We start from the raw sequence: 72,089 nt of genomic DNA on the forward strand, positions 1-72,089 counted from the left end.
GCAGGTGTGCACCACCACTGCCCGGCATTATCTTACATTATTAAGTATAGTTGCTACAATTAGTAACCTTGGTCACATTTTTATCTGAAGTGTAGACTTGACCAGATTTCTATAGTTAGTTTTATTGCTTGCCTTGCATCTTCCCTTTAACATTTTCCTAATCTAGGATCTTTCCCAGGTCACCACATTCCATTTAATTGTTGTGTATCTCCATGACTGTGATACTTTTCTGAATTTCCCCATTTTTGTAACCTTGGCAGTATCCAGGAAGTCTGGCAAGGTGTTTGCAGGTTTTCTCTGTATTGAATTTTTTTTCTGGTATTTTCGTCATGGTGAGACTGAGAACAAGGATATTAAAGGTTCCATTAAAATGGCTGATTATTGTTGCTCTAACATATATATCATTGAAATATGTTTTATCCTAACCATTAATCAGAGTTAGACAAGATAAAATAAAATAATAGTTCAATAAGTAGCTTTGTAAATGGATTAAGGAAAGAAATTAAAGTAGATCCAACATAGCATGTCACTCAGGAGAGTCAGTTCTACTGCAGAGACAGGGTGAAGTCTGTGGCTCCTGGACACACATTCATGGACACTTCTGTAATGACTTCTAATGGTAAACTCTTAGAACACATGACTTAGAATCCTCCCCAGTCATGAAAGTAACTAGAAATGAAAGAGAAGTAGCTCCTAGCTTGTTCACTGGGACCAAGGATTTATGAGAACCTGAAGTGGGCTCTGAAAGAGGCTGTTCTAGAAAAGCTAAGACATTGTGAGATGTGGTGTGTGAGCATTCAAGCTTGTGGAGGCAACAATTTAGGAGAGAACCTTCAATTACTTAAATTCTGATTCCTCTTCAATTTTGAAAGAAAATATTTCTTGTGGCTTATTCAGTGGAGGATGACTATAATGCATGCAGGAAAAAAAGAATCACAGTCCATCGAGGAAAACCAAGGCAGGATCTCAAACTGGGAAGGAACCTGGAGGCAGCAGCTGATCCAGAAGCCATGGAAGGATGATGCTTATTGGCTTGCTCTTCATGGCTTGCTCAGCCTGCTTTCGTACAGAACCCAGGGCCACCAGCCCAAAGGGTGTCCACACTAACAATGGTCTAGGCCTTCCCATATTACTATTAAGAGAATATTAAGAGAATTTCCTACAGGATTGCCTACTGCCAGGCCTTATGGAGACAATATCTCAGTTGAGGTTCCCTCCCATCAGATGACAAGAGCTTGTGCCAAATTGACATAAAACTAGCCAGCACACTGGGATTTGAGGCCTATGCTAGCAGATTTGGCTGTGCTTATGCCTAAAACAGGTCCGTGGCAGCTGAATTGACTATGCACACATTAAAATAGTACTTCCCACCTTTAATAGTAATGGTGATGATGATGGTGATGATGATGATGGTGATAAACCTTAATTTTCCACCTTTTTCCTTTTCTTTGTGTTCTGGCTTGTACTATTTCCACAGTGTGTTCTTTGTTTCGAAATTCTTCCTGAAATGATTGAATTAGTAATAGCCTCCCAAAATCCTCCTCTATTTTCAAAGATGTTACCATAGTGACAGGTCATTTCTTGTGAGAGAAGGACATTCTTGCAGCTAGTTTCTTGAAGGCACCTTTGACATCCTTGTTCCTCAGACTATAAATTATGGGGTTTAGCATTGGGGTCACCACTGTATAAAACACAGATATTATCTTATCCCGCTTCTTCGTGGTTTTAGTGTTTGGCTGCATATAATTAAATATTCCAGACCCATAGAAGAGGACAACAACAAGGAGATGGGAACCACAGGTTGAAAAGACTTTGAGTCTCCCTTCTCCAGACTGCATCTGGATCACAGTGGAGATGATGTTCCAGTAGGAGATGAGGATGAGGGAGACAGGTGCTAGGAGGATTACTATGCCCATGGCAAAGATGGCCATTTCTGTGCTGTAAGTGTCTGCTGAAGCCACCTTCAAAAGGGCAGGAAGCTCACAAAAGTAATGACTGACTGTGTTCTGCCCTTTATAGGGAAGATGGAAAGCAACAGTAATGTCTATCAGGGATACTAGGAGTCCACTAGCCCAGGACCCTAGGGCCAACTGGAGACATAGCTGCTGGGTCATGATGGTGGAGTAGTGCAGGGGCTTGCACACAGCCACATACCGGTCATAGGACATCACTGCTAACAGTGCACACTCTGTACATCCAATCTGAAGTGTGGCAATTACCTGTGTCACACAGCCCCAAAAAGAAATAGTTTTCCTTTTTGCAAGGAAGTGGGACAATACTTGAGGAACAATGCTATTCGAGAGACAGAGATCTGCAAAAGAGAGGTTTCTAAGAAAAAAGTACATGGGGGTATGAAGTCGAGAATCCATGAAGATGAGGATAATGATGAGCAGGTTTCCAAGTACAGTCAGCACATAAATGATGAAGAACAGGACAAACAGAAGGATCTGCATCTGTGCATCTTGTGCAAGACCCAGTAACAAAAACTCATCTACAAAGGTCTGGTTTTCTCTTCCCATTGAGACTTACGCGTGTTTACCTGTTTGCCACAAACAAGAACACAGTATGACTGGGTTTATGGCATTAAGTCCTGTAAAAGCGACTTGTGTTAAAACTGACATCTAGGTCAGCCAGGCATTGGTGGTACATGCCTTTAATCCCAGCACTCCGGAGGCAGAGGCAGGCAGATCTCTGTGAGTTCAAGGCCAGCCTGGTCTACAGAGTGAGTTCCAGGACAGCCTCCAAAACAAAACAATACAGAGAAATCCTGTCTCAAAAAACCAACCAAACAAGCAAACAACCAAACAAACAACAAAACAATAACAACAAAAAGAACCCCCCAAAAAACAACTGACATCTAATTGGATATTTCTAGGATTTTATACTTTTTATCTAACATGTTCTAATTAATACGTATGTGTATTTTTATTTTAATTATAGTGTATAGTTTGCATCAATCTCATTTCCTCCTAATATTTCTTATAACCACTGCTATTTTTTTCTTTTGGTTTTTTGAAACAGGGTTTCTCTGTATTGTTTTGGAGCCTGTCCTGGAACTCACTCAGTAGACCAGGCTGGCCTCAAACTCACAGAGATCCACCTGCCTCTGCCTCCCAAGTGCTGGGATTAAAGGCGTGCACCACCAATGCCTGGCTCACCACTGCTGTTTTTTAATAGGTAAAATACAATACAGTCTTCCTGGGAATGCTGGAGATATGGCTCAGACATTAGGAGCACTGGCTGCTCTTCCAGAACACTCAATTCTCAGTACCCACATGGCAGCTCATAGTGTTTTAACTCTAGTTCTAAAGGATATGATGCCCCCTGCTACTCTCTTCAAGCACTAGACATACACATGGTGAACAGATATAAATGCAGAGAAAAACTCTCAAAGAAACAAACATTAAAAAGTCTCCCCAGCTCATTTTGATATGAGGGTTAAAATTAATAAATAAAAAGAAGATAAAATTGTTGTGGTACCTGGTTAGTGCTACATCTGAAATGATGAAGGAAATATGAAGGTGTCTGTGAAATAATATTATGACAGTATTGAAGATAAACCCACAAAATGAGAATATTTGAGGGAGATGCTAGATAAAAGTGAACTATGACATTCAGCCCTTATGAAACACAATAAAAAATTAAGCTCAGAAAGTGATGTCCTAAAAGCATACATAAACTCTGAAGAAGAAATTGTGTTGTGGGGCAGAGATTTAATATATCAAATATTAAGAACTTTTAAAATTAATTTATCTTTATCATAGTAGCTTAGATAATAGCATCTCGATGAAATGAATAGAGAATTCAGAATCAAACTCAAGAATAGCCTGGGAATAAATAATGATAAAGGGAACATCCAAGTCAGTAGGGAAAAGGTATACTAACGACAGCTATTTGATTAGAAACCAAACTTCCTCAAAATTAAGCTAATGCAAAACAAGATAAAATAAAACTTTCAATAACTGATCCAAAAATAAATAGTTTTTGGTAATCTTTGAGTGGGGAAGGATCGTCTTAGAGCATTGAAAAGCATAACCATTAAATTAAGATGGGTAAAAAAAAATTAAGATTGGAATGTTTTATTGCACAGCAGCTTAAAAGTGAATGATTGGAATACAGATGACATAGAAAATTTAATTATCATATTAAATGGCTTAGAAAAATCAAGAATAAAAGAACTCTTAATTAGAAAATAATGAAAAAAATGGGCTCCATCAGGAGAGCGTTTGCTTTGTAAGCATGAGGGCTTGAGTTACACCCCAAGTGCCCACATAAGTAGTTCAGGCATGGTGCCACACACTTGTAATCCCAGCATTGTGGAGGCAGGAAAAGGCAGATTCTCAGGGTTCACTTTCCAGTCAGTCTAATCTACAGGGCCAGTTCCAAGCCATTGAGGACAGAGGATTCTTTTGTTTCTGCCTCCACAGGACTGGGATTCTAAGACTGTGTCACCACACCTGTTTCAACTTGTAATGTGTTCTGGGCATTGAACTCAGATCTTTATGCTCCCAAGGCAAGCACTTTATTGACTGATTTTTTTTTCCTCAACTTGGAAACAGGACTTTTAACATGCAAATCAAAGAAGAAATACAAATGACAAAAGAATTAATCATCCTTACTTAGAACCATAGAAATGTAAAATGAAGCAACAATTAACTATTTAACAGATGGGCAGAGATGAAGTAGATGAAGTCACTTACTAGAATATAGGCATGCGTGTTTAAAAACTGTCTCTCAAAGGAGCTTGACAATCTAGGACATTACAAAATGGATATTCCTCTAAAAAAGATCATCTGGAGTGAGGTAACCCAGACCCAGAAAGACAAATGTATGTTATTTCTCACCTGAGGTTCCCACTCCATATTTTCAGATGTGAGTCCATAGTCTGGAGTAACTGCAGAAACCAGGAAAGTAAAAAGGGACCATTTCAGGGTAGGGGTAGGAGCAATAGGGAGTAGAATAGCAGGACAGCAGTGATCTGAAGGGAAAATGGGAAAACGAGGAGGCTGTAATTAGTGAGCATGGAGAAGATAAATACAGAAAAAGGTGGGTAAAATAACAGGATGTCTGAAAAAGTCATAAGGAATCAAAATACCTGTAAATATATGTCGATATAACATATGTGTCAATGTATAACTATATATATAACACTATATATATTTTTTAAATGAAAATATCCCTTCTTAATGACAATGTCCTGAAGAGTCAACAAAAACCCAACACTTGGCATGAGAAGCTCTCTTTTGAGTTGATCACCAGGGTTGTCCAGGAGACTTCCAAAACATTTATAGGTTATTGCCATTACCCTTGGTTGCCACCCTGCCTCTTGGAGATAGAAGGTAAGTCCCTATCATCAAAGACAGCATGTACTTTGGACACAGAGTCTAGAAACCCAGAGCTGAATCTAGCCTTTATTAAAGCCCCTCCCCCCCAACAAGGATTAGTTTTCATGGTACCAGAGGCTTTGTGCAAGCTTCCAAAGGACAGAAAACAGCCAACAGTCTTACCTAGCTATGAACCACAACAATGACCAGCATGGCACGATAACTTGAAGGTTGCAGTAGCGGTGGCACACATACCTTAGCAGTAAACATCAGTTCTCTAATTAGACTTAAGACCTGCTCAACAAGAGGGAAATTATGCCTGGTACCATTACATATGTATATATAACAACAATGGAAGAAAAATATGTCATGAATTTGGAAGACAGCAAGGGAGGGTTGCAGGGAGGAAAGGGAAGGAAGAAAATATATAATTATAATCTCACAAATAAAAATATAATAAATGTTTCTATTTTCTCTGAAAATATCAACTTTTGGAATTTTGCATCTTACAAATAACTACAGACATGCATAGTGCCTTGTCACAAATATTCACGTATAGAATTGTATCTAGAATAAACTGACCTATAGTTTAAAAGTTGGTTAAATAACTTAGTTTTTCTATAAAATAGAATTTATGCAGTATAATAAAGAATTAATAAGAGTACAGACATCTGAGTTACACACTGGTGCCCTGGGTTTTTATTTCTTGTTTTCTTAGTTTTATAGCCCTGACGATTCCTTTTATTGTCAATCTATAAAATTAACATTATACCAAAACCGTGATACAGATATAAAGATTAAATAAAATTTAATAGGGGATTTGCACTATTCCTGGAAACTATGTTAAATAAATGGCCACGGTGATAAAGATAATGAAAGTATGATGATCTTAATTAAATTCATTAATTGTTAAGTACATCTGTATTTTCCATGAAAAGATGTTTGACATATGTCAAGTTGAAAAGTAGGTTGCCCCTCCATGCATTCACATTCAATAATTAAATAAATAGCATAATAAAAAGTAGATTGAAAGATAACATATGGATATAATTTTTGTATTTGTGTGCACAGAAATGATATTCTTTTTTTTTTAAAGACAGGGTTTCCCTGTATTGTTTTGGAGGTTGTCCTGGAACTTGCTTTGTAGACCAGGCTGGCCACAAACTCACAGAGATCTGCCTGCCTCTGCCTCCTGAATGCTGGGATAAAAGGCGTGCACCACCAACGCCTGGCATCAGAAATGATACTCTTATCACTTCAATGATTTCAACACCACACAGAGAACAGACACTGAGAATTCTGGTAGGCTCTGTAGTACATATAGGGTTTCCCTTTTTCTACTGGGAATATATTTCAAGATCCTTAGTGAATGTGTGAGTCTGTAGTATCAAATCCTATGACCTTATTTCCTATATATGCATACATATGATAAAGATTAATTTGTAAGTTAAGTAAGCAGAACATTAATAATAATAACTAATAAAATAGAACAGTTGTGAAAATATAGTATAGTGAATGTTAGGTGAACATAATCTTTGTATTTTGAAAGAATGGATACAAACATTAATTGTGATCAACATTGGGTGACTGAAGTCAGGGATAGTGAAATCAAAGATTAGGTAGAATTGTTGCATTAAGAATATGGGTTACTGAATAAACCATATAGAATTTTCACACACACACACACACACCACACATGGGGAAATGTAGTTTAATATCAAAACAGGAAAATGGGCAATAGAGTAGTAAATTAGTGAGAAGGGGCTAAGTCATTAAATTTAGTGTCATTTGTATTTCTTTTTTTTTAGTTGCACATCACTCCTTTATTATAATGATCTGGGAAGAAATTTAGTAGTTATGCCCCAAATGAGTTCTGAACCCACATGGTAGACCCAAGCAACTGAAACATGATTCAGACAGTGAAAGACAAACCTGGATGTGATCAAGGGGGCATTGCACCTCTACAAGACAAGGCAGAGGTATATTAACACATAACAAGAAACATTCCTCCTGCCCCTTGAGGACAAGGAGTTCATCCCATCTGATACAGGGAGTGACTTATTTGTATTTCATAGTAGGTCAGGGACGCTTTTCCCTTCACACTCTAAAGATTTTATATAACCATCAACTTTTCAGAGTGAGTAAACGGTGGCATCTCTGTCTGTTGTGGAGAGAACATGAAGAAAGATCAATAAGAGCAAGAAAAATAGAATTGGGGAAGTGGGGAGAGCAGGAGGAGAGAAGGGAGGGGAACTGGCACTGGAATATAAAAAACAAATTAATAAAAAAGCAAAAGTACAAAGGAAAATAGAAGTTGAAAGAAATGGAGAAGAACCAAAGATCCAGATATGTAGAGAAAAGGCAGAAGGAAGAGAACACAGGGAGAGGTCAGTGAGTCTGGAAGCTGCCTCTGAAGGGATATGCAATAAGTCTTTATCTCTTGTGTCCTAATAAACTTGCAATAATAAACTCTTTTCAAATGTCCTTTAACTTTTCTCATGTAGCTCATGAACTCATGATTCTTTACTTCCCTGGTGATGGGATTACAGGCCCATATCACCACCATACCTGGCTCTAAATCTCTGTATTTTTACTGTTTGAGTTTTTCTTTGACAGTGTCATACATGTATATATAACGAGTCTCACACAGACACACAGCTGCACACATGAGACTTCTCCATACACACACTCTACAAACTGCATCTTTTAACTATTTGCTTTACAGCTATCTGATACAACATATCAGAATTCAAGATATACTCACATAGGAAGCACATATTCTTTTATATAGCATCTAGATATCCACCAACTCTTTCACTATAACAGAGTAAGTGTTGACTAAGGCTGAGTCATGCAGGAACTCATCATGCCTGTTGTATATGAGAAGAATATTCAAACATTGAGTTAAAGTTTGATAGTGTCATTATTAGGGTTGTTACCTCTTCTGCACTAGGAGGACCATCTTGGTTGTAATTGGACTCTCTCCTCCATGGTATCATCAGGCGATTGGAGCCTGCCGTGTTAGTCCATTCACATGTCCTACACAAAGAGTATTGCCTAAGAGGAAAACATTCTTGATGAGTTCCTCAAAGCAATTCTCAGTCTCTTTGCCACTTCCTCTCTAGTTAGTGTGCCATCCATCCACAGAGGGAGATGGTGGAATGTGTGTGCAAACCCAGAGAAGCAATGAAAAGCTGGAGGCTGACAGCTGAGGAATGGGAGTCAGACAGAGCTGCCTTCCACGCCAAAGGGAGAGCAATACTGGAAGGTATGGCCTCTGTGATTTCTGTGCCCTCTGTGGATTCTATGGGATCAGCTTCATCCATGAAGGAGAAACTTTGGACTCTAGCTTCCAGACTGGAATTCTGGAGAAGAATGGGAATTGAATTTTTGCCTGGGAACCTAGCAAGGAAAAAACATGAATGAGTAGGAGGGCTAATGACACAGCCTATTTTTTTCAGTTCAGTCTCCAGTCAACCCTATAGAACACTACAGACTAAATTAAACTTTTAGCAGCCTCTTCTCTTACCTCAGTGCAGGCATGGAGTACAAACACTGTTGGGATTATTTTCCATGAAGAAACCTAGCATAAACGAGAGGCTTCAATTGTCAGGAGTTCCATACTTGAAGGACAGCACTGACTTCCAGGAAATTTTTCTTTTATTAAAGCCTGAAACTGATCTTAGGAATTTTAGCTTTCTTCTAATTATGCCTTTCTGCTTTACCTCACTGAGTATAAGCTCCACATCTTCTAGCTCGGTTTTGAATATTTTCCTTTGAGGACCTATTTAAAGGTGAGGTCCTGAGGGTTGTGTAAACAGGGTATTCCCTGTAGGGTTGAGAGTCCTCAGTCCTTTACAGCAACACCCTGGGACACTTTGTGTTATAATTAAAATCACAGGCTAAAGTTGCCAAATTGCACAAGTATGTCTGTATTTCTAATTTTGCTCAAAATAGCATCAGCAGATATTTGCTAAGGGATTCACAAAGCCGTACAACTTTTGTTTTTGCTCATAGGTAATTGAGTAGAAATCAAAATGACCATGCGTTGGCTCACCTGAGTGTTGGCTTTAGAATTGGGGACTGTAACTTGATTTCTGGGCTTGCACTTTCTATTCGGTTTATGGAGGTTTGGGCACCTAAAGTACACAAAAGACAACCTAAAATAGCAAGAATTTGACTTTCTTAACATTGTCCTAATATTAACATGGCAACAAGTATTACCAATGTGTTGCTTATTAAAGTTATATACTTCTACTGGACATACAGACAAAAGTTTTTGTCCATAGTGATAATTTACAATCAGACATCTTTAAAATTACATTTATTTCTGTGTGTGTCTACATGCATGAATGCCACGGAATGTGGACCAGAGGACAGCTTGTGGGAATCAGCTCTTTCCTACTATATTGGCCTCAGCAGTTGAACTCAGGTTGTTAGGGTTCATCGTAGATGTCTTTAGCTGCTGTGCCATCTCACTCAGTACTCAGAATGAGACTTTAGGTTCTTTTTAAAAAGATGTTTTCCCTTCTCATGTTTACTAGTTTTTTGAGAATTTCATAAAATGTCTTTTGACCATATTTATTCCCCCATCCTCCAACTCCTTCCAGATCTACTCCCTCTTTTCTACCCACCCAACTTTGTGTCCCTTAAAATAATAAGCCTGTCAAATCCCATTAGTGCTGTCCATATGCCCTTGGGTGTGTGGCCATCCACAGGAGCCTGGTAGACTTACCAGGGGTCATACTCATAAAAAAACCTGACTGTTCTCACAATAGTTACCTACTACTAATAGTGCCACAGCTAGGGATATGACTTTATCCTCATTTCCCCTCTTTCATGCTGGGATTTTTTTCTGACTTATACTTACACAGGTCTCATGCATGATGTTACAACTACTGTGAGTTCCTATGTGCAACTGCCCTGTTGGACCAGAAAACACTATTTCCTTGTATTCACACTCATCCTTTGACTCTTAGAATGTTTCTGCCTCTCTCTTACAACAATTACTGGATCTTTGGGAGGTGGAAGTGTGATATAGATGTCTCCTTTTGGGTGAGCATTCTACAACCACCTAGTCTCTGCCCTTTGTCCAGTTGAAGATTTCTGTGTTAATAACTATCTACTTAAAAAAAGTTCCTTTGATGGGTTCTGAGAGATGTACTAGTCTATTAGTACAAAAGTATGTCATTAGGAGCCAGTTTAATAGAGTGTTCCTTTAGCAGAATAACGGTAGTACACTCTCCACTAGGGCCTATGGCTTCTCCAGCCACAGGTTCTTGGCCCCCAAAACTGTGCCAGGTATGGGTTCCATCTTGTGGAACAAGATATCCATTTTTTTCATGTATTTATTTATTGGTTTTTTGAGACAGGGTTTCTCTGTGTAGCTTTGGAGCCTATCTTGGAACTCGCTCTGTAGACCAGGCTTACCTCGAACTCACAAAGATCTGCCTGCCTCTGCCTCCCGAGTGCTGGGATTAAAGGCGTGTGCTACCATTGCCTGGCTTAAAAAAATTAAACCAGGGACTATCCCCAAAATCTCTCTACCTGACATACAAGATTATTAATAAGCCCCGTGTAACAACTATTGCTTTAATGGGAGAGTGGGGTGAACTGAGAAAAGAGGAAAAGACGCCATGGTGAGAGAAGACATCAATCATAGGACTATAAATGCAGGAAATTATTAAAACGGCAGAACACAAAACAGTAACTGGAATCAGCATTTTCCTACAAGGACTCAACTTGTAGAAGAAAAACTTTAATTGCCATTGCACAAAACACCTGTATGAATTATAAATTTGGTTTCGACTAACATTAGTAGAGAATGTGCTCTTGAAAGTGGAGGTAACTGTATGTAAAAACTCTGGCAGCAGTTTAATAGAACAGTCGCAGATGGTCAGCTGAGGCCAGCATCTAATGAGGACAAAAGCCTTGTCTGTGGGGGATTTTGGATGATGCCTGCAGAAATATTACACTGTGCATAGACCAAACTGGATCATTTTCACAAGTGTCATAAAGATTCATGCAGTCAAAATTCTTTTCTACATGCACTTCAATTCCACAGCAAGAGTGGCATAGAACACCTAAACACAGAAGAGAACATTCATGCAAGATATCTAATTCATTGATATAATAATGCATACACTTCAAAATGATTACACTATCATTACACCTACGGCTTTCTGCAGCTACAAGGTGGTGGTCTTGAAGAACCCAGCCCCCAGTATCAACATCTAGAAAGCAGCCACCACCTCCTGTGTGTCTTCTCTTTTTGCAGTTTTTCTTCATTTTTCTTAATCAACTCTGCTGTTGTTGCTGCTTCTTAGCAAAACTGGTAAAAACAAAATTGTAATCATTGAACACAGCACTCTGGCAATCAAGACGTTTAAAACCTTCAGTCTTCTGGGGTGAAGAAAGCACTGTGGGGCATTTAGAACTCTGATTAACAAACAAGGTGGTCACAAATTTTCCTGGCTTGAATACTTCCACAAGCTTCCTGATAAGGTCATCATAGGAGGTCTGGCTTAGGTTTGTTTCACGAACATAATTCTCAACATAAGAGAATTCTGGTTCTAGAGTGATGTGAATAGTCCAATATGTTTCATCTGATTTCATTCCATTCATTGAATAGCCACAGGGATTGAACAGTGTGGCATAAATGACAGAACCTGGTATCAGGTCAGGAATTCCACTCTCACGAATGACATGCTTTGCGGTAACACCATCTTTCATGTAAAACTGGTCCATTATTGCTGGGTCAAGCTCACTCATCAGAATTTCCAGGGTTTGATCTGGCTGATTGATTACTTGGCTCTCTGGGAAATCCAAAGTAATACAAGTATCAACAGTCAGAATTCATACGTCCCATACAATATGCTGCTCCATTTGGGAAAATTGCATTAAGAAACTCAATTTCTTCCTGAAAATTCCGGTGTGGGTACCCTTGGTGAGAAGGCTTCATGAAATTCTTATAAGAATAAAAGAAGCTTTGAATTGAGTCAAACCCACTGTAATCCCTAGCAAGCTTCAAGAGGGGGAAATAGTGCTTTCAGTAAGAGGGTGGTACCACATGTTTTCAAAATGAAATGTCTCTTGGAGACAAACATGCTGCTCTCACTGAGCTCATAAGCTTTCTGCTTGTCAGTCTTCGTCACACTTATGACTGAGCATTGCACATCCTTCAAGAGGACATCCCACTCAGATCTCGGGATGGTGCGAAGATCCCCAGATCCCTGGCTTTTATCGAACTGCTGACTGGAGAACCAGACCTCCAGCAGTTTCTCGATCCCTTCGAAAAAATGTGCACCTTCCATCACCGTGAGACTAGCAAAAAACCAACAACCACAGAAAATCAACTAAATTAAATCTTCTCCTGCTGCTCCCACCACCTCTGCGGATTGTTCCAGTTGTTACTAAAGTTCAGGTTCTTTTTTTTTTAGCTATAATTTTATATGAATTTTTTTAATAAATAGGACTAATAAAATTTTCCCGGATATTTTTTTGTGAGAGAAAGTTGAACGAGAGTCTGTTGGAAATAGAGGCAGATACTCTTGTAGTCCGCTGCTTTCCTGTTAGAGAGAGTTGAGCGAGAGCTAGCTAATGTCGCCGGCCATACTGTGTAAGCCCAAGACAGCCATTTTATAACTTCCTTTCTCATGGCTCAGGGATCACTTGTCTTTCAACTCTGCCCGTAATTTTCCTTACTGAAGAAAAATGCCAGATTATGACCCAATAAAAAATCATCATTTTTATTTTATTGTAATTTGGAAGTTCCTCACTGAAGGTCAGAAAGAAACTCCCCTGCTTCTTTTCTATAATACAGCATTGTCATTTCTATTTTAAGATATTTAATTCATTCAGTATTTGCTTTCATGTGTCACGTTAGTGAGAAATACAGTTTTATTGTTCTAAACTTAACATGCTTATTTTATCAACATTATTTCCTCAACTATTTTTTCTATAAATATTTTAAACCACTCTGTTGTACATTAAATTTCCAGAAGGGTATATCTATGAATTTTCAATTCTACTCTGTTCATTAATTCCCACCCACCCTGACTTTAATCTTCGTGGCATGGCTCTTAACATGTATGAGAGACTTTCAAGTCAACTATTTTCAAGAGGCTAACTGTGGATTCAGATTTTCCCATTAGGAATTTGAGAGTAAATCTATTGAGATATTAAAGCAATGAAACAATATTCATACTGTGCTAAATATATATATATATATATATATATATATCAGACTTATTTTCTTCATACAAAGATGGTATTTATTGTTCTTTTATATTGCTTCTTTTTGTGTTAGAGGACTCTCCATTGTATTTGTATGTTGCACTGTAAAGCTGATGAACCTTTGTGTTATCTGGGCATCTTAGAGTCTGGTAAGGCATGCTGAGAGAGTAAAGACTGGAACCACAAAGATGTACTTTATTTCCTGGGGGTTATTGAGGACTGATTATGGTGCCAGTACTAGTCTAGCAGAGGAAACTGAAGCCTCAACACTATTGCAGTCTAGTTGTTCTCGAACATTACAAATATCCCCACTGAAAGAACAAAGATAGTTAGAAAATCTAATCAGTGACTCAGCTCTTCATGAGTAAGTCTCAACACAAAAATACAAAAAAATCTAAGCAACATGACTCTTGAGAAAATTATTAACTGTAAAGCAATGACTTTTTTTCTTTTTTTTTTGGATTTTTAAAATTTAAATTAGAAACATGCATGCTTCAAATGTCAATCCCAGCTCCCCTCCTTGTCGCTTCACCAGCCCCACCCCCACCCCCACCCCTAGCCCAATCCCCACATCATTCCCCAGGGAGGGTGAGGCCCTCCTTGGGGGGGATCTCCAGAGTCTGTCATTTCATCCAGGGCAGGACCTAGGCTCTTCCCCATGTGTCCAGGCTGAGAGAGCAAGCCTCCATGTGGAATGGGCTCCCAAAGTTCATTTATATGCCATGGTGAACACTAATCTACTACCCAAGACCCCAGAGATTTCTAAGGCCTCCTCACTGGCACTACATTCATGGAGTCTGGATCAGTCCCCTGTTGGCCTCTTAGCCATCAGTCTGGGGTTCAAGAGCTCCCCCCTTGTCCAGTCAGCTGTCTTTGTGGGTTTCACCAGCACAGTCTTGACCCCTTTGCTCATCACTCCTCCATCTCTGTTACTTGGTTCCAGGGGGGTCAGTTCAGTGTTTAGCTGTGAGTCTCTGCCTCTGCTTCCACCAGTCACTGGATGAAGGTTCTAGGATGTCATATAAGTTAGTCATCAACCTTATTATCAGGTAGGAGCTATTAATGTACTCTCTCTGCCATTACTTAGTTTTCCAGTTGGTGTTATTCTTGTAGATCTCTGGAAATCTCACTAGTGTCAGCTCTCTCCTCAAAGCTATAATGGCTCCAACTATCATATAGTTGGAGTAAAGCAATGACTTTTAATGAAAGTGAATTAAATAAAATCTCAGAAAAAGGAGTTGGAGAAATGATATATAAATTATGTTAGTTATTTTTCATTGCTGTGATAAAACACCATGACCAAAAGTAACTTATGGAATAAGGAATTTACTTTGGCTTATGGTTTCAGAGTTAGGGTCTATAAGGTGGGAAAATATGGAAACAGGGAAGCCAAGCAGAGAGCTGAGAGATAACAGCTTCAGCCACACGCAGAAGGTAGACTGGAAGAGAAACAAGGTTATAAACTCTCAAAACTTTCCCCATTTCCTTCAGCAAAACCCCACCTCCTAAAGGTTCCATAACTGCCCCCAAACAGCTGGGGACCTAGTGTTCAAGTATGTGTACTATGGAGAACAATTCTCAATTCAAATGATCACGTGAATGTTCAAAAAATAAAAGAGGATGCTAAGAAAACAAAAACACATAGCAGAATGTAATAAAGTCAGTATAAGATATGAAAGTGGAATTTGACAATGAGGCAGAAATACTGGAGAGAGAGCAAGGGGGAAGGAAGGAAAGAGAGAGAGAGAGAGAGAGAGAGAGAGAGAGAGAGAGAGGTCTATCATAATCAGCCAATAGTTTTGGTGAACTTGAGATTCAATAGAACCAGGGTACTCTAGTGTATATGACTCAAGAGTCAATTACTGAGCTTTTCTGAAACTTTTATGCCAATATAGCTCAGTGTTCAAAGCAGGAACCTCTGTCAACATAGAGAATATTTCTCACTACTTTCACCAATGTGCTCAGGGGCAGAAAGTCTTAATCAAATGTGGGACGTTTATATAATGTCTTTGAACATCCTAAACTAGGGAAAAGATACTTCTTGCCTGTAGCATTCTTGGGGCAGGTAGAGGCATTCCTTCCATGGGAATATAAACAAATATCTAAGGGAAAAGAGTTCATGCAGCAGGAATAGTGTAGGAAAGTGTACATTAGATATGGGCTACAAAAGTCAAATAAGAACTCCTGGGAAATCATCAACAGAAGATATCATGGAAAAGAAAGTTTATAACAGTTTGAAGACAAGGTGGAGGAACTGGAAAATTTAGACATTAAAAACTAAATTAATAAGTATATATGGACAACATGAGATCAATAGGATGGTATGAAAGTAACAAATCTATGAATCAGGGAACAGAAGGAGGAGGAGGGGGAGGAGGAGAAGAAGAAGAAGAAGAAGAGGAGGAGGAGGAGGAGGAGAAGAAGAAGAAGAGGAGGAGGAAGAGGAGGAAGAGGAGAAGAATTTCATCCCAAAGACATAGAATACATTTTCAGTAAAATCACAGTAGAGAATTTCCCAGATACAGGAGACATGTACATTACCAAAGGCCAGAAAAGAACACTTTTAATCATTTTATAGTTAAGAGACCAAATATTCAGAATAAACTATATTGAAAACTGAAAGAAAGAAACATCAAGTCACTTATAAGGGAAATTCTGCCAAACTAAGATGTTTGAATAGAAAATTTAAAAGCCAGGTGTGTTTAGAATGATGTACTTTAAACTCTGAAAGACAACTGCTAATTCAGAGGATTGTACCCAGGAAAGCTATATGCAATAATTGAAGCTGAGGGAAAGACTTTCCATGATAAAAACAGGCTGAAGGAATTCATATCACTAAGCCTGCTCTATAGAATATACTTAGTCCTTCAGACAAAGGTGTCAGAGAAAGATAAACACACCCATGAAGCTACAATAGTAAATGAGGAATAGGAAAATGCCAAATACTACAAATTAAGAAAATAATAGGAATTGATAACACACTTTAATAATCACACTTTAATAATAAACACTAGTGATCTCGACTGATTGATCATATGACACAGCCCAAACAGACTAAGTGATGCGTGCCTTTAATCACAGCACTCCAGAGGGAGAGGGCTGGTGATCTCTGTGAATTTGAGGCCTTTGTGATCCACGTATTAAGTTTCAGGTCAGACAGGGCTACACTATGAGACTTTGTCATAAAAAATGAATAAATAAGACACAAAGTAGCAGATTAGATTAAAATCAGAAACCAACAATGTCAGATACAACCTTAGGGCAAAAGATTGTTAAAGGTCATTCATGCAAATAGAACTACAGACAAGCAATGGTTGCTGTTATCATACTTAACAAAATAAACCTCCAATTAAAATAGAAAGATACAAAGAAGGTAATTTCATAACAATTAAGGGAATAAAGCATCAATAGGACACTAGAATATTAAATATATATACATTGTGGCACATAATTTCATATAGCAAACAGATTAGTCCCCAACACAATAATTGTGGGATCTATTATTACCAAAGGATATGTCATCCTGAGTAAAAAACAAAAACAAAAACAAAACAACCAACCAAACAAAAAAACATGACATCCTAAATCAAATGCACCCAACAGATATCTATAAAACTTGCCATCCAAACACTGTAGGATAAGCATCCTACCCTGTATCCCATGGAACTTTCTCCTAAATAGATCATGTAAAATAACACAAAGCAAATATTAATTAACAAAAGAAATTTTAAATAATTTATTGTTCTTTTTTGACCACAATGAGCTAAAACTAGAAATTAATAGCAAGGAAACTACAGAACACATGATGTTCATAGAGATTAAATGAAAAATGGGTCATTGAAGAAATGAAGGACTTCAAACAATTCCCAGGATTGTATGAAAATGAACACAACACATCACCGTCTATGAGATAAAGTAACAGCAGTCTTAAGAAGGAAATCTATGAATAAAAGCACTACACTAAAATAATCATGGATATCTCAAATAAATGACTTACTTAAACACTTTAGGGACTTGGAAGAACAATTAGAAGCCAAACAAAATTATTAGACAGAAATAACTAAGGTCGGAGATGAAATTTAAAAAAATTCCAAAACAATACAAATAGCCAATAAACAAAGAATTTATCCTCAGAAGAGAAAAAGAAGGCTGACAAACTAGCTAAACTAAACTCTCACAAGACAGTGAGGGAAGAGGGAAGAGTTTAGGAGTGGTAAAACTTGAGACATCCTTACAAATACGAGTTCCATTAAGTTGCAATATCCCAAAGAAATGGATGAATTTCTAGATGCATGTGACCTATGAAATTAAATCAAGATACAATAATTTAAATAGTTATGTATTAAGCACTTGGAAACAGCACTTAAAAAACAAATTTGCTAAAAATTGTTCAAGTCCTGATGGATTTACTACTGAACTCTAACCTTAAAGGATCAACACCAACTAACATAAAATGGAAAAGGGGAGACTGCTAGTAAACTCTCCTTACAAAGCTAGTATTATCCTTGTACCACAATCGGAAAATGACCCAGCCAAAAAAAAAAAGTATAGCCAAGTCTCCTTGATAAACACAAATGCAAAATTTCCCAGTAAAGTATTTACAAACTGAATTCAAGAAAAAACAACCAGTGATTATTCTTTATGGTCAACTTTGCTTTATAACAGGCATGTAGAGATGGTAAAACATATGCTAATCAATAAATACAGCATATCAGATAAATGGATTCAGGAACAAAAATCACATATCATCTCCAGAGCTGTGGAAAAGGATTTTGACAAAATCTAATATTGTTTCATGATAAAAACCCTGAAGGGAATAGAACTAGAATGATTGTATCTCAGACCATAGTTTCTACTTCTTCCCACGGACACCAACCTAAGCATCAAATGCTATTTTTTTCTGTAATTTATTTGTGTTGCATTTTCAATCCCTCATCTGGACAACTTAAGATTCTCCAAAGTCATACCAAATTTCGAGACTAATCTTAAACACTTGATATTTTTCCAAATTCAGACATTTACTCTCTAAACCCTGATTACAATAGTTAGATGTATTTATTATGCTTTAATTACATACAGACATTATGCTAATTATGTTCATACAATGTTATCTAGGACATACTATCTTCATATTCTGCAGACAAACTTTCTCAAACTCTTACAGGGGGTATATAGTGTAGCTAACCTTCAGTTTGATATTCCTTTTCTTCCAGAAACCAAATCCTTAATTGGAATTATGCAGTGTTTCTCCAAAGAAGGCATGGAGGACCCAGTGATAAGATCTGAAAGCAAGATGGGAGTCATAAGTATATGTTATTTTCCTGACCTCTTTACTGCTATTATACAGCCATTTGGGAGACCTGTGCAGGAAACACAGCTCAGGATCCATTCACACTAATGATTCAGAATTCTCCAGAGTACTCTAACTGCTCCAGAGGCAGCTTCTGACACCTCCACTTCCTACTTAATTTGCCTTATTTAAAAGGAGATACTGCAATACAATATAAATGATAAAGCTTTACATACAGCAGGAGGGTGTGAGAGACAGTGAGGATTTTCCTTCCTGCCCCGTCTTAATGTCCAGGCTTTGACTGAGCTTTCTGCCTTCATAGCAAGATACCTGCTCTCTTCTTAGGTAGTGCTTTAGCCAATATCACTCTAGAGCTTTCTCCTTCAAGACTGAAATACACTCACTAGTTCTGATATGCTAATTTAATCTTTAGTTTTTCCCACAGAAGAGGAAATTTTGGCAAGATTGGTAAAGTAATAAGATAAGGCCCGAGGTGAACTAAGCGGGGAAACAGGTCATATTGGAGATAAATAAATCTAAGTAAAGATTTGATTTTAGGATTTACTTATCTTCTGGCATAGATATATCTAGGATAGCTCTACCTTATCAAATCATAATTACAATGTCAAATTCCCAGTGAAGAAGAATCTTGGTTCTCATCTTATGGAAGCATAAGCTTCCATTGTTTCAGGTCTGGTCTTGTGTGTGTGTGTGTGTGTGTGTGTGTGTGTGTGTGTGTGTGTGTGTGTTCATGTTTGTTCACTGGAGGGGTGTTGTGTTTATCCTTAAAGAAATGAAAAGTTTTCCCAAAAACTCTGTAAAAAAGCTAAATGAAATGTTAGAAATCTTGATAGTGGAAATGATATTTTAGAATCATGTAGAAGAAAATTCCTGGCCTTAGGGACAAGTTTGCAGTCACCTGGGGGAACATTTTCATCTTCATATTTGCATGGGAGATTTTTAAAAGACAATAAGGGAGATTGGGTGCATCCCCTTGTAATGCCATCCCAGAGATAGTGAGAGCGCTACCATGTGCCAAGTCCTAGTCACGTTAGTTTTACAATACAAGAACATTGTGGATTCTTATGCCCCACAGCTGATCATACCTTCTGTGCAGAAAGGTGATTTTGATGTGGTAACTGTTCTTGATCAACTATAGGTGTACAGAAAGACAAACGTTTTAAAATATAATTCGTTAAGACCTACTGTGCAGGTAATTAGATAATGCTGCAGGCATTTTTGTGTATCTGAATGTATGTATTTGTGAATAGGTATTCTTGTGTGTATGTCTATTGTGATTGAGGCTTTTAGAATGGAGAATGGGGAAAGATATTGTGGGAAAAATTCTAAGAGTAAATAGCTGTGGGTAAATGTGACATAGTTATTCTTTTGCATTTGTCTTACAGGTACTTAACAATGTATACTCTTTATTGCCAACTTGACTGCTTTTAGAAATTACCATAGAAACACACCTCTATGTGTATCTGTGAGGGTATTTCCAGAAAGGTTTAACTGAGGAGAGATGGCCCACCCTGAATGTGAACAATGCCATTTTGTGGGCTGGGATCCAGGACAGAATCAATAGGGAGAACAAGCTAAGTGCCAGCATTTATCTCTTTTCCCTGCTTCTAAACTACAGATGTAATGTGACCCATAATCTCACACTTCTGCTTTCGCAACTTCCCCACCACGATGCATTGGACCCTCACACTGTGAGCAAAAATACACCTTTCCTTCCATAAGTTGATTTTGTTAGGCGTATTGTCACAGTCAATAAGTGTATCTAATAGGGTGGTGCATGGTTTGTACCATCTTGTTTGGTTAAGAGTTTATATACACATGTGAAAAAGCAACTACAGCATCAATTAGTTAAGCACAAGTGCAGTAGAACCTTCCTCCTCATGGCTGTCCCAATGCCTTTTATGAATTGAAACACTGTGTCACTTAGACTCACACCTCTACCTAGATGTTAATAGCCTGTTAGTATATTATGTGAGGTGTGCTTTTGTCTTTTTCATATTTTAAATGGAAATGCATATAGCAGTCCTTAATCTGGACTAAAATGTGTTCTTCAATCTGGATGTGAAATCTGTACCTCTATTTTACTCCTCTCTAACAGAATTTGACTCTTTTTCTAAATTTTAGGAATCAACTTAAACCAGTATTAAAACATATGACTTTTCTAGCAGTAGAAGTCAGAGGTATTTAATATGTAGTTGTTGAAGATATCTCTAAATATTTAAAGTTATTATTTTGAAATAAAGTTGTTCTATACCCACCATTATATATAACATTTAATTTGCTGATAAAGATACATCATATTTATTATCATGCTAATAAAGTTTCACATGTTGTTTGTGTATCTGTTTTCTAAAACTATCTTGATAACTGTATTTTTTGTTTTTATGAGACAGGGTTTCTCTGTATTGTTTGATAACTGTATTTTAATATAACTGGTTTCACCAATAGTTATTTATACATTTATTTTTGTGTAATTTAAAACACTATTTTGAAATACATTTTCCAGATAGATAAAGGACTAGCTAGTTAAACCCTTTCATAGGATATTAAACTTTATGCTTTAAATTTCCTTTATTTTTGGAAAAGCACTATGAAATTGATTATTATTCAAAATTTATTCAATCTCTTTAAGGATATTGGCATACCTTCTAAAACTTCTCTAATATAATGTGTATTTACTTACTTAATTCATGGTCATGGGCTAAAAATGTACTACTCTATGCCTTCTAAAGGATGTGGTAAAGCTGATGTTTTAAAGAATGTTTTATAGTCTTTGGGAGGGGTACATGATAGATAATGGAAGAAAGTGAAAGAGATGACTGGAGCAATACAGGGAGTTAGTACTGTTTAAGCATATCAGGAAACCAGTTGTGCTGATGGCTAAATGGAACTTGTGTTGTGGTGGTGAAATGTCCACTGTCTTGGAAGTTCATTCACATGATTCTGGTAGAGCTACAGCTGATGCTGTGGACAAGATTGCCAAAGGTTATCAATCAGATTTACCCTTTGAGGTGTTGTCTTCCTGTAATGCAGGTTATTTTCTCTATTTAAGAAGTCAGTGAGTCCAACAAGGTATTTTGGATCTTTTTGAGTCCTTACCCCTTTGTGACTGTCCTTTCAAGGAAGATACAACATGTCTAAAATACCATTTAAAAATAAGCACAATCATCAGATGTGTGGAATGTGATGGAAACAGAGTAATCCAGGATGAGTTCATTGATAACCCACTGAAACCTCAGATTATAGCTTTATAGATCCATCTGATACACCATTGTGTTATTAGAAATCTGATGTCCCGAATAAAGACAATGATTCTTCTCACCTATTCCCCACTTGCCAGATGATACCAACAACAAATGTTCCACCACACAGAGCATGGTTGTACAAGCATTGAAATGCTCAAAGTGCTGCGGCATGATAATCTTCCGAAGAACCAGTAAAGGGAACTTTTGAAATGTTTCCCACTAATTGGGGATATCTCTAAGTCCTCCAAACTCTGAAGTAAATAATTTTATATCATACACACCTGCGTTCATGGAGACTACCTGCTGAAAAATGAGATGAACTATGAGACAGACAAATAAGACTCAGGTGACTGAGTTTCTCCTTCTGGGACTCTCTGATGACCCACACACCCAGAAGCTGCTATTTATCTTATTCCTGGGTGTCTATCTGGTCACTGTGCTTGGAAACCTACTTCTCATGTTCCTTGTTCGAGTTGACTCTCGGCTTCACACACCCATGTATTTTTTTCTGTGTAACTTGTCACTGGCCGACCTCTGCTTTTCCACCAACATTGTTCCTCAGGCTCTCATCCATCTCCTTTCACGGAAAAAGGTCATTTCATTCAGACGCTGTGCAGCTCAGCTTCTGCTCTTTCTCATTTTTGGGTGTACCCAATGTGCCCTTTTGGCGGTGATGTCCTATGATCGGTATGTGGCTATCTGCAACCCTCTCCATTACCCTAGCATCATGACATGGAGGGTTTGTATCCAGCTGGCTATAGCATCATGGGCTAGTGGCATTTTAGTGTCTGTGGTGGACAGCACTTTCACACTAAGTCTTCCCTATCAAGGCAGCAACAGTATTGCTCATTTCTTTTGTGAGGCCCCTGCACTGTTGATCCTGGCATCTACAGACACTCACACTTCAGAGATGGCCATTTTCCTCATGGGGGTTGTCATTCTTCTCATACCTGTCTCCCTAATTCTGGTATCCTATGGTCACATCATAGTGACTGTGGTCAAGATGAAGTCAGCCTCAGGGAGGCTCAAGGCATTTTCTACCTGTGGTTCCCATCTCATGGTTGTCATCCTTTTTTATGGGTCAGCAATTATCACCTACATGACACCAAAGTCTTCCAAAGAGCAGGAGAAACTGGTGTCTGTTTTCTATGCAATGGTGACACCTATGCTTAACCCTCTCATATATAGCCTGAGGAACAAAGATGTAAAGGGAGCTCTGTGGAAAGTAGCCATGAAAAGCTTCTCAAGCAGGCTTAGAACCACCCACTGACTCAGGTCCTCTTGACTTCATACATATAACGTGTGCTAGATAGTCTTCCTTATGAACATAAGCTATGGTGATATGCTCATCACTGGGCCTTGCCAACAGATGTACACTTTGTCCTTTATCCCATACTTTCTTTGTGGAAGGAGAAGGAAGTAATATATGGAACAATAGGAAGGAAGATATGCTTCATTCCAGTATATCCTTGGACAATGAAAAGCTTCTGAGTTTCTGTATTTCTTTCTTTCTTTTGTTTTGAATATGCAATGTGCTTTCCTGGCAATGATGCCCTAGGATTTGTATGTGGCAATCTTGAACCCTCTGCATTATCCCAACATCAGAGGTCTTTTCTAAGAATTAGAAAATATCTTTAGACAAAAACATGTCTTTTAAACTATGGCATATGTTGTTGTCTCTGCCAGGTCCTAATCTAGGTTTTCTTTCGTTACTTCTTAATTTATTTACATCGTAAAATAAAAATTTAAAAATATGCTTAATACCTCACTGTCATCCAGGTGCTACTTGTGGGTGCATTCATATGTGGGTAATGAAGGGGACAGAACAGTGATGTAGAATAAATGAGACTCTTTTGACAGTTTGCCCTCTTTTTAGAGACACAAAGATCCTATTTATCAGAATAAGCCCCATAAATGTGAATAGAGATATTTAAAACCAACAAGAAATAATGACACACCTCAAGTTTGTAATCAGCTCCATGCCTGAAGGACTAAGAGGAAGGAACTAAGAACCAGAGGAAAGGACTAAGAACCAGGCATGGTAGCTGTATGCAAAGATCATTAGGTAATAGCTGTGGACAGGGTTATGAGTATGAGCAATCCATGAGAAAAGTTACTTAAAGGTAATTCTCCAGCTACCTTCTGCTCCTCTGATGTTGTATTCCAATCTACAGAACAAAGGAACCTATATATACAACCTATAAACTCAGCAGATACTCTGAGTGAAATAGCAAGGTGAGTGTGTGGAGGATGCATCTGAAAGGGCCAAGGGAAGGTGTTTACTCTTTCTGCCCTCACCATGCATTTGTTCATTGCCCAGTGATTGATTATGTTTCTAATACAGAAAACACCAAATTCCGTCAATGACTTTATCATGTGTTTGTAGTATAGAGAACACCATATTCCATCAATGACTTCATCATATGTTTGTAGTAACACCAAATTCTATCAATGACTTTATCACAGTGTGACATAAAGTACATTCCACATCTGTTTGATACCTAAAAGGATAGCATTTCCAGAATTATTCACACAAATGAATGAGGAAGGATAAGGATGAAAAGTAGCCACACCACAATTGGTTAGGAAACAAACCTATCTTTCTGATCCTAGCCAACAGACATAAACTGGTAATTATAATGTTTATTTCACTACTCTCTCATGGATTTGTTTCTGCCTTAGCCTCTAACTTGTGAAAATTTGTTGACAGTGGTGACCTAAAATTTCTTTCCTGAGAGTAAGTTCACAGATTGCTTTTTTTTGTTGATTTTTTTGATTTCTACTTAATTGGTGCTATTGTTCAGAGAACTGTTAATGCCTGTGAAGGTACTGGATTTCACACACACTCTTCCTTGACTCTATTTGTTCTTGGAAATAGAAACGACCAATAAGGCAGCATTGCAATTTCACTTCAGTCTTCTATGATTTTCTCCATTTTTTGTTTCCCATTTTGTTTTATTCTTTTAAATTTAAATTAGAAACAAGTTTGCTTCACATGTCAGTCCCAGCTCCCTCTCCCTCCCCTCCTCCCCTGCCCCCCACCAAACCAATCCTCCTAATCCCCACTCCATTCCCCTTCCAATCCCCAATGAGGATGAGGCCTTCCACGGGGGATCTTCAATGTCTGGGCAGGGCCTAGTCATCAATCTTATTATAGGGGGGAGGGCCATTTAAGGCAGCTTCGATGCCAGTTGGTATTATCCTTGTAGATCTCTGAAAATCTCACTAGTGCCAGATCTTGCCTCAATCCTATATTGGCTCCCTCTATTATGGTAACTCTCAGCCTGCTCTCTTCTATTCTTCCCCTAACTCAACCTTCCTGCTCCTCCATGTCCTCCTCTCCCCTCCTTTTCTCCCCCTCTGTTTCTCCCAACCCCCTATCCCCTCCCCTCCCCCATGCTCCCAATCCCCTCAGGAGATCCTGTCCTATTCCCCTTCTCTGGGGCACCATGCATATCTCTCTTAGGGTCTTCCCTGTTTCCCAGATTCTCTGGTGGTGGGATTGTAGGCTGGCAATCCCATGCTCCATGTCTAAAATTCATATATGAGTGATTACATACCATGTTTGTCTTTTTGTGACTGGGTTACCTTACTCAGGATGGTTTCTTCTAGTGTCATTCATTTGCCTGCAAATTTCAAGATTCCATTGTTTTTTCCACTGTGTAGATGTACCACATTTTCTCTATCCACTCTTCAGTTGAGGGGCATCTAGGTTGCTTCCAGACTCTGGCTATTTCAAATAATGCTGATATGAACATAGTTTAACAGATGTCCTTATTGTATGAATGTGCATCTTTTGATTTTCTCCATTTTTAAAAAAAATGTAGGCACTTAGTGCTATGAACTTTAGAACATTCTTCATTGTGTCTCTGAAATTTTGGTATGTTATGTATTCATTTTTATTCAATTTGAGAAAGTCTTTAGTTTCTTTTTAAATTTCTGTCTTGACTCATTTTTCATTCAGAAGTGACCCATTTTTCATTTAGTTCAGTTCCCATGAATTTTCAAGCTTTCTGTTATTTCTTATATCTGGCTTAGATCCATAGTGGTTAGATAGGATGTATTTGTTGTATCTGCTAAGATTTCCTTTGTGTTTGAGTATGTGCTCAGTTTTGGAGAAAGTTACATGAGGTTCTGAGAAGATGGTATATTCTTTTGTGTTTGGTGAAATATTCTGAAATATTTGTTAGGCCCATTTGGTTTATACAGTCAGTTTGCTCCTACATTTTTCTATTTAGTTTTTGTCTGTGTGACCTGTCTATTGTCAAGAGTGGGGTATTGAAGTTTCTTACTATCAATATGTGATTTATGATATTGTATTTCTTTTACAAACCCTGGTTGCCTATGTTTGGCACATGAATGTTAAGAATTACAATGTCCTCTTGGTGGACTTTTCCTTTGATGAGTATGTAGAGTTCTTTCCTACATTAATTTTCATTTGAAGTCCATTTTGTAAGATATTAATATTAAAATGGCTATACCAGCTTGCTTCTTAGATCCATTTGCTTGGAATATCTTTTTTCATCCTTCTATTCTGAGGCAGTGTCTATCCTTTGATGATAAAGTGTATCTCTTGGGTACAACAAAATGATGGATCATGTTTTTGTATCATTTTTTTAGTCTGTGTCTTTTCATTGGGGCATTGAGACAACTGATGTTGAGAGATATCAGTGAGCAGTGTTCGTTGATTTCTGTCACTTTGCTTTTGTTGGGTGTGTGTATGTTTGCCCTCTTTTTATTTGCTGGTCTTGGATTATTCATTTCTTGCATTTTTGGGGGGTATGGTTAACCTCTTCTGCAGTTAGGATGGAGTTTTCCTTCTAGTGCCTTCTGCAGAAGACGAGGGTTCTCGAAGAAGATCTGAACTTGTCTACCTGCTTTGATGGCCTATTTGCTTCCCTGGAAGGCCTTGGCCAGTTCCCAAGGAATACCTGCTGGAATTGGAGGCTTGGATAAAGTGTTGAGTAGGGCAAGAAGTTAAGAGGAGAAGATCTGTGTGACTCACTGAAGATGAGAGGGAGGGTGTTTGCAGAAGGCGTTTTGCTACAAGGCTAGTGATGAGACTTGGGGTTTCATTTTGGAGGAGAGGAGTAGGAGGTAACGATCTGCAGTTACCCTACCTGTTTCCCTAGATGGAGTGGCCATCAGGGTCCTAGGGAATACCTGCTGGAACTGGGGTCTGGGATATTGGGATGAGTTGGGGGAAGAAACTTTGGAGGTGATATCTGCTTCACACACTGGAGATGGGGCAGGGGAAGGGAGGCTGCGGCAGGGGTCTGCTACACAACTGGAATATTCTTCCTGTAGATGAGTCACATTGTAATTTTGCTAGCTGAGGAAGAGTTCTTTAATTGGTAACCATCATCAACCCTGGATATTTAAGGTACATTTCTATTGCCCCTCTTTCTCACTAGAATAAAAGTTTGTTTTGTTCATGAGTTTGTGTTCAGGGTCTAGATGAGTTATGATATGGAATTCAGAGTCAAATTGTGGGAGCACATGAGAAATCAATTGAAAATGATGGGTAAAAACCATTTGTTTTATTAGTATATTTATTTTAACTAACTGATGAAGGGCCTCTTTAAATATGTAGACAGTGCAATGGGGCAAATTGAGAGAAGTAAAGCAGATTCTAAAATGAACTGGATAAAGATTTTCAGTGTTAAAGTTAAAAAAATAAATATATGATGGGTTGTAGGAAATTATCAACTTTCAGAGGATCCTAATTGAAGCAACCAGGAGTACCCCAGAGAACCTCAGTCTCAGAGTCAGTCTTCAGTATCGTTTGGCTTCTGTGTTAGTTCATTCTCAGATAGGTTATAGTGGAGAGCCCAAAACCTCAGTAGGTGCAAAGAGTAGAGACTTGGGGAATTCAATGTTCTTTGTTTTGTCCTTACACTGCGCCCTTGCCAGTTTTCAAGTCAGTCATAGTTTCCGAGGACTCAGAGTTCTGCCAATGATCCGCCTCAGGGCAGCCTTCACCTCATTATTCCTTAAGCTGTAGATGATGGGGTTCAACATGGGAGTGACGACTGTATAGGAGAGTGACACCATTTTCTTGTGCTCAGGGGAGGTATTTGAGCGTGGCCTGAAGTACATGAGGATAGCAGTGGTGTAGAAGAGGGAGACAACCAGGAGATGGGAAGAGCAAGTGGAAAAGGCCTTATGTTTCCCCTCAGCTGAAGGCATCCTGAAGATGGTGGCAAGGATGCGGACATAGGAACCCAGGATCAACAAGAAGGGAAAGAGGATGAATAGAACAGTGGCGGTTAGAGCCTCCAGTTCAAACAGTGAAGTATCAGCACAGACCAGGGCTATGACAGGGGGACTATCGCAGAAGAAGTGGTTTACCCTGTTGGGGCCACAAAAAGGGAAACTGAAAATCCATGTGGTTTGCACAGTGGCCACTGGGAATCCCGCGAACCAAGAGGCAGCTGCCAGCTGGGCACAGGACTTGCGGCTCATAATTACAGGGTAACGTAAAGGATCACAAATCGCTATGTAGCGGTCATAAGCCATTGTGGCCAGTAGGCAGCACTCAGCAGCTCCAAAGAAGAAGAAGAAATACATCTGAGCGGCACAGCCAAGGAAGGAGATGGTTTTGTCTTGGAGTATCAAGGTAGCCAACATCTTGGGCACGATGACCAAGTTGAAGCCTATTTCCAGGAAGGCTAAATTTCTGAGAAAGAAGTACATAGGACTTTGCAGGGCAGAGTCAGCTGTAGTAACCAGGATGATGAGGACATTGCCCATGAGTGTGACTAGGTGAATGATCAAGAACAAGAGAAATAGTAGAGCCTGTAGCTCATAGGACAATGTCGAGAAGCTCACAAGAATAAATTCCCTGACAGTTGTCCAGTTTCCCCAGGTCATTCTTCTGCACATTGGGCAGTCAGGATTCAGGAAGGTGGGAAAAGCCTCCACATATTATGTTATAAGCTTATTGTACTCTAAACAAGGAATCTCATTTGGTTCTGGACTCTAAATTTGTTGTGATTTTTGAATGTCAAGCATCAGTCTTCTCCAAAATGCATAACATATTCTTGACTATTGAGTTCACAGCTGTTTTCACAGAATCCTGATGTTTGTCTCAATTAAACTGAGATTCACTCTATGTGGTTATACATGTCCAAGCTTTTCTCTTCTGAAGAGAATGCAAGAAGGCACAGATCCACTTACTCACACACCCTAGCACTATCAATAGTCAGTGGGGGCTAAGAAAGACAGGACAAGTGTTTCTGAAGTCTGGATGTACAATAGGAGAAGATGAGTGAGGTCTAACTGGATACGTTTTGTATAACAAATACCCAGAAAATAAAAATTTTCAAGAGACAGTACAATTAAATGCAAATGATTCCTGACTAATAGTCTTAAAAGTTCCCAATAGCAAGATTCCTAATACTGAGAAAGATTTAATATTATTGCAGGGTGCCCTACTTCTACACTCATCATGACTTACAACACAGAAGTGGATGTATATGCATCTCAGGGAGGAAGAACTGTCTAGGAAACTGTGCATGAGCAAAGCGAACAGAATTAAGATAACATCAGAATCATGGGAGAATTCTGATGTGTTAAGTGTAAGCCTTTACATCACCTCCTCTTGGTTAAGTTGTGCTTGGCTCTCAAGGCATTTGATGGTCACGCATTACGTGTTAATAAAGTCCACCTCAAAACTCCAGATGCCACTGGTAAGAAAGACTTTCCATGAGAAAGAAATAGAAGATTTTGTTAACAACCAAGTTTCAAAATTAAGAACCTCAAATTATTTTTGATGATGATAATATTAGATGTGGTAGTCACCAATGATCATAATTGATGACTAGAGTAAAAAAATCTCTGCTTTAATAGAAACTTCTTTCTCCATAATTATATATGTGTCAGCAAGTTTTGCTAATAGAATGTGTGTTATGTGGATGGTGAGTAAGAACAGCATTGCAGAACAAAGTTGTGGGTGATCAAGGTATTTGGCTGTAGAGAGTGTTAGAAATACCTCCCTGAGAAGAAGACACTCAAGTTCTGTGCAGGTTCAAGAGCCAGTGGAGGGAAGAATGGAAAGGGAAATACAAAGAAGGGACTACTTCATATTTTTGCTGATTGACATTTGTTTAAAAACGCTCAACCTCAGTTTCTCTATGTGGATCTTGGTGTCTATATACATTTCTTGTGCCTTTTCTCATCTCCTTTTCCTTCTGCTTATTTTTTCCTATTCCTGCATTTTAGATTTTGTTTTATCATATTGTAATATATTATATTATATTACTTTATATTCCATTAGAAGATTACTTGTTTTCTTACTTTTTTGGGGGGTGGGTGGGTTTCAAGACAGAGTTTTTCTGTGTAACAGTTCTGGCTGTCCTGGAACTCTCTCTGTAGACAAGGTTGGCCTCAAACTCACAGAGATCCTCCTGCCTCTACCTCTGCCTCTGGAGTGCCTGGATTAAAGGCATATGTCTCCACTGCCTGGCTTACCTATTTGTTTTCTGATGAGAGACAGAAAGGGGTGGATACAGATAGGAGGGTTGGTGTGTGTGTGTGTGTGTGTGTGTGTGTGTGTGTGTGTGTGTGTGAAACTGTGTGGGTGTAGATGGAGAGGAAACAGTAATCAGGATACATTGTGTGAAAAAAGTATTTTCAATAAAAGTGAAACAATAACAAAAACAACATAAAGAAATTTTGATATTTGTTTACATAGTAAGAGAACATTTAGGAAGTGCCAACTTTAGTTTTTACAGCTTCTTTAAAGATTCATCGAATATTCTAGTAAAACAATGTTGAATAATTTAAAAATAACCCTGTCAAGTGTAACCAGTGACAGATGGAACCTCTGTAAGCACAGTTTGGTTTGAAAATTTTATCAGGACACATAGTATAACTCCAGATAGATACTGTAAAGCAAGTGACAAGGACTAGGATGAAAATGGTTGTCACAAATGAATGTTTACAAAAAGTGCAGGGAACTTATACAAGACTACTTGCAGCTCACTGACTTTCCAGCAAGGGTAGACAGCTCTTTAAGTACTGCCAGGAACTGGAAATGCTTAAGTTGAATGAGGATTTAGATGTAAAGAAAGACAAGGTCGTTAGAGCTATCTTTACACTGCTTTGCTTTTCTCCTCTTCTATGAAATGCCTTCTGGTACATCTTCCTAAGTCAAGGGTTTCAAGAGACACACAGACCAAACAAGCCAGACGTAGTACTTCTTATTTGCTCCCTTCCTCACAGTTGTAATTATGCACTTTCTTTCATTTGTTTCAATCTCTTGCTAACCTTCCCCTTTAGGTTTCCTCTTTTTGAGCTATTCATTCTTTTTTTATTTCATGCCTGTCATCGTTCACTTCTGTTCTATTTTTTCTGTTTTCCCCATTGTGCAGAGAATAGATAGGAGAGAAGTTACTGGGTAGATTTTCAGTATGCCCTTCCTGGGCCTGAGATTCTTTTTGTAAGAATGTTACCAGTGCAGGAGAATGCTGAGTACAGAGCTTCTGAGTGGTTGTGACTGTGTGTGTGTGTGTGTGTGTGTGTCTGTGTGTGCTGGGGGGGTGACAGACAGAGGAACTTAGTTAAAGTTACTGGCTTAGACAGTGACATCTCTCTGTTCACAGTGTCCATTTTCAGGACTAACATCTTGGAGATTCTGTGTTTTGTAAAAACAGAAGAACTAGATGCATTAAGAGTGCTTAGCAAAATTTCCACATAGCCAATGGTTTCAGTCTACACAGTTTTTTTTTTATTGTTGAGGACTCCATTGTTGTAAGTGCAGATCAGAGTTCTGAGGTCAGATAACTCTTTGAATAGTTATTAAATTGGACACTGATGTAACTTCTGAGCACTTTTTCCCTGCTAAGTAAGACTATTATACTACTAAAAGCCTCACCTACTTGACAGGGTGATGGTGAACGGCCAAGTGAGATAATCTATACACAATTTAACACCTTGGACATTTTAAAGAACACCACACATGTCAGTATTGTTTCACATAATTTCTCAGAATCTGTTCTTTATCAAGTTCTATACAATCCCAGGTGTTTCGCATGGGGCTCTGACATGTCTTCCCATCTTTCAGAGATTTGTCAAAGAAGAGATAATTTTGATGGTGATCCATCCTCATTACAACAGGTTTCAAGTCTATGCCACAGTCCCTTACCCTTTACTCACCTCCTTTGAGTGATATATGTCAATGTAAATTCTGGAAAATCTTCCTTCTGTGACAGTCACTATGGAGCAGTCTCTGGATATTTGATTGAGTGAATCCAGGAAAGCCCTAAATTATGGCTTTGACTGTGCCAGTCATTCCAGATAAGAATCAGGTTCTGAGTCAGTCATTCCAGAGACACTCTGGGGTGAACTTGTCTCCATCCCATTTGCTGGTGGAGTTTGGATTGTGCTGTTATCAAGGTCTCCAAGATGTTTTGTTTCAGGGCTGTGCCAACCATCCCAGGTAAATCTTGAGCAGTGACTGGGTCCGTCCATGTAAATAGGTTCTGAGATGTGCAGTGCTCGTCACTCCAGAGATACTTTGTGCTGGGCCTATGTCTGTCACTCTAGAGGATTCCAGCCTGGGTCTCATGACTATTTCATTCCCTGATGTTTATCATAGCCAAATTATTTCCCTCAATGCTTCCTTTCCATCAGGTGATGACAATGATTTTCTTCCCAACAGATGCGTGTTTGGGAAAAGTCTCAATTACAAAACTTCATGAAGAACCCATGATCCTATAATTGAATGTAGGTTTTTATTTCAGCTCCAACTTTCCCTACAGATATGAAGCCACAAGAGAAAGGGTCAAATCTCAGTGGTCTATCCATACTTCAAGGTTTATAGGCTAGAGAAATTAGAAGAGAGTGCCATTTACATTTTCTCACTTTTGAGAGTTTTCTGGGTGGTTTTAACCTTGACTGAAGTTAAGTCTTCAGGCATGGGAACTAAAATGCATTACTCACTGTCTAACCCAGGTACAGAATATTTATGACAGGCATAAGCAGTCAGAGATGTTACTAACCTTGCAGGAAGATGAAGAAGTGAATATGTGACTAGGAATCTCAAATTATAGCCTTTCTGGGGTAATAATTGAAGTTGAGAAAGGGAAAATCCAATTTCCACCCCTAACTAAGAAGTTGTAAGCAATTTATACCAATTGGAAAAGGGAAAACCATTTTTTCCCCAATGAAATCTCACTGTGTAAATGTACCATACTCCAGGGCAGATCTCATGGCCAGGAATAGTTGGCTAACACAAAACACTCTCCACTCTGTTTCATTTGGGTATTGTTTTGTCTTATTGATTTTGTTTTTCTTAGTTTGTCTGTTTTGGTTTTTTGAGCCAGGGAGTATAAAATGAATAAGAAGGTGTGGAGAATCTGGGAGGAGTCGGGTGAGGAGAAAGAATATGACAATACAGTACATGAAAAAATCGTAACACAAAAATTTTAAGAATTAAGATGAAATTAGTGTTTTGAGATAAAAGCCCCTGACTAATAAGAGCTTTGTACAAAATGCTTAAATAGATGTTTAAACTTTTCTCAAAATGTCTTTGAAGGATGTGTTTGATTTTAAATGTTTCACTGGAAGCAATAATGATACGTAGCTTGTTCATTATTGCTTGCTTGGCATCCAGCATGGTGCCTAAAACACATGATAATGCGAAAATAGTTATGGCTACCCAATTTTTCTCTGTCATTCTACCTCTTATTCTTTTCCTCAACACAAGTCTCATTTTAGCATTTTCAAGAGGCTCAGTCATAATACGGGTCCTCATGACCAAAGAACAAATGCAGAAGGTTCACTTTGAATGTCATTCATCAACAAGGGTTTATCACATGCTATCACATAGTAGACACTAGGTATTCAGTAGTAAATGGCCACCACTTAATAGGATAGAAAGTTTAGAAAGGAAAGCAAATAAAAGAATCTTATAGAATATGAAACTACAACAGTGATAAACATGTAACCAGGAGGAAATGGCACAGCAACAAAAATATCAGTGGCATTTTTCTTTTCTCTAGGAACAAACTATGAGAAGGAATGAATAATGGGAAAATTCAATAGATCATTTTGAGTCAGTTGAAGACATACTTATGGATAGGAAAAAAAAGATGCTGTTTACAAATCAAGAATCTGTGTATTATCTTGGTCACATCTACTGCAAAGAACTCTGTATTAAGTGGGAGACAATGAAATAGTACTATCACTGACCTCTGTAAGGGTTTGTGTGGTTCTGAATCAATAGCATAAACAAACATGTCATTAAAATGGAGGGATACTATTGCAGCCCACATACACGAAAGAGGGCCTAGACCCTCCCCCAAATGATGATCCCCGGTGGAAGGCCTCATTATCTTTGGGGAGTGGGTGGGGGTGGGTTGGGGGATCAGTAGGGGGCATGGGAGGATGGGTGGGTGAGGGAATGGGGAGATTGATATGTAAAATGAGATTGTTTCTAAAATAAAAAAGTAAGGAAAATAGTTCTTTTTTTTTTTTTTTGGTTTTTACGAGACAGGGTTTCTCTGTATTGTTTTCGAGGCTGTTGGTCCAGCCCAGCCTGGAACTCACAGAGATCCGCCTGCCTCTGCCTCCCGAGTGCTGGGATTAAAGGTGTGTGCCACCACCGCCCGGCTAGGAAAATAGTTCTTATGTGTGAGACTGCATTATTGCTGTTGAGAAATATGTAGTGTTGGAAGATGAGTTTGAATATTTATACTTATAGTTTAAATTCATCATGGAAGTATACATAGAAAACTCACATTGTGGGTGGTATTGACTTGGAGAAGTACCTCATAGACCCATTCTGGATTTAAAGTCTCAGTGATCATTATTTATTTTTTAAAGTGTTTTGTTTGGTGTTCTGGTTAAAGACTGTGTGTGTGTGTGTCCTCTCCTTTCCTCTCCTCTTCCCCCCTTCCCTCCCTTCCCCTCCTCTCTTATCTTCTTAATCATAGACCTAGATGATGGAGGGACCCTGAAGGGATGATTACAAACAGCACAATTGGTACACTTCCTTTTCAGTCCTCTTGGACCACTCTCTATTATGGAGAATACTAAATATACATATGATGAACATGATCACATCTACTCCTATTTCTCTCCTAATTTAATTGTTGTAGGCCTTCCATCTGAGCATGGGAAACCTATCAGCGGGAGCAGCTTAAGAAAATGCACTTTATCCCAGCAGCTATCTGCTGACAATACATCCTCATTAAGGGATATGGTATGGAGTGGGACTTATCTGCCCATGCTGGAATTTTGTTGTCTTGATCTTATACAGGTTTTGTCCAGGTAATCACATTCACTATGCATTCATTAGTGCAATAGCTATGCCATGTCCAGAAGATAACTTTTTACAGCATTCCACTCTATTGTCTAGGTCTTGCATTCTTCATCTGTGCCAATTTTATAGACTCTGTGAACTCTTCCTCAGGTTCTAGAAGCTTTAATTTTAAAAAGGTAGTAAACATACTTATAGTACCCCTTAAACTTGGTACAAGCTTTACTTTCCAATTTTCTGGTATCTTTAGAAGAATGTCCTTGGATCCTAAGACAACCCTCCGAGACTTATGCCTGGAAGCCTGCTCTCTTCTTTTCCTCACAGATGGGAAGTGAATGTAAAATACCCACCTCCTATGACATGATCCAGGGTAAGCACAAAGGTTTTTTTATGCTTCGATGTTCCCTGGAGAATCAGGTTTATGTGAGGATTTTCCATGAAATTGAATCTTTATTGCACTTTCTATCCTCTCTACTGTACTGGCCCTATGCAGTTATTCCTTTAGTAATCGAGTCATCTTGACTTTATGACTCTAGAATCAGTTCCGAGACAACATGGTGTGTGGTGATCATCTCTGGGTCCCCCAGCAAGCGGAATTCCTGTTGCTTTTGGGGACGATGTTATTAACAGGCAAAAGATGTAAGAAGGAAAACACTCAGAAGCTCCTTGCTTTACAAAGTTTGTGTGTATTCTCCAACCTTTCTGAGTTCTGCTGCTGGAATCAGTCTTTCTCCCTGAGTCATCCCTCATGTTTTGAGTAGCACAATTACCTACATGATGTCTATCATCACTTTTCATCAATTCTTCTTCAAAAAATTGTTTTGAACTAATTCATTTTCATACCACTTCAAATCAAGATAATTTTTCAAATCTGGACTATGCCATTCATTTATCAATTTTTATTCCACAAAAAAAAATCAGAGATGGGGAGGTGGCTGTCTTGTTGGCTGCCCAAATCTAAGGATCTATATTCAAATCCCTCACACCCTTGTAAAAAGCCAGAATTAATTGGCTGTGTGTGCCTGTAACCCTAGAACTGTGGGTCAAAGTCAGGTAGACTCTGGGCGCTTACTAGTCAGTGAGCCTACTTCAAAATGGTGCTTCTGGTTCAATGAGAGATCCTGTATCAAAAGTACAAGGGAGAGAGTGATAAAGAAGACACTCAAGGGTCTCTTTTCACCTCTACATTCATGTACTTGCATGCACAGGGGAGTGCACCCTCCCCCAACACAAAACACAATACACCTTTTGTAAATTAAAGTCTTTCTTGGGCAAGATAAACATTGAGCCAACATTGAGTTAATTATCATTTAACTCTTGCATTATGAGTCTTCATGATATTTCTTTTTACAAACCTTTAAAATAGTGCCTATACCTAAGGCTCCATCCATAGCTAGAGACAACCATTGATTGGTTCGGTTTTGATTTCTGGCATATGGCTTTGTCTTCCATGATCATCTGTAGGATGCTTTGTTAATTTAGACAATCATATCCATCTGCCTCAGCACAAAATGTTCTAGTGAAACTATCATTGGAATTTTCATTAATGTTGTATATGTTAAATACCTATGGTGGCAACCTCCAGCCTTACTTATCTGCCTGTCTAGGAAGTCTGTATTGTGTATCCAAGTGCCAACTGTTATTGTCACAATACTCTGGATTTGAAATTCTATGTTTTTTATCTCACTTTAACTCCATCCATATCCTCATAGTGTTTTTAATGTAGTTATGTGGAATATAAAGCTTTGTATATGCATAAGCAGAAACATCTGTGAAGTTTTAGTTTTCAAATAGATACAGATACTTTAAGAGAAGACAATTTTGTAAAAAAAAACCCAATATTTATAAAATTGAAATTATTAATAAACTTGGGGTATAAGTACACAAGAGTAGTGCACACTGCATGATACATCATAGTGGGTCCTTAAAAGATTGGACTAATTTGTCCAAACTAATGGTGATAACCTGTCAAGAAAAAAATGGAATACCAAGGCATTACCTGTGTTAATTATCTGATGTGTGCATTTTCTCTCACACACTGATATATCTTCTCATTCTTCAAGGTTTATTTCATTTAAACTAAAAATTCATTGAGTTTATGTTATATAAAAATAATCAGCATTAATTGTTCATGACAAATATTGCCGAGGAAGTCTCAAGGAAATAAGCATACTCAAAAATTGTTGGTGTTTAAATGGTTTGAATTTCCATCATGTAATGTTATACTTGTATTTATCTTTTGCCCCAGAAATTCAATTACTAGATTTACATCTGTCAGATATAGCATTAGAAATGTTAAAAGACATATGCAAAATGCTGATCTTGATAGAATGATTTATAATAGTAAATGATGAAATAAAGAAATGACAGATCTATAAAATAAACTGCAATGAGGTCATAAAAGAAATCCTAGGATTAAAGAAGATATGTTGGAATCAGCTAGGCTCTAATTAACACTTTGATAAACTTATCACCATGACTGACACTTACAATACCACAAAATGTAAGGACCTACATGTGTGTGAGACAGGGTGCATATAGAATCTGAGGACATTTTTTCTGGGAAGAATTCAGTGGGAAGAAAATGGCCACTGAGGTTATTCAGGCATGCTCGTGAGGGTTATTGAGCTACTGTTCCTTGATGTATCTTAGTTAGCTTAGAAGAACTAACATTACCTCAAGGCCATGAATAGTGAACCATGGAAATGAGGAGACTGAAAATGGAGGAGGGATCAGGACTTTTAAATGTGATACATGGAGAGTCAGAACTACATAAAGGAAGAGGAAATGGCTATGATTCAAATGGGTTTTTCCCTCTTTTTTTCTGCATACGATCCCATGTTAAAATTGATAGCTGTTTTATAGTGTTTAAATTGTGTAACACAGGAGTAAAAGGTAAAAAATCTTGAAATCATTGGCACTGAACTGTTGAAATGCCAACAGAACCAGTAAATAAAGAATATAAAGGCTTTGAAGATGCTGCCGTCCCCTGTAGCCACTTGCTATCAGCTTTATTCAATTCCAGTGTTCTCTGATATTGTGGCTGATGTTGAACCATGGGAGAGGGGGCATCTCCTTTGAGATATTTGCAGACAAAGTTCTAGCAGAAAACTTTCATAATCTGAGCACTGTAGAGGAGGGACCTGGTAATAAAAGGTTCTGCTTTTAACAGAATTGCTCCAAGATTCATGTGTCTGAGTGGTGATTTCACATGCCATAATGACACTGTCAGGAAGTCCATCCACAGGAAGAAATTTGAAAATTAGAACTTCATTCAGAAGATTGGAGATCCTGGTATTTTGCCCAAGTTAAATGCTAAACCAAAAATAAATACTTTCAAGTTCATCTGCCTTGCCAAGATGGAATGGTTGGATGGCAAGCATGGGTTCATTGAGAAGGTTTAAAGCATGGGCATTCTGAATCATGGAGTAATTGAAGTATAGGAATGGCAAGGCTAGGAAGAAGGTCCTCATGGGAAGCCCCAATACTTCTGACTTGTGTACATTATAACTACTGGACAATCCTTTCTAAGCTCAGGAGAAGCCCGCCTCTTCTTTTCACAATACTCACAGTTCACCCCACTGAGGTTCTCTGGGCTCCTTTTATTCCTTATTTGCCTTAAAGCCTCGGTGGATTTCAGAGTTAAGTTTATGATTAAGAACAGAAATTAAATAAGAAAAATAAAGGTACACTTTTGTCAGGTATAATTGGCAGGTAAAGGACATTTTGTATGGAGGTCTAAACTACATTGGTGTTTTTTTTCTATTCTGTTGAGATTCCCAAAAGCTACATTGGCAACTGGAATTTATCCCAACAGATATCAATAAGAGGTAGATGATATTAATCATAAAAATCTGCATTCCACTTAACAAATATCAATCTTACCTTTTAATGTCTATAGGATAAAATTTCTGAGGGCCAGGGCCTTGTGGAAGGTCCGACTGAGAGCATTCTTCACCTCATTATTTCTCAGGCTATAGATGATAGGGTTCAAAAGAGGAGTCACGACAGTGTAGGACAATGACAACAATTTCTTACTTTCAGGGGAATTATTTGATTTAGGCCTAAAGTAAGTGAGACTTAAAGACACATAGAAAAGAGAGACAACAAGGAGATGTGAGGAGCAGGTGGAGAAGGCTTTGTGCTTCCCTTTAGCTGATGGAATCTTGAGGATGGAAGCAGCAATGCGAGTGTAGGAACATAGGATCAGTAGACAGGGTATCATGACGACCAGAATGGTGCCTACAATGGCATAGACCTCAAACCGTGCCGTGTCTGCACAGACCAGTCTCAGCACAGGTGGGCTGTCACAGAAGAAGTGATTCACCTTGTTGGTGGCACAGAATGGAAAACTGAAGAGCCATGTGGTCTGCACAGTGGCTACAGGGAATCCTGGAAACCAGGAGGCAGCAGCCAGTTTGGCCCTTGTCCCTTGGTTCATGATGACTGGGTAATGCAAGGGACTGCAGATGGCTACATAGCGGTCATATGCCATGGTGGCCAGGAGGAAGCATTCAGCCACTCCAAAAAAGAAGAAGAAATACATCTGAATGGCACAGCCAAGGAAGGAGATGCTTGTGTCCTGAGCAATCAGAGTCCCCAACATTTTGGGCACAATGACCAGGTTAAAACCAAGCTCTATGAAGGATAAGTTCCTGAGGAAGAAGTACATTGGGCTTTGCAGGATAGGATCAGCCAAGGTCACCAGAATGATGAGGCTGTTTCCCAGTAGAGTGACAAGGTAGATGGCTAGAAATGCCAGGAAGAGCAAGGTCTGTATTTCAGTAGGCAGAGAAGAGAAGCTCATGAGGACAAATTCAGTTACTCTTGACCAGTTTCCTGCAGCCATGGACATGGGCATCTCCAGTGTGCTCATGAAGACAGAGTCTTGATTGCACAAATCAGATTCTGGATTTTTCCCCTCCAGATTACTGATTAGATCCATGGAAAGAGTAAAATCAGGATGTGTTGGAAGAGGACAAATTCCTTGTGCTTAAGCTGAGATATTCCTGAGTGATCTCCTGAAGTTTGCACATTCATACCTAGGAAGGACAAATGTAGGCAGATCTCTGAGTCTGTAGAAGGGGCATTGAAGGATAGTTTTTTGGAGCTGTGATAGCTCTGAATACACACAAACTTTTGAGAAATATGTTTATTATTCATAATTTCAGCCCCATAAAATAGGTATTGACTAAAACTCTAGAAATAGAATTGTAATAGTAGACAGGCAAACCAATGATTTTTCTACTTTTTAAAATCTTGACTTTGAGAGGTGAGTGGTGTGCTAGCTTCTACTGAGAACAGTTTATGTGTCCTATCTCCTTGAAATGTGTTTTCTTTGTGATCACACTGACCTCATAGAAATGATGGAAAAGCAAGATAATGACAGTTTTTTTTTCAGAGAGAGGGTCTCGTTGTATAGCCCTTGTTGGCCTTAAACCCATGATCATCCTGTCTCTGTTGGAAATACAGGTATGCATTGCCACTCCTATAATGAAGCAAATGTTTTTAATCCAAGCAATGTCTGTTTAATTGCAAACCTATTCTGATTTCTACTAAATTATATGTCACAGAATTCTACTTTTACCTGAGAACTTGTTCATTGATGCTTCAGAGAATTAATGGAATTTTAAAAAATAATTGCAACAATACTAGAGGAAAAGGTAATGAGGAGAACCCATATCATTAACATCAGCATGTTCAGAAGGTTCCCTAGACCTAGCTGGATCCTCGTTGTATTATTTGGTTCTAAATTTGCTGATTACCAACAAGCTCTTTCCTTAGCATCATTGCTGCAATGTAGGATATTGAATTCTAAAGGAAAAATGATGAAATAAAGTTGGAAAATGAAAGTAACTGAACTAGACACAGTGAGGGAATCACAAGAAAAAAATCTAAAAGAAAAACATTATGAATAGTGAAAGATAGAAATTTAGATTCTGGGTGTAGTTGGTCATGCTTGTAATCCCACCATGAGTTCCAGGTTAACCTAAGCTAGAGAGTAAAGCTTGTCTCAAAAATAAAACAAAACAAACAACCTGGTTAAAAAACACACCAAACCAAGATTTATGCAGTAAATAGTTAAAATAATGTTGTTGGATATTTTACACTCTTAGGTTTTTCTTTTTCCAGCTAAAGGATTTGGACTTTATTTTATAGATGAAGAAACCATATGAATTTTGGGGCAATGGAATGACATGTTCATATTGTCATGGAGAAAGATCACTGGCAATTGTGAGACCAGGTGGTATAGTGTGAATGAAGGAGAGGCATGAAAGCTGTGTGCCCAGAAGCAAGGAGATCAGGCTGTATGCTCACTTTTCTCATGAGTATTCATTATCAGCAGATTCTAAAACAGTAGAAAAACTCAACGAAGAAAGTTTAATGTTATTGATGGATAATGTGAATATCAAGGCTATCTTTAAAATGACTAAGCATCTACAAAGGAACAGAAAATTGTTATCACAGAAAAATTATGGGCAAACTGACCAAAAATTTTCCTGAAGCATGTAATGTCTTGAGTCTTATAAAATAGTAGAAGGATCAACAATGCAGCAGACATTCTCAAGTAGAAACCTTCTTACTGTTACTGAAAGGCAAGCCAGCTGTCATACAAGTGATGAATTAAAAAAAATCATAGTGATTCTTCTATAATAAACTAATCCATATTTTATTTAATTTTGAGGGAGAATAAGGAAAATTCAGTTTAGTGCCTTGATTAGAAAACCAATTAAAATGCAAAATAAATAAAATTACCTTTATAAATCACAAGTTATGGGAATAAAGAGAAAATTGCTTACCATCATCCATTTTTAAGGAAATTTTACCATCCTATGTGTGGTATTGCATTGCACGTTTTAAAATTATTATCCTTGGGAGAATAGATATACTGGACTTCTCTGCCCCACTTCCTGAAACTGCATGCAGGTAACTCTAACCCCAACCTCAAGAGATGAATTAAGAAATACAAAATAGAAGGTTGTATCTTTAAAGTAAAGGTCATGTTTTGCCCAATGGAAACAAGTAGCACTGTCAAGAAATCTTTTATGATGAGGGGGCGATTGGATATTTGGAAGTATCTTCATCATATCAGTTTGTTGTCATAATTGGTTATATCTTCCACAAAATTAGCATATTAATTCATATAAAATGCACATAGTTTTATACCAAATTAAAAAATCTATCAGATCCAGCGTAACAATAAGCTTTGAAAGCATTTCAAAAGGGGTACTGTTTAATGGAACTCATCACTTTGAGTGCTAACTAAAAATGAACAACAAGGAAATGGTAATAGTGAAGGCATGATAAATGGTGATATCTTACAACTAATTAATGAGAGAAATTTTGTTTAAGACGATTGGAAATTTCTATAAAATCTCTGCATATTTGTTGGTCAGAATCATAGAATCAGCGATTATTTAAGTAGCACAACCAAAAATAAATTCATTCCATTTTTCTTCCTTCCTATATATTTACCAATACTTATTTTCTTAATACTTAAAAATGCTAGATACAGCTGGAGAAGGCTGGAGAAACTGTTAAGAGATGCTTCTTTTCCTACACTGTACTTACAGGACCAAAAAAAAAAACTGAAGCAGACCAGAGAAAATCCATGGCTTTAGTTGTCCTCAGCTGTTTCTTTTGGCCTTGGTTTTAGGTGAAGGGATTAGAACCTTGGTTTCCCCCAGGTGTTACTAGACCTTCTTTTATTCTCCAGGGAACCTGACCTTTCTTGAATCCATTGCCCTTTGAGGATGTGTTGAAGTTTTACTACCAACAGGATAAACTCCAAGTTGAAAACTAAACTCTAGTGAAGAGAAGCATCATCACTGTGTACCAGCCTGCAGCTGAATGTCCAAGCTCTGGAACTCTCTGCTTGTGATGTTTAGCACTTTTGTTAAATTATCTGAGTTTCAGTTTCTATTTTTATTAGAGATAATTTTTTCATTAAATAGAAGTGATACTATGATGAAATAAAATGGCATATCTTCATTAAAATAGCTAACAGTTTATAAGTATTTATATTGTACACTACCACATACCCAGCACTTGTCTGCCCATTCAATTATACAAGTAAGACAGTTCTGGTTCTTGGGATTAGATGATGTATATGCTATTTATTTATTTTTTTGAGATGGGCTCTCATGATGTCCAGGATGGCTTTGAAGTCACTATGTAGCTGAGGATGACTTTGAACTTTTTATTCTTTTGTCATGACTTATCAAATACTGAGATCATGGTTGTGGCCCACCATGCTCAATGTGTACCGTTCTGGGGGTTGAATCATCACATCATGTATGCTATGTAAGCACACCACCAAGTGATCTTAGTCCATATTTAGTGGAATCTTCAGATAGATTAGCAGTGAATAAGACTAAGTGGCTTCCAAAAGTTCAGGACACAAGAAACAGAAAACTATAAAGGAAAAAGATCCCAAATATGGAGGTCTTAATCTTAGATTTACCATTTTTAGTAATCCTGTTCTATGATGAGATTCTCTAGGAATAAGGAGGAGACAAAAATCCTTGGTTCCTAATTGTTCAGGTGACTTCAGGCTACTAAATTTGAATAAACTAGTCAACAGTTCAAGACAGAAATATAATGGAATTAAACTTTTTATGTATACTTAATTCACTTTATTTTTGCATAAAAATCCTATATTGTAGCTATAGCTGGAGCTAGGTTCCTATGCTCAGAGATCCTGGTGTAGGTTTTACAAGATGGTGGGTGAATTCCTGACAGGAAACCTTGATGACAATGTTTCCAAAGACCAGGAATCAGATAGCTACAGATCTTGAAGATTGCATGAGAATCTTGATGAAGTTGTCCAGTGTGGCAATACAGCCCCCGGCAGAAGTGAGGACTCTTCAGTACTGGCCATTAGCAGTATCTGTGTTACCAGTGCTGTTAGGTCTTGGATAAGGTTTATCTGCACAGAGCCTCATGGATTGTCACTTTGTATAGACCAGTGTAGTACTTGTTTACATTCTTTTCTCACTAGCCCCTCTGCACAGGGACACTGAGATCTTGGTCAAGGTGGTGGCCCTTCACGTGGAGGTAATGACATAGCATTCATTGTGACCCTTGTAATCCCGGTATATTGGCCAACATGTGTTTAATTCTACACTGGTGCAATCTTCAAAGTCTCATCCTGGAGGGAGAGCCACAAGAAAAAGTCAATAATCTCAGATCCCTCATGGGCTCAGAGGGCAGGGACTTGAGCTTCGTGTTCTTGTCTACTTGGGCAAGCTTGATGACTGGATCCATTTCCAGGAAAACGATTAATTGAGGTGACTTGTTGACAGTTTCAGAGGGTCAGTCCATTATCATCATGACAGGACATGGAGGCATGAAGGCAGACTTGGTGCTGGCTGCATTAGCAGGCAACTGTAATTGGTCTCAGTGTCACATCGAGTAAAGCTTGAGCAAAAGAGACCTCAAAACTTGCCCCCACAGTGACACACTTCCTCCAAGACTACGTCTGCTCTCCACAGCCACACCTCCTAATAGAGGCACTCCACACTTTGATTACAGAACAAAGAGACATCAAATTGGAGTATAACTGCAATCTTCCAGCTGGCTAGCATGTCTTCATAGTGCTGTAAAGTGCTGTGCATGTTGCTGAAAGAGGAAGTTCATGCTACAATACTGACCTTCCAGGCAAGATTGTCCATTGATGAAATAGTGGTACAGTTGCTATAGCAGTAGCCACCCATAGTCTGCTTTGATTTTAGTCCTAATCTGAAGACAGGAATTTATTCTTGGTACTGTAAACCTGGTTCAAAGAAACATTGTTGGGGAAAATGCCTATAGGCCTAATGTGGGCACCAGCTTGTGATGTTTTGCTATGTGGCCATGTAAAACTGCTTTCTAAATGTTTATTTTATTTTAATTTTCTATGTGTATGAGAGTTTTGCCTGCAAGTAGATAGGTAGGTATTATGTGCATGTCTGTCATCCTTGGAGGACAGAAGAGGCCATCAGATCCCCTGGAGCTAGAGTTACAGACAGTTGTGACCCACTGTGTGGGTGCTAGGAACATAACCTGGGTCTCCTGCAAGAACAATATATGCTCTTAACTGATGAACTATCTTTCTAGTTCGTATGCTTATGTTTATAGCAATATATACTACTACTCTCAGCTGTGGCCAGATAAGTTTCTTTTTTAAGTAGATAGAAATTAATGCAGAGGTCCATACCTGTTTGAAGTACAAAGAATAAGTGATGGTTTCGTTTTCATCCCTAAATGTGACATCTATATCACCCTCCTCCCACTAAGGCTTGGAGACCATTGTAAAACTGAAGCAGAAAGAATATAAGATCTAGAGGATGTGGAGGAATGCTGTGAAATGCTGTCTCCTCATTATAACATGGCCACAGCATTCATGAACTTGGAATCTGATGCTGTCCATATAATGTTTGCACATGATTGAGACTCTCAACATTCCAGAATAGGTGGTAGGGGTTTATCAGACCATACCCAAGCTTAGGAGCTATTGCATATGAATGGATGCTGGCAGAAGGAAGAATACTTTTTTCAGCATTGTAAGCATTGTAGCCACTTGTAAGTTGCCCATGTTCCCATAAGTAACCTTGCACTCATGCCTGTATAAGTCATTCTAGTTAAAGTAAGTGGGTCACTAAAACACAGAAAGAGACTTATTGAGAAGAAGGTATCCAGGAGGAGTGAGAGGAAGCCTGCATATGTAATTTTCTTTGGGCTGCCAACAAGCTCCCAAATAAAGACACAGAAACTTATTCATTGTGAATGCTCAGTCTTGGCTTAGGCTTGTTCCACTATCATTTTTAACTTAACTTGTTTCTGTTCATCTTTGTTTCACGTCAGGCCTTTCTATGTTTCTTTCATTCTTATGTCCTACTTTCCTGCTTCTCCCGTGTTGTTTGTCTGGCCCCTGGAATCTCCCTGGCATCTCTTTTTCTTTCTTTTCTTGAGTCCTAATTCCTCCTCCTACTTACACTCCTTGCTTGAAAGTCCAACCTATACCTCCTCCCTCGCTATTGGCCATTCTGCTTTTTATTAGTTCAGTCAGGTGCTATAGGCAGACAAGGTAAAACAGCAACACATATTTCATAATTAAACAAATACAACACATCTTTACCTAGTTAAACAAATATTCTGCAACATAAAATTGCAACATATCTTTACATAGTTAAACAAATGCAACACATCTTTGCATAGTAAACAAATATTTCACAGAAGTTAAGTGGAGGGGATAAGAAATTACTGAATATGATCATAGGATATTATATACATTAATCAAGGAATTAGTAACTTTTAAAATACTAAAAATAAAAAGGAAGCCGGGCGGTGGTGGCGCATGCCTTTAATCCCAGCACTCGGGAGGCAGAGGTAGGCGGATCTCTGTGAGTTCGAGGCCAGGCTGGACCGACAGCCTCCAAAACAATACAGAGAAACCCTGTCTCGAAAAATCAAAAAGATACTAAAAATAAAAAGGAAAGAAAAGAGAGGCCATATTAAAGAGGCACAGATGCTAGATGTCCAAGAACTTAAAAAATAACATTTTAAAAGATTTATCTTTAAGCCAGGTGTTGGTGGAGCATGTCTTTAATCCCAGTACTTGGGAGTCAGAGGCAGGCAGATCTCTGTGAGTTTGAGGCCAGCCTGGTCTACAGAGAGAGTTCCAGGACAGTCCCCAAAACAATACAGAGAAACCCTGTCTCGAAAAATAAAAAAAAGATTTATCTTTATTATTTGTAAGTGTGTATGTTTATGTGTGTGTATATGTGTATGAGTGCAGTTTCCTATGGTGGTCAAAGGAATTAGAGACCCTGTAAAGTTGTGAGATGCTCAATGTGGGTGCTGGGAAATAAACATGGGTCCCCTAGAAGAGCAGCAATTGCTCATAGCCACTGAACCTCCTCTTGACCTTCAAATAGCTTTCAATAGCCAAAGCTGTAATAATTTCAGGAAAAAATCAATGTAGTAATAGATAATAATAAAGATTAAAATTCACGAGTGTATATTGATGTACATACACAATTGGGTAAGGAAATAAAATGAAGAGACTCAACACATTCCTTGTGCAGAAAGATTACAAAGAATTTATGTTGACACAAGTTTTAGAATATAATGCCTCACATTTTGGATTTATGATGTGTGAGTGAGTGTGTGTGTGTGTGTGTGTGTGTGTGCTATGTATGTGTATAGTTTGTGCAGATGTATGGTGCCATGAAACATATGAGGAGATCAGAGAACAACCTCAGATGTTGGAATTTGCTTTTCACATTTTTTGGAAAAAGGTCTCCTTGTTGTTCTCTGCTATGTATGACAGGCAAGCTGGCCTTCTAGCCTCTAGGATTCTCCTGTCTTCCCATCACATTTCATAGTAGGAGATGATAGAAGTGTCACACTGTACCATGCTTTACATGGGTTCTGGAGACTGGAACTCAAGTCTTGTGTGGCAAGAGGTTTACCCAGCACCTTTCAGCCAAATTCCCTACCCTTTGACTGGAGGCCAAGAACAGTGACTTTCCCCATAAACAATATAGTTTGGAAGTGTGTGTGTGTGTGAAACTTTATAAGAGAAACCTGATAAACACTGACTCCACTGGTCCAGAAAAAGTGACTTTCCCTATAAACAATACAACATGGAGAGAATGGGGGAGGGGGGAAAGAGAGACACTTTATAACAGACAGCAATGCTTCCACTGGGTGATCAACAGCCCTAAGATGATTCATACTTTTAAAGTTGTGTCCTTAATGAATGTGATGACAGTGATACTTTCATCTTGTAATTCTCCTTTCCAAAGTCATGAGCACAGTCTTGTTATATGAAAGATTGCAAAACAACACAGGCATTTTTCAAAGTACATGCCCAGAATTCTTCAAGAGAAGTCTTCAGAAACTGACACAGCCAAAAGAACCCCAATGGATACATGGTGGCTTCATGTGAAGGGGTATCCTAGATGTCATCCTGGAACAGAAAAAATGATGTGAAAGCTAAGGACAGAGGACTAAATTGGTGACTTTAACATAGGTGTGAACAGAAGGAGCATCTGTGTTGATACAATCTGTTATAGCACTGCACTTTTTCTGTAAATCTAAAACTTAAAATTTCTTTTAAATCTTTGTTTTTAAAAAGTCAAGAAAACAGGCCATCGATTTAGTTCAGTGAGTAAAATCACTTTCTGGGGAAGCCTTATGAGCCAATTTCAATCTCTTGAAACCATGAAAAATTGGATGGATGGAGAAATTCACCTCCATAAAATTGCCCTTTGACCTCAGCATGTATGTCATGGCACCCATGTGCTCCCAACCCATACCATACACCCAGAACAACAGCAATAAATACAAATGTAAAGGGTAAAGAACAATATAGACATAGCTACAAGACACTTGCATGCATTTCATAAAAAGAAAACCATCACTACATAAACAAAACTTATTATTAGAAAACCTCAGACAGAATCTGTAAGAAGTTAATAACAGTCATTGTCTTTGGAAGAGAAACACAAAGTATTGGCAAAGAAGTCTACATTAAACAAAAATTTTTATTTTTAAACATGTGTTTATGTGTGTATGTGAGTGTAGTATTCATAGTGGCTGGAAAAAACATATCAGATCCTCTGGAGCTGAAGATACACTATGTTTATTGTTAGAAATAAAGATATGTTGATAAGTTGCCCTCACTGTATCCTCTGTTGTTTATGAAATACAGCACAATGTAATTAATGCATACTGTTCATCGTACAAGGCATATGAAAAATGATGTACATAAAGGAGGTGAGCTTAGATTTGCCAAGTGTAATTGCAGTCACTGACAGGAAAACAGGGCTAAATCTTAAATGATGTTAGAGTCATCTTGGGATAGGGCAGATGGGAGAAAAGGAAGGGCCTATAGACAAAAATGCTGAGAAAAGACACAAAAATGTCATAATAAAATATACTTTCATCAAAGAACCACTCTGTTTCAAGTGGTGCTACTTATGGTGTTATTTATAAAACAAATGTATTTTTCTAGGTTCCATGACTTCAGAGAAATAGTTTTTTGTATATATTAACAGTTTATCTAATTGCATTTAATGGCTTCAGTACATTTTGTCCTTCTGACACACCTGAAGACTTTTGACATCCTATATAAATCACTATTATTTTCTTTCTTCATCACTGTTAGTTTTTGCATATTAGCGCTGAATAAGATATACTGAAAAGAACACAGTATTTGGGGTAGGTGTTCATGGATTTCAAGCTAGGCTCTGGCACTTACTACTTTGTCCTCTTCTGTACTTTCTGTCAATCCCTGAGAAGGGCATAACACAGATGTACTCCATATTTATCACAAGTTAGTACTTTTAACCAATACTACTCTCTTAGGAAAAGAAGAAACCTGATAAATAACCTATGCTGTAATTGTGTCATGACAATAATTGACTGCTTATTCAACTAATGGAGGGATGTAATAAAAAATGTAATTGGAAAGAAGCCAGAACTGAACTGTAAGTTTTTATGACAAGGAACATTAAGTTTAATTCTGAAGGTGAAGAGAGTGCTAATGGGCTTATGCGTAATGATTGATATATGCAAATTTAGAAAGCATTCAGGGCAGCTAAGGAGAGTGGATTAAAGGATGCATAAACCTACAGCATTACTGCAGGCATCTACCTCAACCAGTAGGCTCCACCACTGATCCTTGTAGGAAGTACAAGCCAGAGTCTGAGACTTATCTCCATAGGGATGATTCATTGTAACTTAGAGAATGGATGGGGTGTCTGAGGAATGAACACAAGAGAGGAAAGAAGGCTAGTGGATCCCTAGAATATAGTCTAAAATGACTTATGAAACAAGGAATCTACTTGGATATGAAGGGGAAACAATAAGAGCATCCATAGATACAGAAGACAAGATATTAAACAGTTCCAAGAGCAACATCTCATTTTCACAGCATCCCACAAAACCTGAAGAGCCCCTGACTTCCCCCAAGTGTCTCTTTAGACCAAGAGCTGCTGCAAGCCTGGGATCACTGGGCTCTGTTGTCTCTTTATCCCACCAAGGTTCTGGTCCCTCCAGGTCTGTATTTTCAGAACTATAGTCTCTGGGAACTGTAAGGACCCTAGAGGTCGAACAGTAAAATTCTGGGAGTCTGCCAAGAAAAGTTCTTTTTGCTCCAATGCAGCTACTCTTTGGCCAAGTGCTGTTGTCTTTGACTTCTGTCTCAGTTTCCTTAGTCTCTTGGGCTACAGACTAATCAATTTATTAATGAGCAGTCACTGTCTGTGAGCTCATTAAAAAGTTGTTAATGAATCACTCTGCTGCACAGGGAGTGAAGATGACAGAGCCTCCCAGTGGCCTACTATGGGACCTGGGGGGAACCTTAGGTGTATAGACCGGATCAGATCTGGAGAGGGTAATGAAACAGATAGCAGAACTATACTTACTGATGAACTTAGCTTGGCAAGAGGCCACCTCCAAATCACTGGTCCCTGCTGTCTGCAGGTTTATGAAGTGGCTGCTGTCCAGAGCAGCAGTGGATTTATACTGGGCACTCAACTTTGCTTTATACCAACTCTGATGACTTGTATTGATGGGAGACTTCAACTTCTAAGATAAAGATGTGACTCTCCTTCAGTTAATTCTGCTCCTTTACAAAAGTCTTTTTATTGATCTGTCTTACAGGCTATTTTCCCTTGTTATTTTAGCTTTTTGTGACTGCCCAAATATACAGATTTAACTATTTCTTTGTGTTAACACCCTAACATTTATCTAGTACAGTTCACAAAATTGTGTTCAGACAAGTTAGCATATAATCCATTTCAATGCCTGTTTTCTTGCTGCCTCTACATCTTCACCATCATCAAGTTTTCTCCTCCTTGTCCCAATTTCTATTATATTTACTACCCTACTAATTTAAACACTATATCATCATATCACCATAATGACTTACAATTCTATTGAAATTACAGTGATCCTAGAATCATTTTTTTTCTGGTTGACACACTGACTCAAGAATTCTCCCAATCAAGCTGTTAAGCAGGGATATGAGTGTCACTTTTTATGGAAGAAGAGACTAAAGCAAAGAGATTCTAAGCAAATGGCCCAGCATTATGGAATGATAAGCAACAAGATCAGTATCAAAGCCTATGTATTTTAGTTTTTGGATTCATGTTCCTAGGGTATTTGAAAATTATAGGTCATGAGCTACATCCAACCCTCCACCAGTCTTTATATTGTCTATAAGAAAAGACTTCTCATTCATAGGTTGGTATAATTAGTGTAGTTATAATGGCTATGCTACTAAAACCAAATTACCAAATCAATGAATGAATTCTCCTTCAGACTATCAGTAGCATTCTTTGCAGAAATAGAGAAAACAATCCATACAGAACTCACTTCCAAAAGACTCCAAATAGCTTAAGCAGTCCTGAGCAATAGCAACAATGTCGGATACATCAAAACCTTTGATTTCAAAATACATTGAAAAGTCATAGTAGGAAAACCAGCATGGTTTTGGGATAAGAACAGACACATACACAAATAGATTAGAGGACCCAGAAATAAAAACCAACCAAATGCATCTGGTTTTCAATAAAGGTGTAAAAAGTTTAGAAATACCTATTTTTGAGAGAAGACAGCATCTTGTCCCCATGTAGAAAAATTAAACTAGGTTGCTTTCTCAACCTATAAAAGTCAACACTCTTAATGTAAAAATCTGAAGATCTAGAGATGAAAAATGGAGGGAACACTTTAAAATACAGTTACAGCTTAGGAAGTAACATCAAGAAGGAGCACGTAGTAATACATGAAGTCCCAAAGCTTCTGAAGGGTAAAGGAAACAGCAGAAGAGCATCCAGAAGGTGGGACACAATGTTTGGCAGTCACTTTCCAGGAGAAGGTTAATATCCAGAGTAAACAAAGAACCCAAACTTTGGCAGCTGAAGAGCCACTCATTCAGCAAGTGGACACATGATGAACAGAGTTCACAAAAGGATATGAAAGCAAAAGGTAAGGAAAGTATTCACCACGCTTGCCATTAAGGCATTGCAAATCAAACCTACAGAGAGATCACCTCTAGCTCCTGACAGTTCAACAGAAACAAAGGGTATATGGAAATGAGATTTGCTTGTTTGTTTTCCCAACATAATATTCTTATTGATTATTTGGGAATTTCATACAGTACACCCCCATTATACTAGTTTCCCATTCCTCCCAGTTCCATCCTCCCCCACACTTGTCCCCCCCTCCTCACAAAATACACCAAGAACGATTTGTGTTGCCCATATACTCATTGGACAATGCTCAAACTCCCAGTGGCAAGCCCCTTGCGGGTAACTGAGTACTTGCCCACCCTCTTACCGCCAGAAGCCCTGTGAAGAGCTATACTCCAGCATCTTCTAATTTTTATTTTAAATTTTAAATCTTTTTTCATTTTACATACCAATACTAGTCCCCACTCTCTCCCCTCCTCCTGCTCCCCCCACCCCGATCTACTTCTCAAAGAGAGTAAGGTTTCCCACTGGGAGTCAACAAAGTCTGGCATACAACTTTGAGGCAGGACCAAGGCCCTCTCCCCCTAAGTCTAGACTGAGCAAGAGCTCACTGCCTCTGGACTGATGGGGGGGATTCTATATAGCACCAAACTAGGCCCTCTGAATGTACGTGATAGTTGTGTGGCTTGGGCAGTCTGTGGGGCCACTGGCAGTGGGACCAGAATTCATCCTTAGTGCTTGAACTGGCTTTTTGGAGCCCATTCTCTTTGAAGGAACACTCCAGGAGCTTTTTTTTTTTTTAATCACAATTTTAAAGGACTCTTCCCAATGGCTTCCTGTCTAGACTTTTTTTTTATTTGTGTGTGAGGGGGAAATTATTGCAGAAACCTTCGACGTCTCTCATGTTAGTATGGAGTCCCTGACACCACTAGGATCGATGCTTCCTTGTCCGTGTAACAGCCGGAGACAGTACAGATGATGGACTTTCACATGGTTTTCCGTGGCTGCACAGACCGGGAGCAATCACGGACATCAATCAACATGCTCTCCGGTGTCACCAGAGACCACACACATCAACATGGTCTCCTATGGCAGTTCTGATCATGGACATCAGCATGGTATCCCTCAGAGGATCATGTTGGTATTGGTGGCCAGTGTAGCCCCGCGAAGCCTTGTTGATTAGGGCTGTCACAGGAAATCATGTTGATGTCTGTGATACATGCTGCAGCCGGAGGCCGTGGAAATGAGCTTATGAAGTATGTTACTTTGTTTGCTAACTAAAATATGGGACAAAAACGAAACGGAACGTAACCAAACAACCAAAAATCAAAACAAACAAAAACAATCAATCAACCAACCAAACCAAAACAAAAAAACCAAATCGCAATAAACTTCTCAGCCACAAGATGACACTATGACTTCAGTTTGCATTCTTGAAGCCAAGACATCAAGCCTTTTCTAGTCGCTGTCAAGCTTGTGTAATGAAGATTTGTGGGACAATCTGACAATTATTACTCAAGTATAATACTAAATTATTACCAAAAGAAAACTCTAATCAACCATCTTTTAGAATAAGAAAGGAAGAAAAAAAAAACCCAACCAATGCTGGTAATGACAAAAATATCCATGCACTTCATAAACAAGTTAACATTCAGCCTAGGCATCTGTGATTGGAGAAGCAGAAACAAGTGTGTTGTATATGAAGAATAGGGTATTATTTGTCAACAGAGAAGAATAGGATCCTGCTGTTTGTGGGAAAACGGAATAAATGAAAATAAGCCAGAAACAGAAAGAAAAATATCAACAGAGCCACCTAGTGGAAGGAAAGTGGAAAGGAGAATATTAGAGGAGGGAAGGGAAAGGGAGGGGATGGCCTGAGAAAATAGTAGGGTGTGTATGCCGCATGCATGCAGAATGCAGGTCTCGCGACTCATTTTGCTGTAATAGCAAAAAACGATTTTTCACTTTACTCGCTGCAGTTGAAATCACAGCAGATTGAAATTATAAGTCAATGCATTATAATTGTTAACTAGTACACACATATTTAACGTTTTCTTTAACAGAAAAATAAATTTCTCATCAAACAACCTACATGTCATTTGTAACGCGAGTGAGTGTGTTTACAACCCTAATCCATTCCATTATCTCGTTTATCTTCTTTTGCTAAGAAACACATTGCTAGCTTTTCTACCTCATCTGTATAGTATGGATAGTGTGTGTCCTTTCTGACTGTTGCTTGACTTTTTTTTTTAATATTTTATATTTTGGTATGTTTCTTTTCTGTTAGCTGGTTTGTGACTTACTATACTTCCTGACTCTGAGCATTTAGGTATTTCTTTTCAGTTATTATTGACAGCCACCCCTATATATATATATATATATATATATATATATATATATATATATATATATGGTGAGGACCATAAAAACGATATTATTAATGGGAAATTATGCGAATCTGAATGTCAGCACAAAGAAAGAAGGCTTATTAGATTAGAGTCACACTCATGTGTTTGTGTTCTATGGCTATTTTGACACTAGAAAGGCAAAACTGGGTGGCTTTGACAGTTTGTCCCTTTGCTGTTCTGAGAGTCACAACGTCTGGTCACTACTTGTCAGTATTTTCAGTGCTGCACACATTTCTGCTCAATAGCATTCTGTCTACTCCTGACAAATAATAGAAAGTGAAGTTCACACTTCCCGGGTGCAGTGGAGTAGGGATCATTTGTTATCCAACTAAATGCTTCCCAACTGTTCTCCTGTTCTAGCCATGCCGCTGCACCTATTTTGTTAAATTAGGTAGGTGCTGGATATGCATATCCACAATATGGAACCCTCGTAATTAGGAAACTAAATTCTCTGATTTTTCTCTCCCTCCATGCTTCACCTTTTTTCCAATGAATGGACTTCTAATTCGAAAGGTGTGGTGCCATTCATTTAAATACCAGAGAGTCAGCCATAACTTCCAGAATCATCTAAAAAAACCACATTCATGACAATTACCTTAACAGTTTTCCTTATTATTTACAAGGCTTAGAGAAACATGACTGTGTAAATTTCAAGTTCTTTAACAGGTTTTGAAGATTCCCTTGAGGTTATAGGTGATCAATTTTTATTTTGTCTGTATAGTAATAAGTAAATATTGTTAAGTTACTTAGAAATATTTTTTAAAAGCCTGAAGTGTCTTAGTCTTGGCTGCACATGGGTGCAAGTGACTGTGGATGTGAGAAGAGATTATTGGTGTGGGCCTGTAGCTGGAATTCTGTAAAGTTGTGAGCAGTTTCCTGCAGCGTTGGGGACTGAATTCTTGAACTCTGCAAGAGCAGCAAGCACCTTTAATAGCTGAGCCATCTCTCTAGCTCCTGGTGTCTTCTCTTAATGCTATTTTGGGCAAGTTTATGTTTTCTTGCTCAAGACGTTTTATAAGCTTGCTATTTTATCTTTCTGCTTAATGATTTTTGAGAAATGACTTAAGAAGTTATTCCATTATATTTAAGAATTTTTTCATTTCAGTTCTATCTATTTTCCTTCATATCATGAGGCTTTCATATTAGGTGGATATGCATTTAATTGATTATGTCTATTTCATGAAATTAATCACTTTATCAAGCATTAATTGTGCATGTTTATCCTGGGAAATACTGATAAATACAGTGCTTGCTTTATAAGTGTATGCACAAGAAAAACAATTAAAATATGATTCTTCATTTATTTTGGCACATTAATTCTATATGAAATTTTGCCTTAATAAAAAGTCAAACTGCAGTGGTGACACATGCCTTTAATCCCAGCACTCGGGAGGCAGAGGCAGGTGGATTTCTGTGAGTTCAAGACCAGCCTGGTCTACAGAGCTAGTTCCAGGCTAGCCTCCAAGACAATACAGAGAAACCCTGTCTCGAAAAACCAGAAAAAAAAAAAGAAAAAAAAAGTCAAACTGCAATATGCTTACCTCATTACTGTTTATATTTGATAAATATATCATTTGGTAAAGATTTGATAATTATATGCTAAATAATCCAATTGAATTACAGAAATAAGGAACTGTATGACTTAATGAATTATAGATATTAATGTACTTTATATTTTGTAAACAATAGATTTTCCTATTCTTATGTGTAATTACAGAAGGATGAAAAACACTTTATGCTTAGGGTTAGACCTTTTTTCATATTGATTACTTAACATAAATGTTGCAATTATGGGTACAAATCATCATAGTTATTTCCATTTTTAGATGAGAAAACTTTTAATGTAAAAAAATAGCTTGCTGCATATCCAAATTGTGGAACTCTATCAATGATATTAAGTAACAAAATGTGAAATAAAATTTGCACACATACAAAAAAATAAAAATCACATTTGATAAGGCCACAATCAGCAAAGATTACTAAGTTACGTGTAGGAGAATGTGATCATTGTTTGTCCTGTGTAATAAAAATATTGAGTTGTTTTCTTTTAACAGCTCACCTTTTTTTCTAAATTGTAAGTGTTTTTTTGCACTACATAACATAAGTGATCTCATTACTAACCTTTACGTTAGCATTCAAAAATTAAGACTAATAAGTATTAAAGTAATTGTGCAGCATTAGTATAAATAAGGATGAGGTAGTTAATGAACATTCGAGGAAAAGAAGGAAGTAATGGTGGGTAGAATTGTGTGCATATTATATGCATTTATCCTGGAGAAAGAGAGGACGCGATGGCAAATTGGTGTTAGATCCTGGGACAGCAGTGCTTATGCCAACGAGGTGATACACTGAGTTGGAGCCATTTTATATGTCAGCATATATGTGCATACAATATTCTACTGAGTAAAATAGGTGAATCTAACTTTTAATTAGAACAAAGTATTCTATTTTGGTTTCTTTCTTGTCTAGTATGGTGTTTTGCGGTCTCTGTACTTGAACATATACTTCCTAGTGTGTTCAAATAACTGTTTCACTCCACAGTATATTGACTTATAGCACATTGTGACAGATTTCAGGCTGTGTTCACTCTGACGGTGTAGTACCCTTCTGGCTTCTAGTAACATGAATGAGCTTGACTAGTTTATGTGAATGTTTCATGTACATTATCTTTTACAAACATTGCTCCTTCACTTGAATGCTTATAGTCTTAAAGTGTGTATGGGGTATGATTATCTTTGTATAAACTTCCTAGTTTATCCATGTGTGTCTTAAGTGCAGGATTCTCTAAATGAAGTCTGATCAACATGGTATCGTGGGAAGCACTTTGCTTTTGAATTTTTATAAATATAGCTGCATTTTTCCTAAAGTGGTTGAAGTGTGCATCATTTATGTATGCTCTTTTTGTTTTTCTCAAGAATACTCTTGCCCACTCACTTCTCTTACACTCCACTGTTATAAAATATTGCTTTACCATGACTACGAACTAAATAATTCTACATATTATTTGGTGCTGAAAAAAGCAAAAGTAATATTCAAGCACTTGGGTTTTATAACTGTATCCCGGTTATATTTGTTTAAATGTCTTTTGGTTTTACTTTACTCAGCCATAACATTAATTTGCTCTTATCAGTGACTTTATTTGAACTCCTCAGTATTGATTAACTTATTCATTTGTGATGAACTTTTGTCTTTTCATGCTAATATTGCACATAACTTTGAGATTCAAAGTCACTAAACTCAATACAATAGTGTTCTTCGAAGGATCTGTACTGGAGTCTGTAAAGAGCCATGGAAAGCCTTGAAGATGACAGTATCATAGTAGATAGGATGTGAAATTTTTCAGCTTTTTTAAACTGAGGTTTAGAGCCTGAAAATGGAGTTGGGAGAACTATAGACTAGGCTAATTCCACCTAGCCAAAATAGCCTGAGGAAAAAGTCAATGAAACTATTGAGGCTATGTAAATATACTTGTGAATTAGTAGTTGACCTTCATCTGTTTGAGGTCCCAAACTGCCTACCTAAGTGGAAATTGAAATAAAAGGAAAGAACAAAAGAATCATACAATAGAAAAATAGGGATGTTTCTTCACACCTGGAATCAGATTTGTTTAAAGCCAAATAAAGGGGCAGGATGACTTTTGATGTTTTTAATGTATTTTTTTCTATATGATCCCAAGTGCACATTAGAAGGACCTCCACACAGTTCATAATGTATGTCACTTTCATGCCTATTCATAAAATAAATACCTTGAACAAACTGGCCACAGAGTACCAAAAATACAAATTACACTGATGAGAAAACAATGGTCACACAATGGGAAGGCAGAGGAGTACAGATGGATCTCAGTGACCTCTCTTTTTGGTCTCTACTGAGCTTCCTAACAGCCATTTAACAAGTGGGTGTCACTCCAGTGGACATTTAAAGAGGAGAGAGGATGTTTACGTGATATGGTTTCTAAAGGCCAGGGCCTTGTGGAAGGTCCGACTGAGAGCACTCTTCACCTCATTATTTCTCAGGCTATAGATGATGGGGTTCAACATGGGAGTCACAACAGTGTAGGACAATGACAACAATTTCTTACTTTCAGGGGAATTGTTTGATTTAGGCCTAAAGTAAGTGAGGCTTGAAGACACATAGAAAAGAGAGACAACAAGGAGATGTGAGGAGCAGGTGGAGAAGGCTTTGTGCTTCCCTTTAGCTGATGGAATCTTGAGAATGGAAGCAGCAATGCGAGTGTAGGAACATAGGATCAGCAGGCAGGGTATCATGACGACCAGAATGGTGCCTACAATGGCATAGACCTCAAACTGTGCCGTGTCTGCACAGACCAGTCTCAGCACAGGTGGGCTGTCACAGAAGAAGTGGTTCACCTTGTTGGTGGCACAGAATGGAAAACTGAAGAGCCATGTGGTCTGCACAGTGGCCACAGGGAATCCTGGAAACCAGGAGGCAGCAGCCAGTTTGGCCCTTGTCCCTTGGTTCATGATGACTGGGTAATGCAAGGGACTGCAGATGGCTACATAGCGGTCATATGCCATGGTGGCCAGGAGGAAGCATTCAGCCACTCCAAAAAAGAAGAAGAAATACATCTGAATGGCACAGCCAAGGAAGGAGATGCTTGTGTCTTGAGCAATAAGAGTCCCCAACATTTTGGGCACAATGACCAGGTTAAAACCAATCTCTAAGATGGACAAGTTCCTGAGGAAGAAGTACATTGGGCTTTGCAGCATAGGATCAGCCAAGGTCACCAGAATGATGAGGCTGTTTCCTAGTAGAGTGACAAGGTAGATGGCTAGAAATGCCAGGAAGAGCAAGGTCTGTATTTCAGTAGGCAGAGAAGAGAAGCTCATGAGGACAAACTCAGTTACTCTTGACCAGTTTCCTGCAGCCATGGACATGAACATAAATATCCTGTGTGATCATGGACATAGATTCTTGATTGTACAAATCAGATTCTGGAATTTTTTCAGACTCCTGATAATTGTCAGGGAAAGAGCTAGAATCAGATCTGTTGAAAGAAAATGGACTTTGTGATGCTTAAAAACAAAGAAAAAGGTATAGATCAAACATCAAAATTATGTTTTTAAAAAATAATTTATTTTATAAAACAAACTGAACATTTTATGCAGTTCCATGCTTCCTTTAGTAACCAGGCTGAATGGAAGGCATCCTGAAGCAAAATGAAAAAATAGTGCAAAAATTCAATTTATTTTTCATATTAAATACCACTAATTAATTATGTTATTGTTTCAATCTTCATCTACTAACAAAGTGAATAGATACTTTTATGAGTGCCTCAGGGACTATGCCTCCAGAACACCTTGACAAAATACACAAGTTTAGGGCTGGAGTGATGGCTCAGCGGTTAAGAGCACTGACTGTTCTTCCAGAGGTCCTGAGTTCAATTCCTGGCAACCACATGGTGGCTCACAACCACCTTGAATGAGATCTGGTGTCCTCTGCTGGCTTGCAGGCAGAAGGCTGTATACACAATAAATACATAAAATATTTTAAAAAATACACAGTTTATTAGATTTTGTTTTGATTCATGGGACGAAAAGGAGGAAGGCATTCCTAAAGACTATTTTAGTGTGTCAGATTAATGCAACACCTTCATTGTAGGAACTGCAGACTACCTCAACTCACAAAACTGTAATTCTTTCTTACTTGCTCAGTTAATGGGTGATAATCCTTGAATCTTCATCTTCAGTCTACCAGAGTCAAAATTGAAAATTGGTTGATAGTAGTTGTGTAATCCATTGTGTCTGAAAAATTAAGATCCCGAGAATAACAAAATATAAGGAAGAGGAAAATTAATGTTTGTAATGGGTTTCAAATAATTTTAAATGGACAATCCCCAAGCACCCCAACAAACAAACAACCCCTTCAATGACAGGTTCCTTAAAGATTTTTAAACTTCTGAGGAGCATTATCATGAAATTTCAAAGGCAAACATTCATCAATAGTTCATCAACTACTTGAAGAGGCAGATTTGAAATGATATGAAAATTTCAATATTTATTCAGTTCTTATAGAGTAACTGTTGTTATGATGTGTGAGGTTTGATTGTTATCTTGAGTCTAATGAAAGAGATATTTGAGTAATTTTAAATAGGTAAAAAAGAACTGATAGAAGTGGAAATGATATAAATATAGTTTTTTATGAGATTCAAAAAGTTAATGTAATATAAATGAAGCATAGAGTATCTTGGAGGGCACATAGGAAGAATAAGAACATCTAACACAAATAGTTAATACTTTTAGACAAAGAGAAAATAAACTTGGCTAAAGCATCGGCATGAAAGCCTTTATGAATTATGAAAATATTAGAGCAAAAACAAATCCTAAAAGTAGAAACAAATGAAGTACAAACATTCTTCAGATACAAGAATTTGTGTCCAAGAATAGCAAGTATAAGAAGAATAAAATAAAGCACAGCTAAACCCTCAACTTCTAGCATACAATTATATCTTATATGGAAAATGATGTAAAAACTGCAATTAAGCTGTAGACAATTGTGAAGAAAATACATTCAGATTTACTTTTAGAGTGCTGATATCAAAGCAGCATTCACAAGGAGAAAGATGACTCAGCCCCCAAGAAATTAAGTATTTTTGAACACTTAAAAGTAAAAATTGAACAAAAATTAAAAATCAGAAAGATATCTAGGCTATGTGATAAATTCCCAAAGGGCAGAGAATCATACAAAAGGACATAAAAACAAATACAATGACCAAGAGAATAGATTAGAAAATCCAGGAATCAATTCATGCTCACACAGTGAACTCATATTTGATGATATGACATGGGTGTACAATGGATAGTCTTCAATAATCAAAGTATTGTACCCAATTACGTTAAAAGTTAAGAGAAAAACATTATAGGTCAAATACCAGATATGTTTAAAATTATATAATGAAGACATTTTGAACTAGGTATGCTATACAATTTTAGATTAAATTTGGAGAATTTTGTTTTCTACAATTTACCTCTTCATACCTGTTATGATATTATAACATCAACTAATGAATGAAAATAGCAGATATAGCAACAATTGACATAAATTGACTTATTATGGGCTTCTGTTCAGTCATTTAGAGCTATGTTATAAATAAAAGTTTAACAGCATTAAAAGATATTCCATATGTCTAGTTCAGTGGATGTTATAAATATTATGCTTACTTAAGTAGATATGCCAATGTTAAAAACAGCATTATATCCATGAATGTTGAAGTTACCAATGCATGTATTTCACTATTTCTCATAATGAGGTTATTGCATTTTGTTCTTTATTGCACAATTTCCACACTACTCACCTTGATGTGTTTTTGTATTTAGATTAGCATGTAAATAGGAATTAATATCTGTGCAATATTTAAAAGGTAAATGACAAACTTGAAACCACATTTGTGGCAATTCAACAGATATTTGTATAACCAATTTATTAAACGATCACATAAATCAGTTGTTGGCTTCTACTGATATTATTTTATCATTACAGATTGAAAAATATACATATATAATTTTGTTACTCTATTACATTTACAAACTAAATAATGACAGGATAGAAACTTAGAGCCATTGCCCGGCTGGTAAGGGTCACACAGAGGATTTGAACCAAGAAATTCTAGACTTTGTGCTGCTAAGGGAATATAGGGAAGTATTTAGAGAAACTAAAATGCATTTTATAAAGGAAAAATTCAATATGAGTATAATTTAGTGAATAAATAAAGGTAAGAACTAAACTTGGTTCAGTAAACTAGTTTTGAGACTTACATTGCATGTTGATAACATGCTTTATTTTTTTATTTTTTTGGTTTTTATGAGACAGCGTTTCTCTGTATTGTTTTGGAGGCTATCAGTCCAGCCCAGCCTCGAACTCACAGAGATCCTCCTGCCTCTGCCTCCTGAGTGCTGGGATTAAAGGCGTGCGCCACCACTGCCCGGCAACATGCTTTATTCTAAGATGAAGCAAAGCATAAAGATTATAAGTATAATAATGACACATTACCTCAAGTGAGTTTAAAATGAACTCTGAATACATCAAGAAGGGTTGAATAAAATGGGATGTGTGTGTGTGTGTGTGTGTGTGTGTGTGAGTCTTCACTATTAATGCATGCAGAGAAGCCAATTCTGAGGCTCCACCACTGATCCATGCCCAAGTTTCATTTCCAGAGTGGTGGTTTGTTAAGTCTGAGAACAGATTGGCTGTGTAAGGGATGTATACAGGAAAGAGGGAAGAAGAAGGCCAATGTCTCCCTGGACAAGTAGAGATTAATGGATTTAGGAAACAAAAAAAGACATGGCACTTGGGCATCTGATTTCCCCAAGAGTCTCTCTGCTGAGAAATGTGATAAGCCTGGGATCACTCAACTTTGTTGTTTCATCCTCCCAGCAAGCCCCTTGTCCCTCCAGACCTGTATTCAGAAACACAATCTGTGGGACCTGCAAGGGACCCTTGAGACCCAACAGTAAAAAGTTTGTTGACTTCTGCCAAGAGAAGTTCACTCTCTTTACTCCAATGTGCTGCTCCTGGCTGAGCTCTGGGTCTTCAGTTTAAATGATGTACTACTAATGGACAGTTACTGTCTGTGTCCTCATTAAAAAGCTGTTAATGAGTCACTCTGATGCCAGAGAGTACAGATGATCAATGATCTCAGTGGCCTACACTGGGGACCTGGAGGGAAATTTAGGTGAAAATACAGTATCAGATCTGGGAAAGGGCAATGACCCAGGTAGCTGAGCCATACCTCCTGATAAACCTGCCACGGCAAGGAGTCTCCTCAAAAACACACGCTCCTTGGTCTACAGGTTTATGGGAATGAATGCTATCCAGAAAAGCAGTGAATTTTCTCTAGACTGTCAGCTCTTCTTAATGCCTACTCTTCTGACCTACTACGATGGAGCACTTTGCATTCTGAAATGAAAAGATGCCTCTATGCTGCTTTAACTAGTTCATAGACAACATCTCAGCCTTCTGGCTAGTCTCTATCCTATCATGTGAATCCCTTTGTTACAAAGTCATCACATTTCTATACTAGTGAATCTTGCAGTGCATGGCATGGTTGAATGTTAGCTTATGCTTAATTAAATACACATATCATATACCATATTGTTTAGAGTGTGTAGCATGCACTACTCTTCTTTCTTTTCTTTTTCTTTTTTTGTTTTTTGAGACAGTGTTTCTCTGTGGCTTTGGAGGCTGTTCTGGAACTAGCTCTTGTAGACCAGGCTGGTCTTGAACTCACAGAAATCTGCCTGTCTCTGCCTCCCAAGTGCTGGGATTAAAGGCATGCACCATCACTGCCAGACTCTTTTCTTTTATTTATTTCTGGACTTCTCTTTTATCTTCTAATTTTAGTAATGATTACCATACCATCACTACCATCCTAATTGAGAAAAACAAATGGTTAATAGATATTTGAAATAGTGCTTAACATCCAAGAAATGCAATTTAAAACTTCTCTGAGATTTCATCTCATACCAATCAGAATGATTATGATCAAGACACCAACCAACAAAAAATTCTGGTGAGGATGTGGAGCAAGTAGAACCCCATGCACTGCTGCATGTATATAAACTAGTGGGATCATAATGGACATCAGTATGGAGTTTTGGCAAAAAACTAAAAGTACAATTGCCATATGACCCTGTCATACCACTCCTGGGAGTAGACATGTGGACTGCAAGTCAGCATACCACAGAGATGCTTATGTACATCCATGCTCACTGCTGTCTCATTCACAACAGTTAGGTAATGGACCAGCCTAGATGCTTGCACATAATGGAATTTCACATGGTAGTAAAGAAACATAAAGCCATGACAATAATGGGAAAATCAGTAGAGCCTAGATGATGGTGGATGTCCTTCTCTTATAGGTTGATGACTAAACACTGTTTGGCAAATAGAGGCAGGAAGATAGGTAGGACTAAGAGACATGGAGAATTCTGGGAAAGGTAGGCAGAGAGAGAGACCACACAGAGATGCCATGTAGCAGAGGAAGGAGTAATAGGTCTGGACCCTCCTTTGATAAGACCATGTGGAAATTCTTAGATTAATAGAAATGGGTTAAATAATTAAGAGAGAGCAAGCCAGTAAAAAGCCCTAACTATTGGCCAACAGTTTTATAACTAATATAGAGTTCGTGTGTTTATTTGGGGCTTAAGGGAGGCAGGACCTGTTGGGACAAGAAGAAACTCAAGCAACACTAGTTGGATACACAAATTGATTACTTTTATTTCCAAAATTCTAGTAAAAAAGACACAAAAACATTATATTTTGCTATTCAGAAAAAATAAAAATGTGAAGAAATATATGACAATATACCAAAAGTGTGTAGGGACAGTAAAAATGTAACTGTACCTAAGTAAGATGTTTCTAAAAATAAATTACACAAATGTATGTGTCCAGAGAAGATACTCCATTGAAATGGAAACACCAAATCAAGTCTATGCTGCTTGTGAAACAACCACACTCACAAATTCAATTGTATTTGAAAACACAGGGAAACTTAAAGCCATTACATGGAAATTTGAATCATAGTGTGCAGGAATTCTATTGAAAGTGGTCAAAACTTGATAAGTTATAATCAATATGCAAGAACATAGAATTATTGTATGAAATTATGTTTAGGATATGTATATGAGTTCTATATGAAACATGAACAAATTTTGTATTCAGACATAGGTCTCATCTCCAAGCTATTCTCATTGTATCTGCACAGATATTATTCTATATGAAAGATCCCACATATGAAACACTTCATACCCTAAGCTGTAATAAAAACAATAGCTGGTATTTATACAATTGACTTTTCCATCCATAGCTACTAATAAAATTAAGACTGTGCTAGTCTGAATGAGAATGCCTTCCTGGGTTTATGTATTTGAATACTTGATTCTCAATTGGTCGGAGTAAGGATTAGTGGGCGTGGCCTTATTGGAGAAAGTTTGTCATTGGGAGAAGCCTTGGAGGTTTTGAAAGATTCACACCATTCACAGTTCACTTTCTGTCTCCTACTTGGGGATCAAGATATGAACTCTCAGTCATTCATGCTGCCATGCCTTTGCTCTACCATCATGGACTCTAACCTTCTGAATCCATTTTGTTACAACAACAGAACAGATACTCCAAAGATAGATATTATATAACTATATGAAAAAGTTATTTTTGCTGCATGAGGAAGTGGGAACAATTTTCTTGGATTTCTCTAGCAGGTGAAAGGTAGTACTGTATGGTAAATCTTATCGAGGTGGCCATGGGTAAGAATGTGAGCTCAAAATTTATTTCTCCCACTGACTTTGTGATCTTGGGCAAGCTACTTATCATTATAGCAACGAATCTTCATCTACATTGTAATATTAGTTTTCACACACTATAACTATGATTATTCAATTAGATAATACAACCATGAATGCCTTATATGTATACTCTGTGTATTACCACTGTTTTATGAACATATTAATTCTCACATTGACTGAACAAAACTTTGATAAATGTTCTAGTTTCACTACTGTTGCTGTGATTAAAATACCCTGACAAAAAACAAATTAGAGGAGAAAGGGCATATTTTAGTTCACATTCCAAATTATAGCCCATCAGAAAGGCAGGAAATCAGCCAGACATATCATATCCACAGTGAAGATCAGAAGTAAACACACATGCATGCTTACTGTTTGGCTTTCTTTCTTCATTCTTATATAGTCCAGGACCCCAAACCAGGACATGGTTCACATAGTGGGTTGGCCACTTCAATTAGCCCAGTTAAGAAGAAAATCCCCTATAAGCATGCATACAGGCCAGTCCAATTTAGGAAACCTCTCATTGAGATTTTCATTCCAGGTGATTCTAGGTTATTATAAGCTGACAGTAAAAATATCATAATAAGTTAAGTTGATGTGAAATTACTCATAAAAACACCTTCTCCAGTGTCTATTACATTTAACTCTTCACTGATTTCTATTAACTATTTTTGCTCTATTTCTCATATAGTTATTATTCCCTATTATTTCCCATTCCATGAGTTTTTGTCATTTTTTTCATTTAGGCTACTGCTGTAGACTCCTATATTATATCCTGGTTTTACTCTCTGACTCATTTTAAGGCTTCTCAACATATAAGGTATAAAATAATAACAACCTTATATCATCACATAATCTCATTTGAAAAGTTGTTTCCTTTTACTTTTATGACCCCATGTCCAATTTTTCTATATTTACAGTTCTGGGCTGTAACAGGAAAAATAAAAGACCCACAGACTGATATTGGAGTTCAAGCTGAAGATCAGGGAAGCAAAGCAGCCGGCCACTATCTTTCACATCTAGCTCAGGCTGAAAGGGCTGATCCATGCACAAGCTCTTCACCAAGTCTCAAACTGTTGCCTTTCCTCAGTGTGTCTGGAGAATGAATGCTTCCCACTGAATCCTGATACTGATTTATATACCTCTCATAAATCCTGGGATTAAAGGTGTGAGCTATAATTCCCTTTTAGATTGATTCACTCTTGTGTAGATCTGGGTGGCCTTGGACTCACAGATATTCGTTTATCTCTTAATCCTGAGTCCTAGGATTAAAGGTGTGTACCACCACTTCCTAACTTCCAGCTGCTGGGATTAAAGGTGTGTGCCTGGCTTCTATAGTTTGTGACTGACTTTGCTGTCTGACTCTTCAGGCAAGCTCTAATAAATCATAAATAATATATCATGAACTATAGCTGTATCAAATTAATTAGTAAGACCTAGACTTTGTATTACAAGATAGTAATAAAGAATGTAAGAAAACATAATGCTTACTAGAGGAGACACTGTAGGAACAACAGTGTTATTAGTGCTCTGTGTAGGTGCCTAGATTTTAGCAGGTGCCCATTCAACCTGGACTCTAAACGTAGCTTATTGTCACTATCAATTAGAAAATATTACCTAAATTTTACTCACTCACATATGGATTTTAGACATGGATCAGGGGATTGCCAGCCTATAATCCCACTGCCAGAGATATGCATGGTACCCCAGAGAAGGTGGAATGGGATGGAATCAGAATCTCCTGAGGGGAATGGGAGCATGGGAGGAAGGTGAGGGGGAGAGAGATGGGAGAAAGAGAGGGGAAGAAGAGGAGGGGTGAGAAGGACATGAGGGTACAGGAAGGTTGAGTCAGGGGAAGAATAGAGGAGAGCAGGATGAGCGATACCATAAGAGAGGGAGCCATTATAGGATTGATGAGAGATCTGGCACCAGTGAGATTTCCAGAAATCTACGAGGATGACACCAGCTGGCTATGAGGCTACCTTAAAATCCTCCCCCAGTAATGAGATTGATGACTACCTTATATGCCATCCTAGAGCCTTTATCTGGTAACTTATGTAAGCAAAGGAAGACACCCACAGCTAAGCACTGAACTGAATTCCTGGAACCCAGTTGCAGAGAGGGAGGAGTGATGAGAAAGGAGTCAAGACCCGGTTGGTGAAACCCACAGAGGCAGCTGACCTGAGCAAGGGGGAGCTCATGGACCCTAGACTGGTGACCGAGAGACCAGCATGGGTCTGATCCAGACCCCCTGAATGTGAAGATAGTGTCCTCTGAGCATTACAAGCTGTTACACCCATGAAACTCACTGCAGTTGTGTCTGTCTGAATAGACCTGTGAAAAATTGGGCCCATCAACACTGCACTATGGATGAAGAAGAAGCTCATAATGCCCTACTGTGAACCATGGGCAAGTAATGGTTGCTGGGAGTAGGGTATCACTTAGTGATTTAGTGGTGTAACCACTGATAAGTTGTTTGTGCTTCAGTACATAACTCCCCCTACCCATGCTCTTGAAAGCACCTTATTTAAGCTCCTTCACTGTTTCCTATCCTTTGGGTCTTATATTCTTCTCACACAGCCCAACATTACTGGAGCCTTGGAGGGGTTGGCATAGATCATTTATTTATGGCTGAGCACTCAACATTCACTTATTCTCAACACTTTTGACTAATTATGAATCTGTTTTAATCACAGTAAAGCATCTCCTCTGAGAAATGCTAAGAGAAGCACTGTTCTGTGGGTATAAGTATTTAAAAGGTAGTTTGACATGTCCATTATCAAAATAATAGTAGTAGGTTTCTTCCTGTGGCCTATGATCTTCCTGTTATAGACTCTTTTTTATTATTTATTTTGAGTTTTAAATATAAATTTAAATTAGAAACAAGATTGCTTCACATGTCAATTCCAGGTCTCTCTCCCTTTCCCTCCCCTCCTCCCACAACTTCCAACTAACCCCCCTCCCAATATCCCTTCATTTCCCCATGGAGGGTGAGGCCCTCCATGGGGATGTCCATAGTCTGTCATTTCATCCAGGACAGGGTCTAGACCCTCCCCCAAGAGTCCAGGGTAAAAGTGCATTTCTCATTGTTGGATGGGTGCCCAAAGTCCATTTGTATACTTGGGATGAATACTGATCTACTACCCAAGGCCCAATAGATTACCTAGGCCTCCTCACTGACACCCACATTAAGGGGTTCTTGATCAGTCCCACGCTGGATTCCCAGCCATCAGTCTGGGATCCAAGAGCTAACCCTTGTCAGGTCAGTTGTTTCTGGGGTTTAAACCAGCCCAGTCTTAACCCCTTTGCTCATCAGTCCTCTCTCTCTGTCACTGGATTCCTTGAGTTCAGCTCAGTGCTTAGCCATGGGTGTCTGCCTCTGCTTCCATCAACCATTGAATGAAGGTTCTGTTTCCCAGACTCTCTGGCCTTGGGATTGTAGGCTGGCACTCCCCAGATCTATGTCTAAAATCCATACATGAAAGAGTACATGCCATGTTTCTCTTTTTGTGACTGGATTACCTCACTCAGGATGGTTTCTTCTAGTGCCATCCATTTGCCTGCAAATTTCAGGCTCTTGATCGGGTTTCAGTACTAAGCATGAATTTCCTCATCTGAAGCAGGCCTTAAACTGAACCTCAAGGCATTTGGTTACCTACATAATAGTTGTGCTATTATTGCAAAGTCAACATGTTTTTCCAGGCAGGTCTTATTGTACCTCATGGGGTCACATCTGGGTAACAGTTGTTGTCTCTTCTCTTCCAGCATCCTTCCCCATGTTCTACCACTGTGAAAGCTAGGCACAGAGAGGAAATTTCCATTTCAGTTCTATCTTGATTCCTCTATAGTATGCAACCAAAGTGTGGGGTGTGTGAGCAATATGGCTTTGCCAGGTGGTTGTGGTGAGCAATGAAGAGCAGTTATGATTACCTATTCCATTGGGAGTCTCTGGCATCTTCCAGGCCAATGGTATATGGGGAAGTATCTTACATCTGGCACTGGTATTTTTAATACTGATTACTTTCTCATAACTCAGTGAATTTCCTGTAACAAGAGCCTTGAGGGGTTTGTGTGTGTGTGTGTGAGTCTGTGTGTGTGTGTGTGTGTGTGTGTGTGTGTGTGTACTTGTGTCATGGAGCTGTGAAACTTATTATTAGTGATACAGTGATAATTGCTAAACCATACTTTCTCCTGATCATCTATGTTTTGAAAAAATTGGAAAAATTTCACACCAATACTTAGGGGAATCCCACTGAAACTCAGAATTTCAAAGACTTTTCTCTTACATTTCCATTTTCCACTAATATTTTGTCTGTCCAAAATCAACACAAATTCAGCAAATGATTCTCTAGTACTAACATTGTATTCCAGATGCTGTGATTCTAAGAAACTTCTTGTATGCTAACTCATTTAATTTCTAAAACTGTGTCAGTAAAGCATTCATAATTGGAGAGGAGATCACAGAATCATAGTTCGAACAAGTTTTGCCAAGGTCATATATTTTAACACTGTCAGTGTGAATGTGAACCTCACATTATCAACATTTACATTAGATGAGTTATAGTAACAATGCTAAGCCTTTTCATAATTTCATTTAATTCTCAGCACTTGAAATATATTTTCATCATTTCTTTTTATCTTTTTAAAATTTAAACTAACAACAAGCTTGTTTCATGTGTCAATCTCAGTTCCCTCTCCCTCGCCTCCTCCTCTGCCCCCCAGCAACCACTCAAGCCCCCACTCCATTCCCCCTCCCTTCCCCAGATCTCCATGAGGGATGTATAAAGTCTGTCATATTATCTGGGGCAGGGTCTACGCCCTCCCTGATGTGTCCAGTTTGAGAGAGCATCTCTCCATGTGGAATGGGTGCCCCAAGTCCATTTGTACACAAGGGATAATGAATATTTTCATCATTTCACAGAAAATAAATTTATATAACAAATCCCCAGATTAATGAAGTATAAACAATAAGAAAGTGAGTAAAATATGGAAATCTCAATCCAGAACATCTTTTCTGACTGAATTAAGGAGTCACCCAAATGCGATCAGGAGACAGACAGTCTAGTAGTGTTGACTCTCTATCATGTTCTTGGCACCACCCTTAATTTTCTTATTTTTAATTTAAAATATCTTTAGTGTCATTTCACTGTATGAAACAATGTGCATACATATGTGAAATTTTATCTACATCTGTTCCCACATTATCTTCTGTTGCCTTTCCCCCCAACTTTCTCCCCTCCTCTTCCCAAATAGTCACCTTTCCACTTTCACATGCATATAATGTATATAATATATGTTTAAATCTAGATTCTATACATAAAAGAGAATATTACATTGTTGTCTCAGTCTAAATTTTGTTAACATCATGTTATCTAACCCATCCCATTTTGTTCAGATGAAACATGTCATTATTCTTCACAGCTGAATAAAACTCCATTGCACATATACCACATTTCTTTATATATTCATCTGTGGTGGGCATCTATGCTGGTTACATATTTTGACTATTATGAATAATGTTTTGATAAACATGGATGTGAAAGTGTCTCTTGTATGGTAGTTTTGAATAATTTGACTATATGTCTGAGTATAGCTGAGTCATATTATGTTTCTGTGGCATTTATTACTTCAATAGCCTTGTGAGGTAGGTCTGTTAATATTATTACATAGATTAAGGACATGAAGTTCAAAGAGTAAATTTTAATTTTTCAAGATATCCAGGTTTGCCTGGTCCAAAGTTCATATAATCCTTTAGAGCATCCATTTGAGTAGAAATATATCAAGCAAGAAAAAAAAAATGAAGACTGTCAGTGAGGGCCCAAGGGAGGAGTTACAAGAATGTGGAAGAATTAGAATGCCATCTCTTTCACATAACTTTCAAGAAAAATTACTTCCCAAGTTTGCCAAATATTTTTCTATGTCATTTACCTTAGACTTTTTGTTTGTTTTTCATCTTATAACACTTTTGGTCTCTTGGGCTCCCACTCAGTATCATCCCAAAGCATTAGAAGGAGGAGGGAGGAATTGGGACTAGAGGA

At 38.1% G+C, this 72,089-nt stretch overlaps 6 protein-coding genes across 6 annotated transcripts; 1 reads left to right on the forward strand and 5 right to left on the reverse strand.

Moving 5' to 3' along the window:
- Nucleotides 1-1,574: 1,574 nt before the first annotated feature.
- Nucleotides 1,575-2,558, reverse strand: LOC101830079 (olfactory receptor 2D3). Its single transcript, XM_005075726.3, has one exon. It carries the CDS (start codon nucleotides 2,517-2,519, stop codon nucleotides 1,575-1,577), a length of 945 nt encoding a protein of 314 aa, XP_005075783.1. The 5' UTR covers nucleotides 2,520-2,558.
- A 9,046-nt stretch (nucleotides 2,559-11,604) lies between these two features.
- Nucleotides 11,605-12,637, reverse strand: LOC101830342 (S-adenosylmethionine decarboxylase proenzyme-like). The gene is made up of 2 exons (XM_013117513.3): nucleotides 12,520-12,637; nucleotides 11,605-12,157 (listed from the first exon to the last, which is right to left on the reverse strand). Exons 1-2 carry the CDS (start codon nucleotides 12,635-12,637, stop codon nucleotides 11,622-11,624), a joined length of 654 nt encoding a protein of 217 aa, XP_012972967.1. The 3' UTR covers nucleotides 11,605-11,621.
- Nucleotides 12,638-22,437: 9,800 nt separating this feature from the next.
- On the forward strand, nucleotides 22,438-23,385 carry LOC101830875 (olfactory receptor 2D2). The gene has a single exon (XM_005075728.2). It carries the CDS (start codon nucleotides 22,438-22,440, stop codon nucleotides 23,383-23,385), a length of 948 nt encoding a protein of 315 aa, XP_005075785.1.
- Nucleotides 23,386-28,040: 4,655 nt separating this feature from the next.
- On the reverse strand, nucleotides 28,041-30,782 carry LOC101830608 (olfactory receptor 10A4). Its single transcript, XM_005075727.1, has 2 exons — nucleotides 30,766-30,782; nucleotides 28,041-28,992 (listed from the first exon to the last, which is right to left on the reverse strand). The coding sequence occupies exons 1-2, from the start codon at nucleotides 30,780-30,782 to the stop codon at nucleotides 28,041-28,043; spliced, it is 969 nt and encodes a 322-aa protein (XP_005075784.1).
- Nucleotides 30,783-39,274: 8,492 nt separating this feature from the next.
- On the reverse strand, nucleotides 39,275-40,228 carry LOC101831140 (olfactory receptor 10A5). The gene has a single exon (XM_005075729.3). It carries the CDS (start codon nucleotides 40,226-40,228, stop codon nucleotides 39,275-39,277), a length of 954 nt encoding a protein of 317 aa, XP_005075786.2.
- An 18,461-nt stretch (nucleotides 40,229-58,689) lies between these two features.
- Nucleotides 58,690-59,655, reverse strand: LOC121134866 (olfactory receptor 10A5-like). Its single transcript, XM_040733372.1, has one exon. The coding sequence runs from the start codon at nucleotides 59,653-59,655 to the stop codon at nucleotides 58,690-58,692; it is 966 nt and encodes a 321-aa protein (XP_040589306.1).
- Between the last annotated feature and the right edge of the window lie 12,434 nt (nucleotides 59,656-72,089).

The sequence above is a fragment of the Mesocricetus auratus genome, unplaced genomic scaffold, assembly GCF_017639785.1.
Source record: "Mesocricetus auratus isolate SY011 unplaced genomic scaffold, BCM_Maur_2.0 Super-Scaffold_4256, whole genome shotgun sequence".
Taxonomy (NCBI): domain Eukaryota; kingdom Metazoa; phylum Chordata; class Mammalia; order Rodentia; family Cricetidae; genus Mesocricetus; species Mesocricetus auratus.

Bases quoted from the DNA above. Each gene is read 5' to 3' on its own strand.
- LOC101830079 (XM_005075726.3), bottom strand. From the start codon at position 2,519: ATGGGAAGAGAAAACCAGACCTTTGTAGATGAGTTTTTGTTACTGGGT.
- LOC101830342 (XM_013117513.3), bottom strand. From the start codon at position 12,637: ATGGAAGGTGCACATTTTTTCGAAGGGATCGAGAAACTGCTGGAGGTC. The intron at 12,158-12,519 runs GGGATGTCCTCT...TTGATACTTGTA, and splicing joins CACCATCCCGAGATCTGAGT to TTACTTTGGATTTCCCAGAG.
- LOC101830875 (XM_005075728.2), top strand. From the start codon at position 22,438: ATGAGACAGACAAATAAGACTCAGGTGACTGAGTTTCTCCTTCTGGGA.
- LOC101831140 (XM_005075729.3), bottom strand. From the start codon at position 40,228: ATGGCTGCAGGAAACTGGTCAAGAGTAACTGAATTTGTCCTCATGAGC.
- LOC121134866 (XM_040733372.1), bottom strand. From the start codon at position 59,655: ATGTTCATGTCCATGGCTGCAGGAAACTGGTCAAGAGTAACTGAGTTT.